At 42.3% G+C, this 72,089-nt stretch overlaps 2 protein-coding genes across 2 annotated transcripts in view; both read left to right on the forward strand.

Annotated features, from left to right (window-relative positions):
* The first annotated feature begins 234 nt into the window (after positions 1-234).
* Positions 235-32,561, forward strand: HSDL2 (hydroxysteroid dehydrogenase like 2). The gene is made up of 11 exons (XM_081317876.1): positions 235-468; positions 10,532-10,695; positions 13,947-14,045; positions 14,189-14,303; positions 19,063-19,166; positions 23,456-23,554; positions 24,334-24,528; positions 26,729-26,800; positions 27,336-27,557; positions 28,804-28,932; positions 31,517-32,561. Exons 1-11 carry the CDS (start codon positions 452-454, stop codon positions 31,627-31,629), a joined length of 1,329 nt encoding a protein of 442 aa, XP_081174002.1. The 5' UTR covers positions 235-451; the 3' UTR covers positions 31,630-32,561.
* Positions 32,562-52,766: 20,205 nt separating this feature from the next.
* KIAA1958 overlaps positions 52,767-72,089 on the forward strand; it is a 67,919-nt gene continuing 48,596 nt past the window's right edge. The window contains exon 1 of the mRNA XM_081317870.1: positions 52,767-53,002. The gene's annotated coding sequence lies outside the window, so the exon portion shown is untranslated. The remainder of the gene's footprint in view (positions 53,003-72,089) is intronic.

The raw sequence follows: 72,089 nt of genomic DNA on the forward strand, positions 1-72,089 counted from the left end.
TCGGCCGACCGCCTCCCAACCTAGCCGTGAGAACGAAAAGGCCCGGTTACCCTCCCCTCCTCCCTGAATGGCTTCCCCGAATCACGTGGCTCGGACGGGCTGAGCCTTGAGCGAGCGGTTGCTAAGGACGCGCGGGAGGAGGAGGAGGAGGGGGGGACTGAGCCAATGACGTCAGAGCGGGTTCCGGTGGGCGTGGTCAGAGAAAGTGAAGCCTGGCGAAGGGCGGGGCTCAGAGGAGGCTTCTCTTTCCCGCCTGGCAAAGCCAAAGGGGCGGGGCCCGAGGGAATCGATTTCGATTGTTGCGCCCTTTGCTCTCTAAGCAGTCTAGTTGAAGATTCCAAGCAAGCGCAGGAATCTGAGCGGCCTTGCGAGGCACCAAGGCGCTGTCCCGTCCCACCCGGGCCTGAAATCTGCCCGCCGGTCCCCGCTTTAACCTTCGTCGGACCTGGCCATGCTGCCCAACACGGGGTAAGGAGAGATCACGATCAGGGGTCTTTCCTTTTCCTTCGGGGCTTCCGATCTCTGGGTGAAAGTGGCTTTCGAGGGGTTTGGGGATAAGGGTGACAATTGGCCAAAGTGACCTACTTCCGACAATCGCTGGGGTAGGCAACTTCGGCTCTTTTATGACTCATGGACTTCAATTCCCAGAATTCCCGAGCCAGCATGGCTGGCTCGGGAATTCTGGGAGTTGAAGTCCATGAGTCATAAAAGAGCCGAGGTTGCCTACCCCTGGTCTAGACTAGAGAAACTTCTCACGCTGTCCTTAGAGCCCACGAGATACGTGACACTTCCCATTCCCATTATCGCGTAGGTAGGTAGATCCGTGAAAGCGGATGTGATTTGTTTTAGAGGAGAGCCAAGATTTTTGGTTGTGATGCAACAGCCTACTATAACTCTTATCTGGAAACCGTTTACGAGGGTAGGGAACAAACTTTTCCACCCACCCCCACCCTAGAATGCAAAAAAAAAAAAATCCAAATGGTGAAACTTGTATATTGTCCTGAGCTATTCAGAATCAAGCAAAAAGGTCGGAGAGCTTGAATTCTGCAGCTAGGAAAGCTGCATGGATGTTAAGTCACAGCTGAGTTGGGTCAAGGCTGCATAAGACCTTTAGAATGATAAAATCTGTTCATTCCAAAACAGTACATCTTGGACTATTGGCTGGCTAGTTATGTTGGAAACCCGTTATGGTAGGATTGTAAGAGGAACTTTTAGTCTGAGCTAAATCTACTGTTATATTCTAATGTGCACAAAGGTTTTTTGATTAAAAGAAAACAAATCACTTAAAATAAAAGGTTAAAATTGTTTGCATATAAAGCAAACGGTTTAGTTAGTAAGCAAGCAGCCCCCCCCCACGTGGCTGATTTTCATGGATTGCTAGGCTGAATGTAGAATGTAGATCTGTAATTGCGTTCACCCAAATAATTTTCTTGGGCTCCACAAGGCATTTTAAAGGGTGGTTTTGTAAAACAAGTGTACGGGAAGCAAAGCAGTTCTTGATATGTTAAAAGCCTTTCTCATTTCTGGAAAGCTCAGAGGGGGGATAGTTCAGAGTCTTTCCTCAGTTGTTTCCACAGGTGTGTACGTACCCAGCTACTTTGTTTCATTAGTGATCTCAATAAACAAGGGGCTTTCAAAGCAGCCATGTCAAGACCTTTCGGGATGCCTTCCTCAAACTTTTTCCATACCTTAATGATCTTTCTTCAGGACTTTTTACTCAAGAGTGTGAAAGATGGCATGGATTGAGGAGGGTATACAGTTCTTGTGTCTTTCAGGGCTGAATGCCTGCATACATGTTCTATTAGTATGAAAATACAGCTTTGCTCTTGGGCTCTTTGCTCCTTGAAGAATGTCTTTAGTAAATTTGGGGAGGACTCTAAGATAAAATAGGCCAACCTTCATGAGCTAAGTGCTTATAAATTGTGAGGACATGTTGTGGGCATTCCACATTATATGGAGGTTGCAGGGTTTCACAAATGGCCACTTACCAGAAAGCAGACAGATGAAGTTGTTCTCCCTCATGAGTTCTAGTCTTTCAGATATGTTCTTTATTACCTCAGCTTACTTTCCTTTGGGGGAGCTGATAGACACGGTTCTAACAAAGTACTAAACTTGAGCCAACCACCTATGAGTCCCTCAAAGGCATTCTTGGGAGTAAAGATATGTAGGAGGGCATTTTGCTTAGCAGCATGCTAGCCTCTGTTCAGTTAAAAATAATAGTTTTCAAAGAATTAAAATCTGGTGTGGAATGAAGTTTCTTGAGCAGCAAGGAAGATGTTTATAAATACTTTGACATAGGACACCTCTAAAACAGAAGTACTGTAGGAGAACAGATTTTTTTTAAAAAAATACTAATATGGCAGACATCATGCTGGCACTTGCAAATTTTCTGGAGCACTTGTGAAATATTCAGTTAAAGGAAGATTAAGAAATCATCCTTCTGCTGTGAATGAAATATGTGAAAGGTAAAAGCAATCTCTGATTTCAGGGACTGTTTCTGTCTTTTTTTCTGTCTTGTAACCTATCTAAGCTATGATCTCTTAGATGTACATTGGAAAAGTACCAAGTAGAGTTAGTTCTTTATAATCAGGAGCAAAGCATTTTTCCCTTGGGAAATACGTTGCATGAGCAGCTGCCCTTGATGTATTTTCTCCTCCTACTTGCTGTAATTAAACTCAATTCTAGGTATGAGTTTTCAGTATTTCTAAGCATTGTACAAAGTTCATTGTAGACTGGTTGAACACAAATTGGATCCAACTATTTCACCTCTCACAGTAATTATCTTAACAGTTTTACTACAGTGCAGAGACTTGTCTGTCAAAGGGCTGCCATTAGTCTGGCCCCATGAGCTGTAGCCATCTTGTCACTTTCATCTGCCACTTTAGACCTGGGTAGATCAGCATTGACGTATTCCTGCCCTTGCTATTTGCAGAGCTGGCAATGATGCTGAATTGGAGATTTGGGTGGTCTCTGTTTTCTAACTGTTGTTGCTTAATATCGGTCAGCCTGTAACATGATTCCCTCATCCCCATCTAATCAAGGAAGAGAAGGCTGCCTTTGCTTGCATTTCTCAAACCTGGCTGGGCACGGAGGGAGAGGTTACTTTCTTGGAGATATCCCACTGGGTTTCATGTATGTGAACCCTGGGCTGGCAATATATCCATTGTTATCCACAAGATCCTGGTAGCTTCTAGGGCTGCTGCTCGACAGGTAGCTTGGTAGTGAGACCCTATTGTGAAGTGTTCAGCCACAGAGCTTAGAAGGCACGGTTGCTCATGTACCAGCCTTCCTGCTATATGGCAATCTCTCTACCTGAGCTGGTAAGGTTTGTGATCAGGTAGAGGAGTTTCCCCAACTTACGGTTCTGGAGGACTTTAATCTGCTTGCTGTTCCTGGGAAGCCACTCAGGAGTTGATGGCAGCCGTGGACATGAGTCAGGCTATCTTTAGCCAGCTTCTGGCTAGGGAAGGGTTTTTTTTGCTACACACGTAATGGGTCAACTCGCCACATCTAACTTGCCATGGAACAACTTGCCACAGCCAACTTGCAGAACAATTCAACAATTCCAATTAATTAAAATAATTTAAAATGATTTTAATTTTTGTCATTCACATTTCATTTTGTCCCTTCTTTGGCACCCTTTCTTTTACTGATTCCATTCCAACACTTCTTCGATATTAGTGTAACCAGGGCTTTTTTTGTCATAGAATGCTCAGAACGGATGGAACCTTCTAGGGTAGGCAAGGCGAGTTGTATGACATGTGTGAGTTCCGACACCTTTTTCTTTTACAAAAAAAAGCACTGAGTGTAACTCTTGTTCCACGGGAAATTGTCCCATGGCCAGTTGGCCATAGTGAGCTATCCCACTGAGAGTTGGCCGCGGTGAGTTGTCCTAGACCTGCCACACATTGGACTTGGTTTCTTTTTTTCTTGTAGTAGTGGCATTGTGATCTGGATTTGGAAGATAGTATTTATCCCTTGTGAAAATATTGTTTCCTTTTGGGCTTGGAGTTTTCTGAGATTGTACACCTCTGCCGAGACGCATACCTGTTTGATTTGTCCATGCCAGAGATCCTACAGGGTTCCGGGGGAAGCTTGGGTTTATTCCTGGGAGGATTGAGGCCTTACTCACCACTTGGGTTTTATTGCCCTTGAAGGATTCTGTGCACATTCATGCTCACTGCAGGAAAACAAAACAGCAAAGGTAAGAGTCTTTCTTAGGCCACAAGGACACCTGTGGATAACTAGTCTGTGTGATCCTGATCAAAGTGATCCAATCATTCCTGGGCAGCGAAGGTTTTGGGGAAAACTTAGGGACCATCATAAGGATTATTCCAGGCATCTCTCAAATAAAATCACTTGAATTTGTTCAGAGTTGGACTGAATTGCCTGAAATGAGGCCTTGCCAGTCACCTGGCATGAGTCTGAACTGGTTGGTTCTGATGAAATGGACAGGGTACTGGTGAGCTTGACAACCTGTGTTTTAGATCCCTATCCTTTCTGCTTGTCTAAAGCCTCATGTAATGGACTGTAAAAATAGCCTTAAGGAACAAAAGGAAGAGTTGAAATAGGAAAGTAATGATCAGATAAAAGAAATGTAACCCCAAAGCAGAAGTGTAATTTGGGGAAAAAAAACAACACCCTCACATTTGACCTTCCCTAGTTCAAGAGGCAGGGAAAGAGGAGATGGATTCAGAATTGGCTGTTTGGATAAAACATTGTAAAGAAAGAGAGAGGGGGCTCTCTTTAAATTTTAAAGAAGAACGTATTGCTTCTGAATTCATATTGTGCTTTCATCAGGTCACACCGGTACCGGCATTACTTTCAGGTAGCGAGAGTATTGGTAAGAAAATGAGTTGGAGATAGTGCTTTTTTTTTGTTGGTTTGTTTCTGCTTGGAATTTGTCATTTTTTTATTGTTCTTTTCAAGGTTTGGCTTGATATTTCTTACGAACTTTGCAGTAGCAAGAACAAAATAGCTGTTTCCCTTTATTTTGCTCTGGAGCACTGAAATCGAACTTCCAGAAGCCACTATGACTATGGTTTTATGTGTTTTGGCTGTTTTTGCTTATATTTTGCTTTATCTGTTGATGTTTTTTAATTGTTGGGACCTGCCCAGAGTCATATACGTGAGACATACGATTGCGTAAGTTGACCCAATCAATAAGCATACGTTCTGGCAGTGACAGGTCCATCTACTCCATCAAATAAACACTTTTAGTATATTACTGGTTTTTAAAATGTCTGTTTGTGTGTACCTTCAAGACAGTCTTGACTCCTGGCAACTGGATGGATTACCTCCCTCTAGTTCTACAGTTCTCTATGGAGTCACATAGACTACTCGGCATTTAGAGTTAATTTCCCACTTTAAAAAAAAGTTTTAAAACTGTTTCTAACTTTTTTAAATAATGCATCGCTTGTATCAGCTGTTTCAATAAGGGAAATCAAATCCTTCCTTCTATTGGATCATTAGGGATATTGTTCCACTCATCAAAATTCGGGCAAACAACTTCTTTGGACATTTGATAATAATAATAATAATAATAATAATTTAAACAAATTATTTTCTTATGTGTTTTATCATCGGCCCCAAGATAGATGCTTTTGTTGATGGATTGTGTTCTGCTAGGGACGCGGTGGCTCAGTGGGTTAGGTCGCTGAGCTTGTCGATCTGAAGGTTGGCAGTTTGGCGGGTCGAATCCCGAATGCCACGTAGCAGAGTGAGCGCCTGTTACTCGTCCCAGCTTCTCCCAACCTAGCAGTTCGAAAGCACATAAAAATGCAAGTAGAAAAACAGGGACCACTACGGTGGGAAGGTAACAGCGTTCCGTGCGCCTTTGGCGTCTAGTCATGCCGGCCACACGACCACGGAGACGTCCTCGGACAAGCGCTGGCTCTTCGGCTTTGAAACAGAAATGAGCACCGGCCCCTAGAGTCAGAAACGACTAGCACGCATGTGCGGGGGAACCTTTGCCTTTACCTGTGTTCTGTTGAAATAAGTAATCCACTTACTTATTGCAGAAGCAAATTCTGTATGTTATTTTCATTGATAATCTGTTGCTCTAGTCCAGGGGTCAGCAACCCGAAACAGCAAAAGAGCCACTCGGAACTGGTTCCGTCATACACACAAAAAAGTGGGAGCCGCAAAATGTGTGTGCGCATGTGGGCACGCATGCGCATGCGCAAAACAAGCAAAAAATACACCACCCCCTACGCCCGCACCGCATCCTGAGCTGCACGCGCCTGTCGCTGCCCAGTGCCTCCAGCTTATGCGGGGGGGGGGGGAGAGACGGACTTGCAGGTGACGGGCACTGGGTTGCGGTGGCGCCTTCAGCCCGGGCACCGCCGGAGCTACCCGAGCGCCCTCCCCCCTCCCGGGACCTCCAAACCTCTGCGTTTGATGAATGCAGCAACTCTTCAAATGTGGAGGCGGAGGTTTGGGGAGCTGGGCAGCTCTCTAAACCGCCGCCGCCCCGTTTGCAGAGCTGCTGCATTCCTCCGCGTTTGAAAGAAACACGAACGAACGCAGCAGCTGTGCAGAGGACGGTAGCAGTTTGGAGAGTGCGTGCGCACCTCTCCAAACTGCTGCCGTCCCATTTGGAGACCTGCCGCGTTCGTTCATGTTTGACGAGCGCGGCAGACCTCCGAACGGGACGGCGGCGGTTTGGAGAGGTGCACGCGCACTCTCCAAACCGCTGCCGCTCGTTTGGAGACCTGCCGCACTCGCCAAACATGGACGAACGCGGCAGCTGTGCAAACGGGCCGCGGCAGCTTTCCCAACGAGCGGCGACACTGCCCGTTCGAAGAGGTGCGCGCACACCGGGCGACTGGGAGCCGCAGGAGACGGCTCAAAGAGCCGCATGCGGCTCCGGAGCCGCAGGTTGCCGACCCGTGCTCTAGTCTACTATTTTTTTAATGAAAGCCTATTTATGCCTATTCATTGGTGACAGAGGGTAAAGGTTTGATGTGGTGAGGGAGGGTATTTTATAGTTGCAGGTCTCTCCTTTTTTTGGCAGCTTCGGGGTTTTTCTCAAACAGTGAAGATGACATTGTACGTAGACAGTCATCTAAATCCCACATGCTTTCTCCTGACCTAAAAGAAGTCAGTGTAACTGATCTCTACTGCTCTTTATTATCACTCATGGTGGGATGCCTTGAGCAAAATGAAATTATAAAATAAATATTTTTACTCTTATCTATCTTGTTTTATTTTATTGCAGTTTTATTGCAAATGCACTGAAATAAAATTACTTATTAAGTCTTGTTAACGCGTCTCTAATGAGTCTTATTAAATAAAGAAACTGTTCAAATAGCTAAGAGAAACTCTTCTGAAATCTGTGGACATCAAAAATAAGCCTATATTTCTTTTAAAAAGTTATGTGGTAAAAATAGTTATTGTTCTGGAAAATTCCTGTGTAATGCACACATGGTCGCTACAGTATTTTCAAAGGTGCGTAGTTTGTACATGCTGTTTCAGGGAGTCAGTCAAGTTTTGCATTTCTTTGCATTCATAACTGCAGGTACAGGAGCTTTGACAAATTGTTCCCAGGCTAGAACTTATTTATAGTCCTCCAATAATTTTATCTTTTGTTTATGAGAGTTAATGGAGCACACTGAGATTACATTCCTTTTGAGCACTATGAATGCCTTCTGCGTACATTCTGTTTTAGTTTATGCTCATCTCTTCCTTCCATTAGGGACACGGTGGCTCAGTGGGTTAGGACGCTGAGCTTGTCGATCAGAAGGTTGGCAGTTTGGCGGGTTGAATCCTGAGTGCCGCGTAACAGAGTGAGCGCCTGTTACTCGTCCCAGCTTCTGCCAACCTAGCAGTTCTAAAGCACATAAAAATGCAAGTAGAAAAATAGGGACCACTACAGTGGGAAGGTAACAGCGTTCCATGCGCCTTTGGCGTCTAGTCATGCCGGCCACATGACCATGGAGATGTCCTCGGACAAGCGCTGGCTCTTTGGCTTTGAAACGGAGATGAGCACCGGCCCCTAGAGTCGGAAACGACTAGCACGCATATGCCGGGAAACCTTTACCTTTACCTTCCTTCCATTGAAAGGGACTACTTAGTTTTAGTTAAAGTTATAGAGTTAGGTTACTCTTAAGAACTTGTTCTCAGAGTTAGGGTTGTTCTTAATGATAGTTTCTTTGAGCTTTCCTCTTCAACACATAGCAATAGGAATAGCACTTGTATACCGCTTCATGGTGCTTTACAGCCCTCTCTAAACACTTTGCAGAGTCAACATATTGCCCCCAGCAATCTGGGCCCTCATTTCATCAACCTTGGAAGGATGGAAGGCTAAGTCAACCTTGTGCCTGTCAGGATCGAACTCCTGGCTGCGGGCAGAATTAGCTTGCAACACTGCATTCTAACCACTGCACCACCAAGTCTCATGGTATCAAGTTGGTGTCAGCATTTAGTGACCACACAGTTATTCTTTATGATTTTATAGTAAACTATATTTTAACTTGCAGTATGTTAAATTTATCCTGTAAGCGCTGGGATAGTCTTTATTTTTTTAAGGAGTAAAATGATATTACCATCCATACTATAAAGCTGGCTCTAGGAGAAAGTTAACAGGAGCACAGGACTTAAAGGAAGAATGTTTTTGAATAAATGAAGTGTAAAGTTTGAAGAGAGCACAGCCCTAATATCTGCCTGATATCTGCTTGTCCAGAAGGTTTCAAGCATCCTAGTTGTTTTTTTTAATCCCATTTATATCCCGCCCTTCTCCAAAGACTCAGGGCGGCTTACAATTTAAAGCTAGTTACCTTAATCAGAAGAAAGTTTGAGGGTTCCCCCCCGAAAACAGTTATCTGTGAGCTACCTGTGCATTTGGGGTGGGAGGAGCAGAAATGAAGAATAGTTTGACATTTGGTGAAAATAGAAGATACTTTGTGTAAGTGCAAATGAGAAACAGATTCATAGGAAGATTAATTTTCAGTCCTGGATCTTTTTGGCATTTAGCTTCTAGCAGTGCATATGTATGCTCATGCTCATTATTCTTGATAGTGTTTCTAAGGCCACAAACAGTTCCTATGATTTCTTGGGTTTAGGATTGAAGCAAAGATCTCCTTAAGTCTCAGAAGTCGACCATATATTTTGCATGCAAAAGGTCCCAGATTCCATTTTTAATATTGCTAAGTAGGATTGGGAAAAGCCCTATGTAAAAAAACTAGGAGAGCACAGGTCAGTCAAAGTAGACAGAGCTGAATTAGATGGTCCAGTGACAAGATTATAAGGTGAGCTCTAGTTGTGTTGGGGTAACTTTTTTAAAGGTATTGGGATCAGTTAAAATTAATACACTGTCCTGAAAATACTCCAGAAGATAGGCTTAAGATACAGGAGGATCTGGACAGACTCGAACACTGGGCGCTATCTAACAAAATGAAATTCAATGGTGAAAAAAGTAAGGTTCTACATTTAGGCAGGAAAAATCAAATGCACAGGTATAGTATAGGTGGTACCTTGCTCAATAGTAGTGACCGTGAGAAGGATCTTGGAGTCCTAGTGGGCGATCACTTCAATATGAGCCAGCAGTGTGCTGCAGCTGCCAAAAAAGCCAACACAGTGCTAGGCTGCATTAACAGAGGGATAGAATCAAGATCATGTGAAGTATTAATACCACTTTACAAAGCCTTGGTAAGGCCATACTTGGAATACTGCATCCAGTTTTGGTCACCATGATGTAAAAAAGATGTCGAGACTCTAGAAAGAGTACAGAGAAGAGCAACAAAGATGATTGGGGGACTGGAGGCTAAAACATATAGGGAACGGTTGCTGGAATTGGGTATGTGTAGTTTAACAAAGAGAAGGGTGAGGGGTGACATGATAGCAGTGTTCCAATATCTCAGGGGCTGCCACAAAGAAGAGGGAGTCAAGCTATTCTCCAAAGCACCTGAAGGCAGGACAAGAAGCAACGGATGGAAACTAGTCAAGGAGAGTAGCAACCTAGAACTAAGGAGAAACTTCCTGACAGTTAGAACAATTAACCAGTGGAACAACCTGCCTCCAGAAGTAGTGAATGCTCCAACACTGGAAGTTTTTAAAAAGAGACTGGCCAGCCACTTGTCTGAAATGGTATAGGGTTTCCTGCCTGAGCAGGGGGTTGGACTAGATGACCTCCAAGGTCCCTTCCAAATTATTATTATTATTGTTATTGTTATTGTTATTGTTATTGTTATAATATTACTGGAAATTACACTATCAGTGTTCTTTGCCATGTAGTTAATGCTAAAAATCTAGGTAAATATGCATATTTGCCCAATTCATGCAATACATGTGTTTACTGGCTGGATGCCCTTCCTGACGGCTACGTGAAGTTCTCAGACATGCAGTACAATATTCCCAGTTACTGGATTTGAATCTAGTTGCGAAATTAAAATTTTCAGACGCGTACCAACTTGAAGCAACTGAGATTTAAGATTCTCTATTTTTCTAATGTTTAAATTTTTTTTCTGCATGCGTGGATACATCCTTCTTTCATTCCTGATTTTTCTATTTTTCTTTCTTTTCTTTTTTTTAGGAAGTTGGCTGGATGCACTCTCTTTATAACAGGTGCAAGCCGTGGCATTGGAAAAGCAATTGCCTTGAAAGCAGCAAAGGATGGGGCAAATGTTGTTATAGCTGCTAAGACGGGAGTACCACACCGCACACTCCCAGGAACAATCTATACTGCTGCAGAAGAAAGTAAGCCTTGAGAAAGAGACATATGGGTGATCTGAGTTCCGCTGAGTTCTCCAAATCATTTGGGAACTTGATCTGTCAACTGAATTGACAGATGGACAGACATGGCCAGTTTGTTTCAATTCTGTTGGTTCCTCAAGGGGCGTTTTCTGCTTAAATCAACCCAGAGTTGAATGCTGTGGTATAACTGTGGTATAAGCCATTCTTCCCTTCGCTCTATTCTCCTCTATCCTCCCTGCCTAAACTATTCATAAAGTGTAATTGTGCGATAGGTTTTATTGATCTGCAACAAAGAACAAAGTGTGGGCTTATGCTTAAGGTGTTGCACTGGGGAGTTCACAGGTGTAAGCCAAAGGATGACCTTGAAATTATCTCTATTGGAATTTAATTTTTTTCCCCTGTCATAACTCCCAGTTTAGGAAATAGGTGCAAAGGCTAAATACATTTGATGAATATACATTTAACAAGATAGGCATACAAACAATGCAGGTCATTTCATTAAAACTGTATTAGCAACATGGCAAAGTCTACAGTAAGAATTTATGCTAGGTATAGGATACTGAAGTTTCTTTGTCCCAGGTAGTTATAGACAAAAGGCACGCATACAATGCACATTGCAACAACTCAATCAGGCAGGACTAAGAAGGATAAACCCCAAATAAGTCACAAAGGGATGCTTACACAATATCTAGAAAACATCCCCTATACATAACTGCAGGGACGTGGTGGCTCAGTGGGTTAGGACGCTGAGCTTGTTGATCAGAAGTGCCGTGCAACAGAGTGAGCGCCTGTTACTCGTCCCAGCTTCTGCCAACCTAGCAGTTCGAAAGCACGTAAAAATGCAAGTAGAAAAATAGGGACCACTATGGTGGAAAGGTAACAGCGTTCCGTGCGCCTTTGGCGTCTAGTCATGCCGACCACATGACCACGGAGACGTCCTCGGACAAGCGCTGGCTCTTCGGCTTTGAAACGGAGATGAGCACCGGCCCCTAGAGTCGGAAACGACTAGCATGCGTGTGTGGGGGAACCTTTACCTTTTATACATAACTGCAGATTACAGCTTCTCACGGTTTGGCCATATGACGATGAGTTATAACTAAGCTTGTGATTAACTTTAAAAGTAATCATGTTTATTAACTTTGAAAAGCGATTCCTTTTCTGATGAACATATTTTTTGGACATACATTCCCCCCCCTCTTCTCGTCCTTGTTATTCATTCATATATCTGTCACTTGACAATGCTGTCTATATATGCACACACAACACACACACACAACATACACACTGTGGGAGAAAGAATAACAATAACCAGACGGCTGTGGTGGTGACAGATGTTGTATTGCCAAGTGACAGTAGCATTAGAAAGGAGCATGAAAAGCTAAAGAACTACCAGGACCTGAAGGGAAAATTTGAGAGGACGTGGAAAGTCAAAGCCAAAGTGGTACCAGTGATGGTAGGAACACTTAGGCCTGTGACTTCTAAGCTGTGGAAGTGGCTCCAGCAGATCCGAAGAAGAACATTAGAGATCTCTGTCCAGAAGAGCGCAGTGTTAGGAACAGTTAAGATACTCCACAAAACTCTCAAATTCCCTGGACCCTGGCAGAGGATTTGAGATTGAGGAAGACACATACCATCCATAGTGGTGAGAAGGGCCCTTTTTTTTACACAATAAAGAATGAATAGAGATTCTGAATAAAAATGCTAATTAAAGGTCCCTTTAGCCAGAGGCAAGATAGCCTAGTGTGCACACACTTGATAAAATCTAAACAGAATTAGAAGCCTAAGTTTAGCATAGAAGTGGAATCTGGAAAGAATGATATTGCTGTCAAGCAAAATAAGGAGTTGCTCAAAGTAGGAGCCTTTAGCAGGTCACAGAGCTTATGTGCCTCCTCCGTCAGCCAGTGAGGGCTGCCAACTACAAGAAATACAGGGAAACCAACACTTCCACATTCCAAATCTGAAACAAAATGGGCTAAAGGGATCAGAGAAAGCAAACATAAGCCAAACCACAAGAAACCAGAGATCACAAATATTTATGAGCAAAAAAGATAAGGAGTTCATGCTTTACAAACAAAGGAAGCAGTTATCAAAGTTATAAGGTTCTAAGATAAGCTAAGAAACTAAACACAAAACAAGGTCTGAGCAGCAACAGAACCATCTTGAGATTATGTGTTGTCTGGAAGAAAGCAAACAGTGATGTTCAGCAATAAATGGATCATCGGTCAGATTTCCAAGACCAGGAATTTACACACACACACACACACACACACACACAGACACACACACACACACACACACACAAAAATCCTTTAATCAATCTAATAAAGACAAAGCATTAGTCCTATAGGCCAAACACAAAATTGGAAATGCATTTCTCAAGCAATATTGTGTTGAGCTACATCTGGGGTGAGTGAAATGTCTGAATTGTTTGCGGTACAGATAGAGTAAGGATTTTTGATGTTTAAACTGTTGCCTAAGTTTTTAACTATTTAGTCTCAGGAAAGTATAACTATTTTCTTTTTTTAAGCTACTTTATTGTAAAGCAGAGACCCTATTTTCTATTCAGATTGGTGCCAATTCTGAGAAACCTATAACTGCTTTCATTAGTGACAAAAAATAGGTATTAATTTGAAAATTTGATAATTGTACACCATCACTGGACTTTAACACATTGAGGCCCACAAGCAGAGCTTTGGGCTTGAAAATTCCTATTTCATCCAATGAATCTGTAAATAGATTGGAGGTTACTCCCTTTTTCTACCACTTGCCACCTTCCGTCTTGGATTTATTTTATTATTTTATTATATTTTTAATTTTCTAAAGAACCAGAGTTCTCTGAGTAGATTAACAAATAATTTCAAACAGGGAAACATCAATGCATCAATCAATTTCACAAGAGAAAAGCATAATGATACATATAAATATACATAAGCTGTAGTTCATGGACTTTACTTGTTTCACGTAGTTGTATATAAAGCTAACTCCTGTTTAACATTTGGGACTTGCATTAAACTGGGGATAACCTAGAGGAGGAAGTAAAGGGAAAAGCACTGAAATCATGATTTATGGCAATTGAATCTCCAAGAATTCTGTAATCTCAGAGTTGTATTTTCTTTGTTTCCAAATTTGAGGTGTAACATTAAAGTTCTGGAGAGTTTGAAGACTTTCTTTCAAAATCCAGTTAAATTTGCATTTTTTTACAGCTGGTTGATTCTTTTTTTTAAGTTGACTGACTATATTGATTTTCTTATCAGTTGAAGCAGCTGGAGGAAAGGCTTTACCATGTATTGTTAATGTAAGGGAAGAAGATCAAATTGCGGATGCAGTAGTGCTGGCTGTTCAGAAATTTGGAGGTAATGGCTTGTGTTCAGTCCTGAAATATATACTAAACGTATGCATTTATTAAAAGCTATTTAAACGATGAATGCCTAATAGACAAATTGCTAGATCGAAAGATGAGTTCTCAGATATTAACTTGATTTGTTTTTAAAACTAGGAATTGATGTTCTTGTGAACAATGCAAGTGCTATTTCTTTAACTGGAACGCTGGAGACACCTACGAAAAAAGTGGACCTTATGATGAGCGCTAACACAAGAGGAACTTACCTTACGTAAGTTATTTTATTATTATTATTATTATTATTATTATTATTATTATTATTATTATTATTATTATTATTTATTGAATTTTTATACCGCCCTTCTCCCGAAGGACTCAGGGCGGTGAACAGGGCATATAAATAGAAATACAAAAGTTAAAAAAGATTAAATAATTGCCCAATTAAAACAATCAAAATATAAAACCTATTAAAACCCTAAGGTTCCCCCATCAGGCCAGGCCAGCTTGTTCGAATAAATGGGTCTTTAACCCGCGCCGGAAGGAGCGACGATCCGGTGCCGTCCGGAGCTCAACCGGCAGTTGGTTCCATAAAGCCAGGGCGCCCACAGAGAAGGCCCTCCCCCTGGGGGCCGCCAGTCGACATTCTCTGACCGGTGGCACCCTGAGGAGGCCCTCTCTGTGGGAACGCACGGGGCGGAGGGGAGTTGACGCCGGCAGCAGGTGGTCCCCGAGGTATTCCGGACCCATGCCATGTAAGGACTTAAAAAGTGATTGTGGATAATGCCTCTTTTGAAATATTGAGATTTATGCACCCAGTTTATTTATTTTTTTAATCCCCCGCATCTAAACGAGAGACATTATGAATGAAACACGTTTCTGGTTGACTCAGTTGCTCCTTAGAGACTGTTTCAATGTTTGGTTAGAAAGAACCTGAATTAAATGAATGGCTTGAGAAAATGTTCAGATGATACAAACTAGGAAGGGCAAGGAAGACTGTTCTGTCCTTACTGCACGTTACTGTGTGTGCATCTCGACATGCAGCCAAACCTACCTATCCTCCAATAAAGCAGACTGTGTTCGTAGATCTGAATGCTTTATTAAAGGAATAAGTTGGGTGACACGAAAAAAAAATAGAAATGCATATAATAAAAATCCAAATACAAAATAAGCAGTATTGAGTTACTACTGGTGGACATAACAATCAACAAATACAGATAAATCTAAATCTCACCAGCAATGCTGTGTGTTTGGAATGTGGTTTTTGTCCTCAGATGAGCATATGCCACAGATTAGGCTGGATTCTTTCTGGTATTTCTGTTTCCCTCCAAATGCTAAAGGAAATGGAATCTGGCTTCCCAGCGTGCACTTGTTCTGGGACACACACACGTACACCCACACAAACACACACAAATCGTATGCTGGGGCACGACAAAGACAATATAGAAAACTAGTAAATAAGAGCCTCATTGAGCAAGTGGTCCAACTTACCATGGCCCTGAAAAAGTAGATTTAGTCTTCCAATTTATCACATTTGCAGCATACCTGCCCTTGTGTGATTGCAATTTGGGCTCTTAATAACTGAGATTGCGATTAAGACTCTTGATAACTGGAGCATACTTAAAACAGTCACGGTACAGGTAGTTCAGAGTTACAGCGCATTAAAAAAGTGACTTACCAGATGACCAGTTTTCACACTTATGACCGTTGCAGCATCCCTATGATCACATGATCAAAACTCAGGCACTTAGCAACTGTCTCAATATTTATGACGGTTGCACTGTTCTGGAGTCATGCTATCAGCTTTTGTGACTTCCTGACCAGCAAAGTCAATAGGGAAGCTGGATTCACGTATAACAGCCACATTACTAACTGAACAACCGGAGTGATTCACTTAACAACCATAGGAAGAAAAGTCGTAAAGTGGGGCAAAATTCACTTAACAACATAAATTTTGGGCTCAATTGTGGTCGTAAGTCGAGGACTATCTGTATGTATCCCACAGTTCTGAAATAGCTATTGGTGACCTTCAGACCATCTTCCAACAAGGAAAGTCAAAGGGGAAGCTAGCTGGAAGTCATAAGTCATGTGACATTGGGCATAATGACCTGTGGTGATTCACTTATTGACCACAATGGAACTCACACGTCAGGCATGTCAGGTGATGCTTCACTTAATGACCACATTGCTTTGAGACAGAATTGCCAGCCCCAATTGCAATTGTTAAGTGCGGCTTTGAAATTGGAGGAAGGAATGTCTCTTCTCCCATATATTTCTATTTGAGCTTTAGAATCTTTAAAGTCCTTGTTCCAAATCTCCCTATGTGCTGAGGGGCACCAAGTGACTATATGGAGATAGGAATTTTCAATTTACAGTATTTTTCCCAGAGATGTTGATCTAAGGTTGCCTTTGTTTTTCCTTTTAGAGGTCAGACGAAGACTTTTTTTTTTGCCTTGAGTCTTTTTTTTTAAAAAAAAAATCTGCAATATGGCCTCTTAATCAACCTCTTATTTCTGGTTAACAGCTGTCAAATTATTGCTTTAATTTATTGCTGATGTTTCTGTGTGTATTTTTAGCTAATTTTTCTTCATCACTCTTTGCCTTGCGGCTTTGAGATGACTAATATGTTTTGGCAGTAAATAAATGAAAACACATTTTGGAGAAACTCTTTCCACATTTCCTTGCTCCACCCTCAGACACGAAGTTTAGGCAATTTACAAATGAAATGGCGATTTAAGAGAATTGTAGAAATAAATATTTTCAGGTATAAAGGTTCTATTTCAGGACTGGATAACAGTGACTACCCAGATTGCTAAATCAATGCCTTTAACAATGTGAAGTTGTTTTTTTTTTTTGGTGTCGCTTCATCTGCCAGTCTCTTATGCCTTCCATACTGGAACCATCCATTTAATTTTCTTGGCAACAGTCCAAAACTTGTGATTTTTTTTAAAGGATGTTTTTCAGTTCCCAGTGTGCTTTTAATTCCTGGTAATTTCCCATTCAAATATTAAATACTGTAGGTCCTGTTCTTAGCTTTCTTCTCTTCCTACCTTTCCTTTTCTGTTGCAGCCCATTGCCACCACTACTGCTGTTTTAGTCGTGTATCTCTTTGTATTTTCGGAGAGGAATAAAAAGCCAGTAAGGAAAGAACATATTATAAATATTGCCAATGTAACCGGTGTTGGAAGCATTTTACAAGGAAAATAGGAATCTTTTATTCATACAAGGAATACCTTGGCTTTCAGAATGGTGTCTTAAGATATCATTGTTACCTAAGTTTCTAAAAACACTTTCTCCTTAATATATTGCTGTTTATGCTTTCTTCTAGCTTACTACATTCAAAATGTACAAGGCATATTTTCACATTTCTTAAAGGAAGTGGTTTCTTTAAAAAAAAAAGCGTTGCAGGTCTGAAAAGGATTTTGTACGAAAGAAATATAAATCATCGATAATTAGTGAGAAAAAACGGTGGCTTTACAGTGTTGACTACATGTTTCTCAGAATAAATTATCTTGGAAATAAAATAACTTTCCTGTGTGAAAATATTTCAGTCGATACTTTTGTTCACACTTCTTGGTTTTTCTGTGTGGGAAGCATTTATTGTTATATATATTTTTGTGCTAGTGATACATTTTCTCTGTGATTGTGTTCAGTCACAAGGAGAATGTTATCACTAGCAAAAAAAAGTAGCATGGATAGTTTTATTATTGTGGAGCATCAATATTAATTTTATTTTAATTCTGTAATATATTAAGTCGGGAAGGGATCTTTTTTCCTGTTATTGCAGAACAAAAACTGCGGAGAGAAGAAGGGAGACTGTAAATGTAATTTTATACAATCCACTAAAATGTTCTCAAGCATCTTTAATTTAGCACAATTTTACTCAGGTTTCTTTCAGCAATGCAGTTTAGGCAGCATGAATTCTGTCCATCTCTTTCTTAGAAACTTTTTGGGAAAAATTCTGAAATTGCATTAGGCCGTTATTTCTCTTCCCTTGAAATAAAGTTTGCAATATGCTTGATTTGCACTGGACCTTTTCCAACAGTTAGGCCATGCTTTTATTTAATGCTAATATTTCTGCCTCGATGATTTTTATTATTTTTTTTAAAAAAATTTTGTTTGTTTGTTATGACCTCCAAAAATATAACGTTGCAACCACTATGGATGAGGAAAATTGTTACAGATTAAGAGGTTTGATTCCCCAAACGAAGTGTTTGTCATGACCTCCAAAAATATAATGTTGCAACCGCTATGGATGAGGAAAATTGTTACAGATTAAGAGAAGAAGTTTGATTCCCCAAACGAAGCAGGAGATCAAGTCTGCACGTGATTATTTTATTTTATTTTTTATTTTTGTTTGTTTGTCATGACCTCCAAAAATATAATGTTGCAACCGCTATGGATGAGGAAAATTGTTACAGATTAAGAGAAGAGGTTTGATTCCCCAAACGAAGCAGGAGATCAAGTCTGCACTCATGCAATTATGGACAGAGAATATTAGGGCAAGTCAAATATTAGACCCATGCTAAATAGGTTGGCAACATTTTTATTGTGAAAGGATAGAAAGTTAATTACTTAAAATAACTTCCCACATGCGTGCAATATTGAACCCTCCTTACGTGGGAGAGAGATCTCTTACTTAAGTTGTTATTGGTGTTCTTTGATTCTGCTTACACATGGATTCCAACAGACCTTTTGGAAAGAAAGAACTCAGAAGCTCTACTGCTTTTACAAATGTATAATGATGCTCCCTTGTTTTCATTCTGCTCTCAAATGTTTGTATTTATTTACTTTCGTGCCTAGAAAGAACTCCTAAAGCAATTCTTTTTACGATTCTTTCTTAATTACTAAACTACAACAGTTATTATGAATCTGCTTATTTTTATTTTATTTTTTTTTTTAAAAAAGAACAACAGGATGCATAATTTACACTCATCCTTCTCCAACCTGGAACAAGAATAGTAGCAGTGGTAGAAAGGTAAAAATCTGACCAGAGTTCCAAATCTTTGTTGTGTCTTTTTTTATATCCTCAGATCTAAACTCTGCCTTCCTTATTTGAAAAAGAGTAAGATCGGTCACATCCTTAATATCAGCCCACCCATCAATTTAAATCCTATCTGGTTCAAAAACCATTGTGGTAAGTACACTTTTACTGCTCACTGCTAGTAATTTTTTTTTCTATATGAAGGAAGCAGTTGTATACCTGGGCGTGAGGTGACAAAAACTTTCAAGGAGGCCACTGTGGTTGCATAATTGAAGCTATTTGTTCATGTGTTCCCAGACTTCCCTAGCTAACAAAATCCTTGCTGAGAAACTAGAAGTTGCTGAAAGAAAATAAATGGCAGAGCTAGGGGGAGAAGTAAAAAAAGGGAGCAATTTAGAGTCATTACGTAATCCCAAATGTACTCAGTCCAATCCCACTTGAGTGGCGTAGACTCTTGTCTAACTCTAACCAGGTACTGGCTGTTAGTTGAGAAGATTCCTTTCCATAGGCTTTTAGCAGAACCCTGGTGGTGCAGTGGTTAGAATGCAGTAGTGCAGGCTGACTGCTGACTGATAGGAGTTCGATCCTGACCGACTCAGCCTTCCATCTTTCCGAGGTCAGTAAAATGAGGACCCAGATTGTTGGGGGCAACATGCTGACTCATATAAACTACTTAGAGAGGGCTGTAAATGACAAGGCTGCCTACGGTCATACTACCCTTGTATTATGACAGTTTCCTGTTACCTGTTCAGGTGTGAAGTACCCTCTCTACAAGAATGCAGCTTGTTTGATCTTTTATTATGATTATATTTTTATAGTCAAGATTTCTGCTAAGTATACTTTCCAAGGGATGCGGTGGCTCAGTGGGTTAGGACGCTGAGCTTGTCGATCAGATGGTCGGCAGTTTAGTGGGTCGAATCCCGAGTGCCGCATAACAGAGTGAGCGCCTGTTACTCATCCCAGCTTCCGCCAACCTAGCAGTTCGAAAGCACGTAAAAATGCAAGTAGAAAAATAGGGACCACTACGGTGGGAAGGTAACAGCGTTCCGTACGCCTTTGGCGTCTAGTCATGCCGGCCACATGACCACAGAGACATCCTCGGACAAGCGCTGGCTCTTCGGCTTTGAAACGGAGATGAGCAGCAGCCCCTAGAGTCGGAAATGACTAGCACGCATGTGCGGGGGAACCTTTACCTTTACCTTTATACTTTCCAAAGTACATTTTAACATTTAAAATATATGTCATAATGTTGCAATATAAAATATATAACCTCTCTCTCTCTCTCTCTCTCTCTCTCTCTCTCTCTCTCTCTCTCTCTCTCTCTCTCTCTCTCTCTCTCTCTCTCTCTCTCTCCCCCATGTACTGTGGCACACCCCAAAGCACTCCAATTAATAATCTAGGAGGGAGCTCCACCTGCCTTCTTTTCACTGATAGCCTTGGTTAAGCTGTCACGCTAATTGTTATTTTTCAGAGATAAATGGCAAAGCTGGATTACTTGCTGATGTAATTGCATCATCAGCAGGCAGCATTATGATTAGGAGACGCGTTTACCCAATTTTCAGAAAGATTATACTGACTAGAATGATATCTAGGCAAGATCTGTATCTAGGACACGTGGGTGTGTTTGAATTAGCACTGACTCCTGGCTACCGGCTGGACAAGTCCCTGAAATTTTCTTGGCCAGGATTTTTGGAAATCATTTTGCCACCGTGTCCTTCCTGGAGTTGAGTGGGAGCGACTGGCTCAAGGTCACCCAGAAGGGGTTTGTGCCTCCTGGTCTCATGATGTCAAGCCTGTAACCTTAATCATTACATCGACTGACGCTCTAGCTAGAACATAGAAATGTTCAAATCATGCTGCTTTTGCAAGGATATGTTGCTGAGTGAAGCTGTCCTCTTCATTTTGTACTTTCCTTGTTTCCTTCCTCCCCCCAGCAACTTGCCTTGTCTCGGGAAAGGCTTCTGCCATAGCAGAAGGATGTCCTTAGTCTTACAGGGATGATGTATCCTATGCGGTGATAGAAAGAAGGAAGTTGGTGAAGGTTGAGAGCCAGGCAGATCAGCCAGCGGTTATTGCAAAATGTTGCTGCTTTTGTTGGCTTAACACTCATGTTCTTGAAGCATGTACAGGGAGCACTGAGGTTAACAGTGGCACTGAGAAAAGTGACTTGTGATAGGTTTTTGTTTGACACTCATGACCATTGCAGCCTCCCCTTGGTCACGATCATAATTCAGAGGCTTGGCAACTGACTCCTATTTATGATGACCGCAGTGTCTTGGGATCGTGGGATCAAGTTTTGCGACCTTGCGACGAGCAAAGTCAATGGGGAAGCCAGTTCCATTTGACAACCGCCTTGCTAATTTAACAGCTGCAGTGATTCACTTGACAACTATGGCAAAGCAGCTAACCTGGCATTGGGGCCAGTTGGTCTAGGTATAATTAATCCTCGACTTATGACCACAATTGAGCCCCACATTTTTGTGGCTAAGTGAGACAGTTGTTAAGTGAAATAGAACGGTTAGCGTGATTGCCATTTGCGACCTTCAACCCCAGATTCCAATAAGCAAACAAGCAAAGTCATTGGGGAAGCCAGCAGGAGCTTGCAAATAGGGACGGCATGATGTTGCACTTCAGGATGGCGCAGGATTTGCTTAATGACCTCAATTGAAAGTGCCAGAATTTCCATCACTAAGTGGGGGCCAAGTGACATTGCACTTTACAGCTGTGTCACTTAATGCAGCGACCCCCAACCTTTTGGGCACCAGGGACCGGTTCTGTGGAGGGAGGTTTTTCCATGGACCAGAGGGGGCGTGGTTTCACGTGTGGCCTGCGTCCCGTGGATGGGGCTTCGCTTCTTTGCGTGGCCCAGTTTCTGGCATGCCGTGGCCCGGTGGCGGTCCACGGACCCAGGGGTTGAGGGACCCCTGACTTAGCACTGCAATTCCAGTCCCAATTTCCATTGTTAACAAAAGGCTACCTGGAAGAGTACATGGGTCAAGAGAAAGGGGAAGACTGTGAAAGAGGAAGTCAGTGAAATCCACCGAACGAGAGAAGAGAAGAACACAAAAGGAAATGCGTGACATGCAGTGTATAGACATGATGAAAGCAGGAATATTTTGCAATTAGAGAAAAGGGTAGAAAATTGTAGCAAATGGTGTTGTGTAAATTAGGTTTAGCTATGTTTCTTTTTTCCTTTTCTTATCAGATATGTTCCTTTTGGTGGCTTATTGTTTCTTACTTGTTTATTGTACTTTTCACAATGCTGCTTATCCCAAAATGGAATTGTGAGTATGTGTGTTTGTGCTCAGCGATACAGTCATCATCTGCTCCCTCATCCCCTTGGGTTTAGTCTCTTTTTTTCCTATGTGCCATGTAGTCAACTAGCCAGAATATTTAGCGCCTATCTAGTGCAGGTAGTCCTCGACTTGTGACTATAATTGAGCCCAAAATTATTAATATAAGCCATAACGTTTGTTAAGCGAGTCATTGCATGACCGTGTCTAATTTTACCATCTTTTTGTGGTGGTTAAGCAAAAGTGGTAGTTGTTATGTGAAACCATTGTTCATGGTGGAGTTTTTTTTATTGAAAACCAGAAGTAAAGACCAGTTTCGAAAAAAGTTGTAAATCACAGTCATGTGACACTGGGATGCAGCAAATCACCATAAATGGGGTCCAAACTGCAGTTGTTGTATGTGTGCGTGGGGGGCAGCCGTCAGAACTTTGAATTCTGATTATTTTCAGTACCCATTGTAACTGTGAATGTCATAAGTTGAGGACTACCTGAAATTGCAATTACAAAACTGGGCTCCCATGTCAAGAGTTAAATTCCTTTCATTAGGATAGTTGGTAATTTTTTTTAGACTTGCATACAGTATCAAGGAGCATCCATTTATGGCAGGGTTCTCCAACCTCTGGGCTGCGGCCCCCTAGTGGGCCGTGAGCTGTTTGCAACTGGGCCATGGAAACAGCGAGCTCGTGCACATGTACATCCCCACTTGCCCGAGCAGCGGGCAAGGGCCTGCAAGTGCTCTCCATTTGTGTGAGCAGCGGGCACACATGTGCGTGCCACTTGCGCAAATGGATCTGCGCATGCGCCACTCGCACGGAACCATCTGCTCCTTCCCCCCGCCGGTCCACAGAGCTGGAAAGGTTGGGGAACTCTGATTTATGAGATTACATTCTGTTTACTGTATTCCCATAAAGTGAAAAAAAAAGCAGATAAGGTATCCTTGGTGGATCACATCAGAAGTGGGTCTGAGCCAGCTTTTTATTTCCCACAGTGACAAAGCAGATGCCTCTGCTTCATTTTCTATCTTTCTCTCCCCTCACAGTGGGATTTTGTTGTTGTTGTTTTATGAAATATAGCAGGCTGTGTCTGGGTATAAAGGAAATTAAACTTTCAGCCGTTGTAAAGGACTGAATCTTTGTGTTCTGTTTTTAGCCTATACTATTTCTAAGTACGGAATGTCCATGTGTGTGCTGGGAATGGCGGAAGAATTTAGAGGAGAAGTTGCTGTTAATGCTTTATGGCCTCAAACAGGTACGAGTCTTTATTATTATTAATATTATTATTATTGAAAGGTTTACCGATCTGCTTCTGATTTTTAAAGTGCTAAGTAAGTTTGGATTACAATCTCATTCCTTCATTCAACTCCATTTGACTGTTCATGACCTGATGGAAAAAGAACCATGGTGGCGCAGTGGTTAGAATGCAGTATTGCAGGCTAATTCACTGCTCACTGCCAGCAGTTCGATCCTGACCGGCTCAGGGTTGACTCAGCCTTCCATCCTTCCGAAGTCAGTAGGATGAGGACCCAGATTGTTGGGGATAATACAGTATGCTGACTCTGTAAACTGCTCAGAAAGTGCTGCAAAGCACTATGGAACGGTATGTAAGTCTTAAGTGCTATTGCTATTGGACATCATTTCTCCATTCGTTGAGTTCTTGTATGCTCCTATTTGTGTCATCTATTCTTGTACCAGGCCAGTTTTATCTTCCATCTATCTCTTTTTTTGATTGCCCTCCATTTTTGCAAGTATTGGGAGTCACACTCCAAGTTTGGTCCAGTTGTTTTTTGTTTTCAGAGTGTTATCCTGCCAGTGGATGGATAGGATCCTGAACGTCTTTACATAATTTCTTTCCAATGTACTGATGGGAGTGGAAAGAATAATTATGAAATGGAGGTGCCCAAAACAAGCTGTTCTTGGAATTGGGCCTGGTAAGATCCCTCTCACAGTTGCTACTATTGAGCCAGGTACCACCTATACTGTCAAAAAAACCATTATTAAACCAACCTCTTCATTCCTCTGTGTTTTTAGCTATATACACCTCTGCAATGGATATGCTGGGAGGAGCTGGTGTGGAAAAACAGTGCAGGAAAACGGACATTCTAGCAGACGCTGCCTATTGTATTTTATCAAAGCCCAAAGATTTCACAGGCAACTTCGTTATTGATGAGGTTTTATTGAGAGAAGAAGGGATCAAGAATTTTGATGTATATGCAGTTGCTCCAGGTAACGTGGCTGTAATTTTTAATACATTGACTTGTGTACTACACCAAAATGACTACAAATTATGTCATGCCCCTAAGTGACACATAATGGCTAGCATAAATCACATTGATTTCACTTGTTCTGCTTTTGTGTATTGCTAAGTCTGTACCTAACCCAATACATTTCTAGCTGCATCACCTCGATTATATCAATATTTTCAATTTACCCAAAAAAAAGACTTTTAATTACACCAGTTTGCTTAGTAACCGCTCAAAGTTATAACGGCACTGGAAAAAAAAAGTTACAATGTTCACATTACAACCGTTGTAATATCTCCATAGTCATGTGATCAAGATTCAGACACTGGGCAACTGGCTCGTATTTACGACCGTTGCGGTGTCCTGGGGCCATGTGACACATTTTGCAGCCTTCTGACATGCAAAAGTCAAATGGGGAAGGCAGATTCACTTAACAACCACGTTACTAACTCAACAACAACTCGTGATTCGTTTTGGGATATGTAGGGGATCATTAATATCTTGAATTGTGTCTGGAAGCCTACTAGCCACCAATGAAGTTCCTGCAAGATAAGCGTCATTCTATTACGCTAGTTAGTAGCAATCGCTGAACCTCCATGTTCTATATCAATTCTGGCTTTTGGAACATAAGGGCAACCCAATGGTAGACCAAACTGCCCGGCTTTAATTGAGATGCAGCAAGGGCATCATGGGTCAATGACTCCGGTGCCTTAGGAAACCCAGGAAAGTTTGCGACACGTGACGGAGCTGGAGCTTGTCAAAAGTTCTCCTGGGCTTCATCTGCTGCTTTAGCAGGAGCCAAGTCCCAAGAAAACCTCCCCCACTGTCAACCTGTTTGGGGCGAGCTGTTTGTGAGTTCTCACGATTTGATGGAAGTCGAATTTGAAAATGCTTTTTAAATTGCTTTACTAACACAAGCAATATGTATGGCCTGGTATCAATTACATTCTTCGGCGAGGGGTTAAGCGAGGTTACTTACACTAGGTATGACCTGTTTGGAGTCTCCTCTTTTCTCTCCATTTTCATTGATAACCGGCAGGAAAGGAATGAAGTACAGCACGAGATTTAAAATCCCTTGGGGGGAAAAAGTGTATCTTCCTTCTATTGAATGCCATGCAGCTTGCGTGCTCCTTGGTGGCGTAGGTATCCCTCTGTATGATATTGGTTGAACGTATTGGTACACTGCTATATTTCTGAAATCCAAACGGATAATCCACTTGATCCACGATCCATTTGCTCCAAAATTCTCTGCCTGAGCGCTTTCTCAACAGTGTTCTCCCCAGAGGGAAAGTAGGGATTGGATGATAACTTTCCAGGACTGAAGTGTCCATCGACAGCTTCTTGAGAAGCTTTCAAGGCTGAAGAACCATCCCCTCGTTCGAGGAGATATTGTATGGACCCACCATTCTCCTGAGCACCTTAACAACTCAGGAGGGAACTGAAAAACCTCGTTTGTGATATACGACCATAACGGTGCCTGCCGGTAGGGATCATATGTCACGATGGTTGTACGTCATGTGACGGACTTGATTTTATAATCTTTTTTGCGGTGGTCATTAAGAGAACACCACAGTCATTAAACAAACACGAGGCCAGCACAAATATGCAAGCAGCTCATGCGAGTGGTAGGCAGGTGCCCATGTGCATGTGGCTCCACTGTGTATGTGCCTGGGACACCGCTCTTGCGAGTGAGCTGCATGTGCGCCAGCTTGCCGCTTGCATGGCCCGGTTCTGGATAGGTCATGGCCCAGTAGTGGGCTGGGTGTTGGGGACCTTTGCGTTATGGCACAGTTTTGCTGAAAAACAAAACTGCCAATTTTCAGCAAATTATGGTCATGTGACCACAGGATGCTGCAAACAGCTGTAAATGCAGTTGTATTGCTGATACCCAGCAAGTTTTCCCCAAACTTGCATCTCTCCCATGAAATTCTGTGTCCTAGACAATTGGTTCAAAAAATAATTCTGATGCACTAGCGGCTTCCATACATTTGGAAATCATAGCCCATTCTGGTTTCTGAAATGGATCTTTGCAAATATTTAAAGATATGTATGCACGTATGATTGCACTTTGTGTGTTTGCTTTAAATAACAGCAATAAGTGCCACAGCAGATTTAAATTATTAGTTTGATATGAACAATAATTTTTTTTAAAAAAAAACCTTTTATTTCTATCTGCATTTTAGGTTATCCTTTGATACCAGATTTTTTTTTAGACGTGGATCCTGATACAATAGCAATGAAAATGGAACCACAAGGTGAGAAACTACTTCGTCTCTTATCACTTGTTAGCCCAGGATTGAAGAGGGGGAAGTGGGAGGGGCCTCGCCCTGTTCCTCATCGTTTCCATTCTTCTCCAGATCAATTCTGGAAAGATTTCTGGAATTATGCAGAACGTGTAAAAATCTGCAAGACTTGGGAAAAAATGGATTGGTTGTATCAAGACTTTGGCCATTGAACAAACTCATTTGGATTCAACCCAGTGGCTGGATTCGCAAAGCACAATAAACCATAATGTGGTTTGTTTGTTTTTTGTTTTAGCGTATTGTGCTAATTCAGACAATATTGTAGAATATCATTTAGAACAGGAGGCACAGTGGCTCAGTGGCTTAATGACATTGGAGATGGTCAATAGACATTCTGAGAATGCTCTTGAAAATGAGGAGAAAATCTTGGTCCTGAATACAGAAGGGTAGAATCAGACCAAATTAAGAATAGGTCTCTCTAGAGACTTTAAATCATCATCTACTAAAACACAGGCACTAATTTTACTTGTTGCTGATGGTCCTATAGGAGCTTCTCCAACCTTCAAAGAAGAAAAAAAACTAGATGCTGTAAAAAATGAAGTTCCCGATAAAACGAAGGCCGAAGGTCCTGATAGAGACAAACTACATGTACACTTTGCTACAGAAAAACCAGCAGGGGCCGTAGCAGAAACCTTTAAACTTATAAAAGGGATGATAAACGAAGATATTGTAAAGGCAACTCAAGGAGTTTATCAATTTGAATTATCCGGTAAGGATTCTGTACCCATCTTAAGACATTGCATTGCACTGGATGGCCTGAGGTTCCTCATGTAACAGAGTTTAGGAATTCACTAGACAAATCTATGTCCCGGTGGGTCACTTCCAAGATATTTCCTTAACTAAATAGGGTAACAGAAAGACCACATGTAGGCAAAAGAGCCATGGGAGCAGGCATGACCTCTGTCTTCCTGCCAGCTTCCCCATTTACTTTGCTTGTGGTACGCTAATGAGGAGCTAGTCTGGGGAAGCCAGCAGGAAACTGCAGGTTCAAGGCCAACAGGCAGGTTGATAGCCACCGCCAGGAGGGGAAGGGAGCAAGGGGATGTGGTGAGGTGTGGGTCAGGAATTGAGGTGTAATGGTAAACATGAGATGCTGCTCAGATTTGGAAGGGCGTGTGGGGGTGTGCCAGAGATGCTGTGTAGGTCAGTAGGCCGTGTGGGGAAGTGGAACTGTTCAAGAAAGTTGCGTGAAGATCATGGGGCTGTGTGAGGGATGCCCCATGGTTTTAGGGGGTGCAGGTAGAGAAGGGTGCCTGGGGTGCTTAATGTATGAGAGGTACTGAGCAAGTCGTGGACATTGTGTGGGGGGGCAGCGTGGGTTGGGAAGGGTACATTGGGGTAACTAATAGGTGTAACATGGGTTTGGGAAGGCATATGCAGGGCAGCACAGATGGGAAAGAGCGGGGGGGGGGGGTTTGTGCAAGAGAACCGTATGGTTTCAGTAGAGCATGCGGGAGAGGTGCAGGTCAAGAAGGGTGCATGGGTGGGTGGGTGCAGCAGTTGCTAAACGAAGCTGTTGCTAAATGAGGACTTCCCGTATGGTGAAATCAGTAGTAATTTACGGCTGACTTAGATGCCGCTGATGTTTGTGTAACTATCCCGTGTGACTGAATTTGAACCAAAGTCTATTTGATTCCTGCTCTTTTTTTAAATAACACTGTTGCTTAAGTAGCTGTAAAGCTTACATAACCTGGCCTGAAGCGGAGAGGAAGAGCAGTATACAAACTTAGATTACAAAGGGAAATCAAAAGATGCGAGTGGAAAGTGATGTAAAAGCTATTTAAATCATTACCGGCAGAAGAAGGATCGCATATAATTGGCTTTTAGTTATGTTCTCTTTTTTAAAAAACAACAACAGGTATTGCGTTGAAATATATTGAAGTTATCCAGTTTGTAAATGAAAGAAACGTACAACTAATTTATCTCGTATACGTGGATTGTTATTCTTGCTTTAGGTGAAGAAGGAGGGACGTGGTACATTGATCTAAAGAACAAAGGCGGCTGTGCAGGGATTGGTGAGCCACCTGGGAAAGTGGATGTGATTATGAGCATGTCTGGTAGTGACTTTGTGAAAATGTTTTCAGGTAAGTATCTTGACAATGTTTATCCTTGTTAAATCAGGTTTTTTTCCCCCCCAATTCTTCCTTTGGGTTATTGCTTTTTGAAATGGCTACTATTTTTAGAGGCAGCTAGCTATACAGTGGGAATAGTATTGAATTTGATGTTCAGTTGATGGAGGTAGTCAGAGGTAGGACTGGCTAGTACTAAACTCATCTTTTGGTTTCTATTCAAGACCCTTCGCTAAACATTTGGCACCATTTGTTTTGCCAAGCCTGACTTTTGTACTTCCCCACTTGATGATGTACAGGCATTCAAATGGAGAATTAATAGGGTAGTGGTGAGGGAAATACCTACTCTAAAACAACAGTGGTGTGTGGGATTTCAGAGACCAGTCATTTTGTCCCTGTTGATTTGTTTTTGTCCCTGTTCGGGCACCAAAATGTGGGATTCAGAGACCAGTCATTGCAGGGTGTCCAAAATGTCTGCCTATGCAGAGTTTATTGTCTTTTATACAGTTTTAACAAGCAGGAAATAACGAACAGCAAAAGCATTGTTTATTCGTGTACTCCCTAGTCAATCTTAGAGAACATCCCAGCATCCCAGCCAGGGCAGAGTCTCTCATATCTAGCTGGTTCCTGGCAGTCCTTGGCAGTGCTAATTGGAATGAGCTCATAGACATGTGGATAACAGGATACTAAGGCAGGCAGGCAGCTTTCTGCACACGGTCCCTTCATATCCTTGACCTCCATCTCTACAGTGGTGCTCTAGTTACTCAAAACTAACATCAACTTCGCTTTTTACCAAAGTTCTACTTTTGTACCCATCATCCTCTGGGTGACAGACAGGACCTAAGGCAGGGATAGGCAACCTCGGCTCTTTTATGACTTGTGGACTTCAAAACCCAGAATTCCTGAGTCAGCTATGCTGACTCATAAAAGAGCCGAGGTTGCCTATCCCTGACCTAAGGTTTTAAAAAAAGTTACCCTCCTTCAGTTGAAGGTAAATTGTTGGAAACCAACAGATCAAAGTTAACCCTTAACAAGAAAGCAGAAGCACAAAGAACTTTGCTACATATGGGAAGACGCCTACTTCAGTCTCCAAATACGTTTCTTAGAGGAGAGAAGGGGGCCTTCGGCCTTGACGTTCTCAGATTTCCTATCCCAAGCGCCTTAACTTGATGACTGAAACCATCTTTTTCTCAAGGCACTCTGCCACCACAAAAATCTACTTGTGAACACTCCCGGCCCCCCACGTTTCAAAGATGGTGCAGGAGAAGAATATAGAGGAAAACCGAGCAAGGTTCTAGAATTCTTAGCCTGGAAGAGGGAAATAATTGGCAGCAAATTACAAATTACAGCAATTGTACTGAGTTCTATCCTTCTGAATTGTGGAGGTGCCCATTACCAAATCAGTTGCAACTTCAGAGATCCTCTTTCTCTTATTAGCAAGGAAATTCTTCCCTGCCTAGGATCTAATTCTAGTTCATTGTTTCGGATGGCACCATTTGAGTCCACTGTAACAGTCTAATCTGGAATATTGTGTTTCGGATGTCATTAATCTCAGCCTGGAGGGTAAAGGAACTTTCCGTGAAAAAGTTTTGTGTATCTTCCATCAAGGCAGGGTAACCTAAGAATGGATTCCTGCCTGGCTCTGAAGATGGGTTCAAGCTGTCAAAGATCATAAGCGATTGGATTACTGGATTGCAATTGGATACCTGGATTTTTGTATTTGTGCTTGATTTTGGCACAGGTTTTGGATAGTTAACACAATTGTGCCAAGTTGCAAGGTGGTGTATTTAATTTTGGCTTAGCTTTGGCAAACCCAACCAGGTGTAATGTATGCAGTAAACCACAGATAAACTCTGATTTAACAAAATATGCAAATCCGATTACTCTATTTTGCTTGGCGAAATACGGTTGATGTTTTGTTTAATTGAAAACACAAAGTGCTTGTTTCAGAGCCCTTTCATTGGAAAATAAGACAAAATAGTTACAGTGTACATTTTCTGTCTCCTTTTCATGTATTATTTGCCTGAGAGGTTAAGGAAACTGTGATGTTAATAAAAATTACAGCCATGTTGATCCTTACAAGGAGATACAGAACATCAATCCATACTTTAGTGATATCTTTATTAAAAGCAACTAAAATGACATAGTGGGTTTGACTTTTCAAGCTTTCAGATTCTTTGGTGGTCATCTTTTGGCAACATGTTCTCATAAAGAGAAGAAAGAAGAAATTTTAAAAATTAAACCAGAATTTAAACTTTGACCGGCAGGCTTAATGGTCTGATATTTAGAGTTTCATGCTTTTTATCTAGTTTGGGTTTTTTTTGGTAGCATCTTGAATTCTTCTGGAGAACTTGAAAGACCATATATCCTTCTAAGTCATTTTGGTAGTATCACAGAGATATGGATTTTGGCCATTTTTAAAATGAAATTAGTAAACAAAAAATTATAGAATCTCATATTACATCACTGCCATTTAAAACAAGGAGATGTATTTGCTGAAAATCCACCCAGATATTCAATTTAATAGAAGGATTCTGGGAGGGAGAGATTCCAAATGTTTTATAGCGCCTTGAAGTATTTTATCCTTTTTTTTCCTCAGGCAAACTAAAGCCAACTATGGCTTTCATGTCCGGAAAGCTGACAATCAGGGGCGATGTGGGCTTAGCAATCAGACTGGAAAAACTGATGTCTCAATTCAATGCCAAACTTTGAAAATAAATGGGGGAAATTGGTATCACGCTGAACTTTCAATAAATACGTAATGCTTTGCTGTTGAAGATAACGTCTCTTATTTAGCATACTTTGATTCAATGTGTAATTTTCCAGATGGATAATGTTTGCATAATAACTGGACCATTCCTAACCGGGTTTGCTTGGAATTAAAGACTCTTGATTAAAGCACATATTTTGCTGTAATCGCAGCACACCTGACAAGAATTAATGGGCCATCGACTGACAATAAAAACACTGATTTGCTTTAATTAGACCATTAGAGTATTTCTACTTTATTCTATTTTATATTTTAGAAAACATCACCATTTGGGGGTTTTTTTCTGGGATTTCTGTGTTTTTCTAAATTGAAGACGCTATAAGCAAGAACTTTAATACCGTGCGGGAAGCTTCAGTTCTGTTAATACTTTTGAAAAGTTGACATATAAGTGCAAATTTTTATAAGTAACTATTACTTCTGGTGATATATTATTAATGGTTATATTATTAATGCTTATTCTGGTTATATTATTAATGCTTGGAAGGACAAGTGCCTTTTAGATTTTTTTCATATGTTTCAATAATTAAATGTAACATTTGGTGTGTGTGTGTGGAAAATACTAATAACCCAAAGGTGACAGAGGAAAGTTAATGTTTTCTGTCTCTATCTCTCTCCATCCACTTATCAGCCATCTAGATTTTTTGCAGTCCAGCTTGGTATCTCTGCAATAATAGAATCAGGTATTTTATTAAGGAGTTTTACCTCTCTGGAAATACTCAGATATTAACGATCAAAAGATTTCTGTGACCTGGTAAGATTGCTTCAGATGGTATTTTGAAATAATAACTTTTTAAAAATACTTACTGCTGTCAAGGCTTGATTTCTGTCAAACTGTAACTACAGAAATAGTGGAAATAAAATAAGTTTATGTGTGTATGTGTGTTTAAATACATGGATCGTATACGATGCTTATGTTTCTAAGCGTGAGAGACAGTTTGGTGTAGTGGTTAAGGCATCATACCAGAAACCGGGAGACTGGGAGTTCTAGTCCCTCCTTGAGCAAATCACTTTTGAAACACATTGCCAAAAAAACTGCAGGGTCTTGTCCACGCAGTCCTCAAGAATTAACCATGATTGAATGGGACCAAAAAAAAAATGTTTGTAAGCATTTCACTAAACACTGAGGCTGCAGAATGAGGAAATGATTCTAGCATATTTTTCTCTTTCAATATCACTGAAATATCATACGTTGTATTACTAGCCTAAAGTTAGAACATATTAAGAAGCCTGATTTCTGCAGGGGTAGAAAAGGAGACGTATAGCAATAGCATTTAGACTTATATACTGCTTCATAGTGCTTCACAGCGCTCTCTAAGTGATTTTCAGAGTCAGCATATTGCCCACCCAACAATCTGGGTCCTCATTTTACTGACTGTTCTGTACCAGCCTGCTACCGGCCCTGCAGAAAAGGCAGGGACAACCCCTTTTACAAGAAGGCAAAAGGCTGGAATTACGCCTGCCAAATTTATTGCTACAAAAACAAACGGAACAAGACAAACCAAGAAACAGGAGCTTTAAGAAACAGTAACTATCCAAGCGGTTGCCTTCAGCAAACCAGCCCTCCCACACATTCCCCTTATATAGAGTTCAGGGCGTGGCTTCTCTCTGCCTCCTTCCGAGAAGCCCCATTGCCTTCCTCTGTTTACTCCTAATTGACTGCCTCCTGCGTCGGGCGTCCTTGAACAGGGCCAGCTGTGGGTCATCTTCATCCACGCTGTCAGGCTCACACAGCTGGGTCTCCATGGTGACCAAGTGGGAGGGGCCTGGCTGAGGGCTCTCAGCAAGATCTTCAACCCCCTCAGCAAGGTCTTCAACACCCCCCTCCTGCTCCTCTGAGTCGTCCGACCCAACTGCCGAACCCACAGGCTGACCCTGAATCACAACACTGACCTCGGAAGGATGGAAGGCTGAGTCAACCCTGAGGCGGTCAAGATTGAACTCCTGGCAAGTGAGCAGCGAGTTAGCCTGCAGTACTGCATCCTAACCACTGCGCCACCATGGCTATGCAGTAGATAAATGTTTTCTTCTGGCATAATACTTGTATTATTCCCTGTTAATGAATAAAATGTGCCTTTTCATATATAACTGAGTAGAGGAAGTCAGTTGTACCTCAGCATTTTGGACAATGTTGTCTTAATACAATACATTTGGACCAAAAATTAGCAGAATGTTGGTTAGGAAACGTTTCCCTTCTTCTACATTGAAACATTTTCGCCAGCCAATCCCCCCACTGCAAAGGCCTGTGGGCCAGAAATTCTCTACTGCTTGAAAGGGCAAAGCGGTTGTGCTTGGCCTTTGAAATGCCACGACATTACACTGCTTGTAATGGAGTCCGAGAGAACTAAAGAAGAGATAATGGGGTTGTTTTTTTTCCTTCCGAAGTTTCGTTTATTTGAGAAGCTAATAACAGAAAGCATCGATGGAACAATAATTAAGTGTGGAAATACAGATTGAGATTGTGTTTGTAAATACGTTTTCTAAGTGATATGCTTAGAATAGAATAAGGTCCCAAAGGGACCTTCTAGAATAGGGGTAGGCAACCTTGGCTCTTTTATGACTGGTGGACTTCAACTCCCAGAATTCCTGAGTCAGCATGGCTGGTTCAGGAATTCTGGGTATTGAAGTCCACCAGTCATAAAAGAGCCAAGGTTGCCTACCCCTATTCTAGTCCAACCCCCTACTGAGGCAGGAAACCCTATACCATTTATAACTTCCGGAGGCTGGTTGTTCCATAGATTAATTGTTCTAACCACTGATTGAATGTAGATTCCTGAGCAAGCATTTATAGGTTTACATGCTTAGGGCTTAGACCCTAAGGTCAGGTTGTGCAATTTCCCCATGTTTGTAAGTGTGTGTTTGTATTCCTCTGGACTATGGTTTCCAATCAAATCCAGCAGTTTGGAGGCACATTTACAGCTAGTCTTCAGCCTATAACCATTTGTTTAGTGACTGTTTGAAGTGATTTGAAAAAGTGATTTAGGACATTTTTTTATATTTATGACCGTTGCACCATCCCCATGATCATGTGATCGAGGTTTGGATACTTGGCTCATATTTATGACGGTTGTTGTGTCCCGGGGTCATGTGATCACCTTTTGCGACCTTCTGACAAGCAAAGTCAACAGCCAGATTTCACTTTCGCAGCCGTGCTACTTAACTTGACAAACTGAAGTGATTCCCTTAAAACAACTGTGGCCAAAAAGGTCGTAAAATGGGGCAGAACTCACTTAACAGTTAGCAACAGAAATGTTGGGCTCAATTGTGGTTGTAAGTCGAGGACTACCTGTAAATCTCTCCATCTGTCCTGATTTTCAGTTCTCAACTGGAGGAGCATCTTAAAAGATAAAAAAAAAACTTAGAAAATTTCATTTCCTTTTTTTCCCTCACTTACTCTCTCTCCCCCGCCCCCAGTCTTCAGCTTCTACATTACTGAAGAGAGCAAACGTTAAGCGTTGGGTCAGCAATCTTAAGGGTCCGATGTTTTGTTTCATTTAAGCAATGAGTTCCCTGATGGACTAAATCAGTGGCAAAGCCCTTCTCTTTCAGATTGTTAGGTGTAAATTCTTCTCTGTATGAGAAACAAAATCCCTATAAGAGAAACCAAGGTAAATTCCAGAAAACCAACGAAGAAAAGGCCACCTTTTTTGGATTCCCTTGGTTTTGTAAAAAAAAGAAAATTCCAGTTGCTAAGGTGAGCAGGTTGCTTCAATAAATACATTCAGACTATTCAGAATTTGATAATTTGTCCGGTGATTTTTTTCATACACAGGACATCCGATTCCGGCTGAGCCAAAAACTGCCTGCATTTCTTCCCGCCCCCCCCCCCCTTTCCTAGTGCAAAGTCGGCCTGGTCTAGTCCAAGAGCTATTTGCCAAAAGGTGTTTTTGTATGATGCAGTTCGGGCTGCTTTTACAGGTTTTTTTTTGTTTTTTTGTTTTTTGTTTTGCACCACAAAGCCAGTCCCAATCCAGCCTAAGGGTGTGGTGCAAAGGGGGGCATTGGTGCAAAAAGCAGCCCCTGAGGCTCAGCTTAACACAAAGCCCGACCCTCAGCCTGGATGGCAGCCAGGCTGGGCATGCCTTGTCAGCAGCAGGAGCCAGAAGGTAGTAAAGGCCAGTTGGAGTGGCGGGGGGGGGGTCTCAGAGTTCGGGGTGGGACTGGGCTAGGGCAGCTGTAGCTTCCTGGGTTGTGATAATCAGTCCCAGTGCCTTGAAGTTCTGGGACTGCTTGGTGCCCAGAAGGCTGGATGTAAAGGCAGCCAAAAAAGCAGTGATGGAGGGCGGGTTAGAAACAGGCGGGTGGGAAAAGTTGGAGGTCCTCCCTTACCTTATTGGGACTCAGGGCCGAGAGGGACCAAGCCTGGAATGGCTTGGATTGTGCTGGGCTTCTGCTAACAAGTGGTAAAATTCACTTAACGACATAAAAGGATTGCTGGGAATTGAGGTTGTTAAGTGATCTGCTGATGTGACCTCTTGCTTTCCGGATTGTATCAGCTGGCAACTGAAATTCCAGCCTCAACTGTGGGATTGCCACAATTCAAGGGAGTGCCTGTATTTCTCGTGTCTCAAGTTTCTTCATCTCCAGTACCAAACAATAATAATACTGGTCTATATTTCAGGTTTATTGTTCTCTGTTAACATGTGAAGTATTCTGAAAACTTGAGAAACTCCTTACTAAAAATCAGGAGTTTTTAAGAGGCTGGAATAAGAAAGATAGGATAGGTCAGGGGTAGGCAACCTTTTTTTTTTGGAATAAGAAAGATAGGATAGGTCAGGGGTAGGCAACCTCGGTTCTTTTATGACTCGTGGACTTCAACTTCCAGAATTCCTGAGTCAGCTATGTCCACGAGTCATAGAAGAGCCAAGGTTGCCTACCCCTGGGATAGGTACTTCTCTGAAAGCGACTTTGTTTCCATGTGATTCATCCTTCCATAGAAGTGCTTTCTCCAAACTCTGAGCTGGAAGTTATAAAAGATGAAGGATAAGAAATGTGTGATACACGGTTTAATTTAATTTCTATAAGGCTTCAGCGAACTGAATGGACTCCATCTGGAATATGCCGCGTTTTTTTTTCCAACACGGAAGAAATTATTTAATCACATTTATATAGTTCCCCGTCTGACATATTACAGTAACTCTGGGTACTGGACATAGCAAAATCCAAACAAACAAAACACCATTCAAAAGCAATCAATTTAAATTAAAAAGGCTTTTTGAAAAAGTTAATAAAACAAGAACAAAGGCTAAATGGCAGAAAAGCACACTTGTAGAGAGAAATTAAATGACGATAAGATATTTCAGTCTACGAAAGAATGCTTCTTCTTTTTATATATTGTCCCTGTCACTCATCACACCCCGCAAAAGGCGATAAAATAAACTGAACTAATTCTCCACAGAGGGATTATCTCAAAATAGTAGTAGTGTGCCTTTTAAAATTGGTGCATGTGTTGTTTTCTGTAGTCAAAATGCTTGTGTTGGGCCAGACTGCCAGTCATTTATTTAAAGAGACACATTTGGAATGTGTGTGTTTACAGTAAGTTCCCTCCCTTCAGGTTTTATTTTATGATTCATTTGGAATCTATTAGCTTCTGCGATATTGCAACATAAAGTACATCCTGAATGTGTGATTGTATATACCGTATATACTTGAGTATAAGCCGAATTTTTCAGCCCACTTTTTGGGCTGAAAAAATCCACTTCGGCTTATACTCCAGTGAACAAAACAAAAAGAACTGTCCCTTCGTTCGGGCCAGGCTGCTGAGAGAAGGGAGCGGCAGAGCCTTGCAGAGCTGGTAGAGGTGGCGGCAGTCCAGCGTTGTTTCTCCCCCTCGTGCGTGCGTGTGTGTGTCAGACCCACGGGAATGGCTAGTAAAGGTGGCGGCAGTCCGGCATTTGCGTTTCTCTGTGTGTCAAGCCCCGTGGGCCCGACACACAGGAAGGGGGGGAATGCCGGAATGCCACTTCCCTACCAGCCATTCCCGTGGGTCTGACACACACACGCACGCACGAGGGGGAGAAACAACGCTGGACTGCCGCCACCTCTGCCAGCTCTGCAAGCCTTTGCTGCCCCTTCTCTCCGCTGCCTGGCCTGAACAAAGAGGAGCCGAAGGGAGCAGCTCTGCAAGGCTCTGCCGCTCCCTTCTCTCAGCAGCCTGGCCCGAACGAAGGGACGCCCCTTCGTTCGGAACAGGCAGCGGAGAGAAGGGGCAGCAGAGGCTTGCAGGGCTGGCAGAGGTGGCGGCAGTCCAGCGTTGTTTCTCCCCCTCGTGTGTGTGTGTGTGTGTGTGTGTGTGTCAGACCCGCAGGAATGGCTAGTAAAGGTGGCGGCAGTCCGGCATTTGCATTTCTCTGTGTGTCAAGCCCCGTGGGCCCGACACACAGGAGGGGGGGATGCCGCTTTCTTACCAGCCATTCCCGCGGGTCTGACACACGCACACATGCATGAGGGGGGGAAACGCCGGACTGCCGCCACCTCTACCAGCCGTTCCCGCAGGTCTCACACACACACACACGCACGAGGAGGGAAACAACGCTTGACTGCCGCCTCCCTAGCAGACCTTCCCTGCGGGATGTGCTGCCAGGAAGCCTGGCAGCCTGATGAGCGGACCCTGCGAACTGCGGCCGAGCCAGCTCCGGGATGCTGCCAGAGTCAACGAGCGGCTCGTCGTGGCACAGAATATAGATATGTTGCTAAGAAGGGGCCAAGCTTATACTTATACTCGGCTTATACTCGAGTCAATAACTTTTTCCAGTTTTTTGGGGTAAAATTAGGGGTCTCGGCTTATACTCGAGTCGGCTTATACTCAAGTATATACGGTATTTTCTTCTCAGCTGGGTTTTATCTGGACCAACCCCTACCATTTCCCTGTTGGAAACTAAAGCAAACAGTTCATACCAGTGTCAATTTAGAGGCAGCGGTAAACAGCAGTGAGAGAAAGAATAAAGGAAGAGAAATAATTAGCACCTGCAAAAAATATAATGAGATTGCCCTTTATTGTCTCCAATTAAATGTATAGATGTACTCAGAGCTTCTGTTAGGAGGAACTTTTAGATCTTAACCTCCATCTCTCTATTTTCTTCACAACTGAATGTTAGACCGTCTTATTTATGGGGATAATATTCTAGCTGTCAACAATGGGTATGAAAACAATAAGCCTATGGGAATTCAGGTGCTGGAGTGCTAGAAAATGATTGAAAAATAATCAAAAATACAAGAAAAAGCAAGAGCTGTGAGACCTAATATAACATCAGATAGGTGAACGTGAGCCAGTCACTTTATCACAGCCCTAAATGGCAACCCACTTCCAAAAGTCTTGCAAAGAAAATTAAACTGAACCAGAGTCAATGCTCAAAAGCTCTCTTTCTCTTTCTCTTTGTCTCTCTCTCTCTCACACACACTATCTATCTATCTATCTATCTATCTATCTATCTATCTATCTATCTATCTATCTATCATATGAAGAAAAAGCTGCAGTAAGTCCTGTATTGAATCTTAGTCAACCACTGTGCCTCTGCTTGTATTTTATTTTTAATAAATAAATACTGTTTTATTCAGAGTAAAGAAAATAAGTTTCTCCATTCTCAGACTTTTTTAAAAAAAATCCCATTTATATCGCGCCCTTCTCTGAAGACTCAGGGCGGCTTACAATCTAAAGCACAAACCAATGTGCTTAGCAATAGCCTTCATTCTATGTATATGCCTGCTTATTAGGGCTTTCGCCGCCCCCCCCAGCGGCATTATTACAAAGTCAGCTTAATTGCCCCCAACAATCTGGGTCCTCATTTTACCTACCTCAGAAGGATGGAAGGCTGAGTCAACCTTGAGCCTGGTGGGACTCGAACCTGCACTAATTGCAGGCAGCTGGAGTTACTTAAGGAGGCATTAGCCCACTGCTCCACCAAGACTTGCAACAAAATCAAAATAAATAATAAAAAAGCTTTGTTGGGCATTGTATCACTCCAAATTTCCTCACTGTTTGACAAAATCAAAATAAGACAGAACAAGCTCCACTGGATAAAACTCTGCAAAGTAGCTGATGGAAGGTGAACTTAAGGATTGTAAAGTAGCCTTCAGCTGTCTTTTGAACTTGAAGCCACACTAAAGTTCACTATGTTTCCTTAGGCAATTCCCAAACTTGTCTTTGTGGAAAGAGCCGGGAAAATAGCCTTTAAAAAAAAAATCTAGGAACACTCAATAGATGAAAGTGGAGTCTCAGAAGGCCCCAGTATTGCAAAGAAACCTTTTATTTTTAATGGTGAGATTCTGTACCAACCTTTCTCAACTCACAAGAAGTTGTGCAAGAAATCTTGACGGAAAAAAGGCAACACTGTGTTTTGATGTTTGATATACCATGAATTGTAGATAAGGTAATTGTTAAGCAGAGGTTCTCTGAAATTTATTTTGAGGGTAAAAAGTTTGAGAAAGGCTGGTCTGTCTAGCCAACTAAGTCTATTACATGGACTTTGTGTCTATCAATATTGTTTTCGTGGGAATTTTTTTTTAAATTCTGTGGATGTTTTTGTGACAGATAATCCCAATCAGAGCTTCTGTGGGTGGCTTGGACTACAGTCCCACCAATCCTTTGAAATCCCCTGAACCTGATTTTCATTGCCATGCTTTGTGGCCATTGGCTGGGGAGGTGGGGGGTCAATATTTGGCAGGAAAGGAATGCCTTTTCTTTCTCGCAGTTTTATTTGTTAACTACTCATTGAAACACTAGAGAAAGTGCATGAATTAGTTTACTATGATGAAACAGAAATAGATTTTAGAGTTCTGATCCTGCACGAATAAACTTGTATCTGTTCAAATGTAAGAGTAGGTGAAAAGCTACAGTAGGCATAGCTGTCAACAAGGGAAATCATCGTTCATTCTTTGCAAGAGGAAAACAATTGACGACATAATCCTCAAAGCGTCCTTTGTTTTTTTTTGTTTTTAAGAAAAATGTATTTTGAGATGTGGCTAATATATACCTTTTATTTTTCTAATTACCAGCTACCTACAATAGAGGATAACTTTTCTGCATTTTATTCTAGTAGTCGCTTCCCATCAGCCATAAGAAGGAATAATGCATTTGTTTTGGAGAGATCGCTGCATAAACCCAATGCTAACACCAGGTGTCACTGCTGACTCATTCCAGTTATTTCTTATTTTGGACCATTGGGGGAAAAAAAATCCCTCTTGAATAGTGAATTATGTGTGTGAAGAATTTTGAAATGTTAGTCATGCTTGCCCATGTGACTAAGGAGGCAGTTACTGGGTATGGCTAATGTACTTACAACGGCAAACTGTTTTGCTAGAAAACATGTTGCTTCCAGGAAATATCCAAGGAAGAAATTAAATTACCGGTATAACTAAAGAAGTCTGTAATCCCTGTCTCTAGTCTACTGAGTTCCTGTAGGCACAACCATGTATCTATCCAACCAACTCATTTTTTATGCAGATTGAGCGATTGTAAAAATAACTTCAGTAGGGCTTGCAAGCTGAACATGAATTCCAGAGGAATATTCACTCTTCAATGGTGGCCATGCTAGGCGGTGGTGGTGAAATATGTAAAAAATGCAGCCATAGGCATTCACCAGGGAAGCAGTGGAGGCAAGCGGAGAAATATGCAGCACAATGCCGCTGTGTGAATGTCGTTATCATGTCATTAATTATTGTTATTTTAGCGACTATTGTTATTTCTCACAGCAGAAATCCAGGAGCGCAGTGCAGTATTTCTCAAATAGAAAAAAAGTTTACTTATTCTTTTGCTGCCAAGCGTTATTGCCCCAAACGTCTTCCTGTTTACACTTTATCATTGATAAAGTTTTCTTTTGCTGGTTAATTTGTTTGTTTTTCACCCCTTCTTGTGGATTGATTTAAAAGCGAAAAGAATATGTTGTTCTTTTGACTAAAAATATATTAGAACAACTTTTCCCAGCCTATTTTATATGTACAATTTACATTTTATAGAAACAATTTACCTATGGTGGAAAGTAAACTTTTGATTCCGTTCCTCTGTTCTGTGAGTTTACGGTGCCCTCTGAATTCAAACATACCTAGGGAAAAAAAAACAGAAATTAAACAGTTCGTTTTCTATTCTTTCATTTCGATAACATTTTTTTTTAAAAAATTATCTATCTGTATTGATAAAACCTTTGAGAAAAGTATACCGACTAAATTGATACTTGCCCCAAAGTTAATTTTAGATATTTAAAAAGATGCACTTTAAGCCAAGGAATAGAAAAAGGGGGCAAAATTCACGCTACAATTCCAGAATACCACTTTCAATAGTATTCATTAAAAAATAGGATTCTTTTAAACAACATTATTGGGTTGTTTTCCCTGTGTGTATTTTATCAGTGTTCTTGTGTGCAAATTGGTAGATTTTTTATTATATATGTGCATGTGTGTGTCTGTGTGTCTGTGTGTATACACACAGACACACACACATATACACACACACATACACATTTATCACAAATTATATAATTATATACTTTTCTCCCATCCCCTTCAGAGGAGTGGTTGATCCTCTAAGGCAGGGGTGTCAAACTCAATTTCATTGAGGGCCGCATCAGCATTGCGGTTGCCCTCAGGGGGCCAGGTGGGTGTGGCCAGGGTGGGTGTGGCCTACTGGGTGGGTGTGGCTAGAGTGTGTATGGCCTACTGGGTGGGCGTGGCCAGCTCTACATCATTTGCATCAAGGGTTCCTATGGGGGCCTGGGCAGGAGTGGGACAGATCTGAGGGTCTTTGGTGGAAGGAGGGTCTCTGGGCCAGGGCCAAGGCAGTGGGGGCCGTTCCCTCACTGCTTCCAGGATGGCTTCGCGGGCCACATGAAACCACTTCGTGGGCCGGATCCGGCCCCCGGGCCTTGTGTTTGACATGTCTGCTCTAAGGTAAAATACTGGAGGCTTTCAAGCCTTCTACCCAGAAGTCCTCTGGATCTTCACATCTGGTCCTCTTCTCTGCTTTGAAGCCTAATAATTCCTTCAGCCTCCACCTGTCTTCCAAGTGGCACCTCACTTGGCATTTTTCTCTTTATGCTGGTCACTTCTGGTGCTTCACAAGTAGAAAACGCAAGAGAAACGAAGTAATTGATATAATGGAATATCTTGGCAATATAACTGAAAAGGTGCACAGTTGGAAGTTTCAGCCTTTCCTTGGAAGATCAGACCAGCCTCAGAAAGAGTAAACCAAATCAATGAATCCTGAAAGATATGCTGCAGAGAGTTCAAACTTACTACAGCTGGTAAGATTATAAATTCAGATAATGTGGTGATGCTCAACTCGAAGAATAGATGGCAAGGATGAGGACACCTGCAATTTTTCTAATTTTGTACAGCACAATAAGAATTGCAGACTTGATAAATCTCTACACAGAAAAAGTATAATGAATTTTCTAGCTGGACCTTTTGCTCTCTCTATAGAAAATAGAGTGTATAGAAAATCTAAAGCAAAAGTTCATGCACTTCATTTTCCTGGACTTTCTTCAGATTTATGGGGCAGCTCCTGATTAATCAGAGGCCGCTATGAAGATGGGAAACCTAAAGCCCAGTTCTGAGCACCACGCAATGGGAAGAGTGCCTATTCCTGTCTCAGCTCCTGCCCATCTAAGCATGCAAATGCGAGTAGATTAATAGGTGCCACTCAGGTGGGAAGGTAACAGCATTCCGTGCACCTTGGCATAGCCACATGACCATGGAAAATGTCTTCAGACAACGCTGGCTCCCTTGGCCAAGAAACAGAGATGAGCATTGCACCCTAGAGTCAGGCACCAATGGACAGGGAAAGTTTTTACCTAATAGGAAGATGACCTCCTAGTTTGGCCTAGGCTTTTCCCAAGTTCACTTATGCTTTGTTCTTAAAAAACTCAACGCTTTCTACAGTATCTCTGACAGAGGGAAGCGCTAGGTTACGTGTGAATTTGTCAACAGGCATGTTGGATACGGTCACAACACCTCTGCTTAATCTTTAGAATAACTTGCAGAATAGGTTAGGTTGAGACTGGGATTAGTCCAAGATTTTCTTTTGAGCTTCAGCTGAATGGGGAGTGCACTTGAGTGTCGCCATTCACAGTTCTGTATTATACCTTTGTATAAGCTGCTAAAAATTAGCGATGGCTTCTTGCCACTGACTCAAAAATTGTAGCCCAAGTCTTAAAATAATTTTAACATGTTTCAGAAATAGCTCCCCAACCCTCAGAAAATCCTGATACAACAGTTTTGCACTCTTCTTCCTGGCGTGATGCCTGAGCACCTAAAACAGGGGTCTTCAAACTTGGCCCTTTTATGACTTGTGGACTTCAACTCCCAGAATTCCTCAGCCAGTGTGAAGTCCACAAGTCATAAAAGGACCAAGTTTGAAGACCCCTGACCTAAAAGATGCTGAGTGAGATGAGATGGCCACAGCTTGCCAGTTGTGCCCCTGTCTGGACCAAGATGCTCTACGTACGGTCACTCATACGCTCGTTACCTCCCGTATAGATTATTGCAATGCTCTCTACATGGGGCTGCCCTTGAAGACCACCCGGAGGCTCTAGCTGGTGCAGAATGCGGCCACGCAGGTTGTGATGGGAGTATCCTGATACTCCCATACAGGGAGTGCAGAATTATTAGGCAAATGAGTATTTTGACCACATCATCCTCTTTATGCATGTTGTCTTACTCCAAGCTGTATAGGCTCGAAAGCCTACAACCAATTAAGCATATTAGGTGATGTGCATCTCTGTAATGAGAAGGGGTGTGGTCTAATGACATCAACACCCTGTATCAGGTGTGCATAATTATTAGGCAACTTCCTTTCCTTTGGCAAAATGGGTCAAAAGAAGGACTTGACAGGCTCAGAAAAGTCAAAAATAGTGAGATATCTTGCAGAGGGATGCAGCACTCTTAAAATTGCAAAGCTTCTGAAGCGTGATCATCGAACAATCAAGCGTTTCATTCAAAATAGTCAACAGGGTCGCAAGAAGCGTGTGGAGAAACCAAGGCGCAAAATAACTGCCCATGAACTGAGAAAAGTCAAGCGTGCAGCTGCCAAGATGCCACTTGCCACCAGTTTGGCCATATTTCAGAGCTGCAACATCACTGGAGTGCCCAAAAGCACAAGGTGTGCAATACTCAGAGACATGGCCAAGGTAAGAAAGGCTGAAAGACGACCACCACTGAACAAGACACACAAGCTGAAACGTCAAGACTGGGCCAAGAAATATCTCAAGACTGATTTTTCTAAGGTTTTATGGACTGATGAAATGAGAGTGAGTCTTGATGGGCCAGATGGATGGGCCCGTGGCTGGATTGGTAAAGGGCAGAGAGCTCCAGTCCGACTCAGACGCCAGCAAGGTGGAGGTGGAGTACTGGTTTGGGCTGGTATCATCAAAGATGAGCTTGTGGGGCCTTTTCGGGTTGAGGATGGAGTCAAGCTCAACTCCCAGTCCTACTGCCAGTTTCTGGAAGACACCTTCTTCAAGCAGTGGTACAGGAAGAAGTCTGCATCCTTCAAGAAAAACATGATTTTCATGCAGGACAATGCTCCATCACACGCGTCCAAGTACTCCACAGCGTGGCTGGCAAGAAAGGGTATAAAAGAAGGAAATCTAATGACATGGCCTCCTTGTTCACCTGATCTGAACCCCATTGAGAACCTGTGGTCCATCATCAAATGTGAGATTTACAAGGAGGGAAAACAGTACACCTCTCTGAACAGTGTCTGGGAGGCTGTGGTTGCTGCTGCACGCAATGTTGATGGTGAACAGATCAAAACACTGACAGAATCCATGGATGGCAGGCTTTTGAGTGTCCTTGCAAAGAAAAGTGGCTATATTGGTCACTGATTTGTTTTTGTTATGTTTTTGAATGTCAGAAATGTATATTTGTGAATGTTGAGATGTTATATTGGTTTCACTGGTAAAAATAAATAATTGAAATGGGAATATATTTGTTTTTTGTTAAGTTGCCTAATAATTATGCACAGTAATAGTCACCTGCACACACAGATATCCCCCTAAAATAGCTATAACTAAAAACAAACTACAAACTACTTCCAAAAATATTCAGCTTTGATATTAATGAGTTTTTTGGGTTCATTGAGAACATGGTTGTTGTTCAATAATAAAATTAATCCTCAAAAATACAACTTGCCTAATAATTCTGCACTCCCTGTATTACACCCCTCCTGCGTGAGCTGCATTGGTTACCGGTTGCCCTCTGGGTGAGATTTAAGGTGCTGGTTCTTACCTATAAAGCCCTACATGGCTTAGGCCTGGGATATTTGCAGGACCGTCTGCTGCCAGGAACGACTTCCCATCGCCCGGTGCACTCACACAGGGAGGGCCTCCTCAGGGTGCTGTCAGCTAGACAATGTCGGCTGGCGACCCCCAAGGGGAGGGCCTTCTCTGTGGGAGCACCTGCCCTGTGGAATCAGCGTCCCCTTGAGCTCCGGATGGCCCCAGATCTCCGGTCCTTTCGTCGCAACCTCAAAACATTTCTTTTCCATCAGGCTGACCTGGACTGATGATAGGGTTTTTTAAAAAGAAAATGTTTTTAATATTTTATCACTGGGGCTTGTTAGTTTAATCTTTTTTTTAAACATTTGTATTATTGTGTTTTATTGTTGTTAGCCGCCCTGAGTCCTTCGGGAGATAGGGCGGCATATAAGTCCCAATAATAAATAAGTAAATCTAAAATTTTCTCCTACAGTCAACCACTGGCCACTATGACACTTTTTGTGGCAAAGTTTTGTTGCTCTCATAACCTCTTCCCTCCCTCCCTCCCAAAAATCTGATGTTTGATTCTGGCAATTTGATCTAAGAGAAAATATTTGTGTGAAAGATGGGGAAGTTACTTTGTTTTTTAGTCATCAATATGTTTCATATACTTTATCTCAGTATGATAAAGAATAGAATATTATATTACAGTTAAGTGAACTTGTCCCCTCAGTGGAATAAAAATAAAAATCCAAAGGCATGGATGGGTAATAGATTTGGGTTAAAATCGAATGAAAAAGATTTATGGAGAGGCTATTTTCTCACTATAGAGAGGATATATATTGCTGAGTTACAGCTGTATATTGAAAAATGCAATAAGACTTAATCAGTATAAACTAATGTTGCATAGTTTGAAACATCTCTACATATTTAGTACATATTGCTGAGTTACAGCTGTATGTTGAAAAATGCAATAAGACTTACCGGTAATCAGTATAAACTAATGTTCCATAGTTTGAAACATCTCTACATATTTATTCTCAATCCACTAACAATGCACTCCTGTACATACAGTATTTAATAACTTCATTCAACCATCTACTTTTCATTAGGTCACCAGCTTAGCAAAATTGTAATTTTGTTCTTCATGATAATTATTACTAAGCACTCTTATCTACCCTTGACATATTCTTAGGTAACTACTTTCAAGGTTTTATCAGACACAGGAGTCAAGTGCAAAGCAAGAAAGGCTCACAAAATAAACACATAAACGCCAAGTTTTTTTTTTTGCACAATGTTGCAATCCATAACTGAAAGGCTCCAGTAATTGCAAAAAGCTTTAGCTTTAAAATTAAGCCTGTTCACCTTCAAAGAAAACTTTCTAAAAGCCATAGACAGACTCAAGATAAGGGGGTAAAACTAATTACATTTGTTTAAAGGGATTAAATTTATGAAAGTCAACACTTTGGACTCATTGCTAGCCTAAAATACAGAGTAAAATATTCCAATAACCAAAGCACACAAAGGAGCCTCTGAATTACAAAACGCTGTAAAAACTGTACAAAAATCTTTATGGTAACCCAATCAAGCTGCCAGATGATCCAGAACTAAATAAACCCACCTCCTTTCCGACATACCGGCTTTTCATTTCATCAGCACTGATTGCATTCTTCTGGCTGGAGAAAATGAACAAGGGGACCTTTTCTTCCAGCAACAGCTGCTTCTGCTTCTCTGTCCCTATTTCCTCCCTGCCTGCTAACCTCTCCTTCTTTTTCCCTGTTTTTTCCCCCCTTTCCCACCCAAACCACCTCCTTTTATAGCCTCTCCTCTCCTCCCCCCACTTTTTCTTCAGTTCACCTCCAGCTCTGTGCTGCTTCCGGAAGTGCCAATCAGCTGGAGCCAATTAGCTGGAGCTCTACCGACTCCTGGGCTTCTGCTGAGAGGAGACAGTTCTGCAGCTGCAGCTGCCTCTCCCTCAGGCTTGGCTTGCTTTGGCTCATTCCCCTCCCCTGCTACACTTGGCTAGCAGTCGTGTACCACCTGCCACGTGGCAAGTACCACAGGTGGTATGCATACCACCAGTTGAAAAACCCTGATCTAGAACACTATTAAAATAGAGCTTATTGTCCAATCTGGAAATCACTTTAAAATGAAGGGGTTTCTCTCTCTCTCTCTCTCTCTCTCTCTCTCTCTCTCTCTCTCTCTCTCTCTCTCTCTCTCTGTGTGTGTGTGTGTGTGTGTGTGTGTAAAAGACCTTTGTCCTTTGCTTAAGAATAGAAACTAGCCTCTAGACATATACTCCTATAGCCAGAATAGTGATTACATGTCCTACTCTTTGCTTCCAAGGATAGACATAACCTGGGCATATAAGGCTTCTATTGTGCAATTGCAGTGCCTTATGTCCAACATTTTAGGGGAAATCCATATGATATCAACTTCCATTTCTATTTTTTTTGCCCTTTTCTACTATCTATTACATTTCTGCTCTTTACAGAGAGAACAAAGAAAAAGAGGAATATCTCTGCAATGTCTTTTGGTTAATAATACTGTATTTCAAGACCTCTATCTGGAAGTATCAAAGCAAGATGGACTGCTGGGCTTTGGGATTTTAGTGGCGATTATATGTTAAGGACTCACAATACAGCCTTTTTCAGACAGCAAGGGAGAATTGTTTAAATCCAATTTCACAAGAACTGCTTTCCAACATTGCAACATCTAAACAATTTCTGTTTGGAATCAAAAGCAATCTCAATGGATCCACAAAGATAAAGATGGAGAGAATATTTAGTGTCTATCTGAATAAGGGCAAAGGCTCTGCTTTCCATCTTCTCAAAATTTAAGTAACGGGAAAGATTTCCAGATGTTTCTAATTTTAAAATTTTGGTACTAGCTTGACTAAACACTCTATATTTGAGACAGTCCATGAATTTGGACTACCTTTGTTATCCTTACTGAACAAATCAGCCAGCGGGTTTCTTGAACTTTGATTGTGAATCAAGTTATTCACAAAGAAATGTAATAGCAGGTGTAAGGGGGTGAAGGTTTGGAGTCTAAGACAAGGATATTCCCCTGCCTACAAAGGAACAATAAATGATACTCCCATTTAATCTAGGCCAAGTAGCCAAAGTTCTGGTATTTTGATAGAAGAAAAAAAATTCACAAGCACCTTTCTTTATCTAAGAAAAATAAAGGTAAAGGTAAAGGTTCCCCCGCACATGCGTGCTAGTTGTTTCCAACTCTAGGGGGCAGTGCTCATCTCAGTTTCAAAGCTGAAGAGCCAGCGCTTGTCCGAGGACATCTCCGTGGTCATGTTGCCGGCATGACTAGACGCCAAAGGTGCACGGAATGCTGTTACCTTCCCACCGTAGTGGTCCCTATTTTTCTACTTGCATTTTTTACATGCTTTCGAACTGCTAGGTTGGCAGAAGCTGGGACGAGTAACAGGTGCTCACTCTGCTACGCAGCACTTGGGATTCGACCCGCCAAATTGCCGACCATCTGATCGACAACCTCAGCGTCCTAACCCACTGAGCATAATGTAAATAATCACTTCACCATTTTGCCACTTAATGATAGGATTTGGATTTATTAAAAAAGGGGGAACATCACTTTCAAAGAAGTGACATACTGTTAGCATTTTTTATTTCCTTATTTATTTTAAATAGGATTTTTTTTTTAAAAATATGGGTTTCAAAATCAAACAGCCTCAAATGTCTCTGACATCCTGAAATTTGGCTTGATGGCATACATTTTATATTTTCGTTCCTTACCAAAAATAACCTCTGAGTGGATGATATCTGAAGTGGCCTTAATATAGTCTTAAGTATGCCATAGTTAAAATAGGGATTAAAAAGGTAAAGGTAAAGGTTTCCCTGCACATGCGTGCTAGTCGTTTCCAACTCTAGGGGCCGGTGCTCATCTCCGTTTCAAAGCCGAAGAACCAGCGCATGTCCGAGGACGTCTCCGTGGTCATGTGGCCGGCATGACTGGACGCCAAAGGCGCACGGAACGCTGTTACCTTCCCACCGTAGTGGTCCCTATTTTTCTACTTGCATTTTTACGTGCTTTTGAACTGCTAGGTTGGCAGAAGCTGGGATGAGTAACAGGCGCTCACTCTGCTATGCGGCACTCGGGATTCGACCCGCCAAACTGCCGACCTTCTGATCGACAAGCTCAGCGTCCTAACCCACTGAGCCACCGTGTCCCAATTCCCCCCGCCCAATTCCAACACTTTCAAAGACATCCTCAAAGTGTGTAATATCCATTCAACTTTTTCATCTTTGCCTTGGAGGGAATTCAGGTGACAAAGGCAAGAGAAGCAGAGGAGGGATCAACAAAGGGGACAACAAACCTTTGGGAAGAAGGGCTGATAAACAGAACCAGGAACAAGGATAGAAGCCACTGATAATCTAGCTGAATAGCAAAACTGAGAAGGTAACAGAATAATAGTGTTGGACGAGACTTTGGAGGTCTTCTAGTTCAAGCCCCTGCTCAAGCAGGAGACCCTATACCAGGGGTCTTCAAACTTGGCCCTTTGATGACTTGTGGACTTCGACTCCCAGAATTCATCAGCCAGGCACACTGGCTGAGGAATTCTGGGAGTCGAAGTCCACAAGTCATAAAAGGGTCAAGTTTGAAGGCCCCTGTCCTATACCATTTCAGGCAAATAGCTATCCAATCTCTTCTTAAAACTCTCTAATGATGAAGCACTCACAACCTCTGAAGATGTATTGTTTAGTGGCAATCATTATTACATACGTGTCCTGTATTGCTCTCAAAATTACCTCTCTGTAGAAAAGCAGCAGATGCAAATTTTGAATCCATGTCCTTTTTGGGTTTTTTTAAGGTATCAACCCAGCAGTTGCAAATTTTGGTAGAGATGTCTGTCACCTTTTGTCCTTCCTCTTTTGGGTGACCTAGATCCTATTTTTATTTTTCAGTGCAGGAGTCAAACTGCACTTTTCTTTTCAAGTGGCACCTTAACATGCGGTAGGAGGGAAAGAGGGATATCCATTCTGCAATTTGCCATTCAACAAGCAGCAGCAACTACCCCTCCTGACGGATCTACTACACCCTACAAATAACTAAGAGGAAACTGCCCCTGATCCCCCCCCCCGTCTCCCACCTACTCCGTCCCACTTTTCTACAATCACGAACATTTTTTTTTAAAAAAAATCTCTTGTGACCATAGAAGGATATCCATACTGCATTCAAAAAGATCCCCCTTTTGATAAGGGTCTGGAAAGCTCTCCAGCTGCTCTTCCACAGGCGGACATTTGCTCGGCATTGTATTTAATACGCTGCTGTTATTGCCTCGCCGTTGAATAAGAGACTCTTATATTCCCTCCCACTCCTCCATCTTTCTCGCCCCCCCCCGCCCGCTTTCTGCGTTTCCTTGCTGGGCTGGAAAAGCAGGAGAAAAAGCGGCAGAGTCCGTTCTTCACAAAACAACAGGAAAGGTTGCGCCGTGACCCTCTTACTAATTTTATTTTTTTTTGAGCTCCAACCCGACGCCACTTGAGACCCGCGATCTCCGCGCAAAAGCTGAGATGATATTTTGCTCGGTTACGAATTTATCTTTGGGAAACCGGGAAAGCAGCAAAAAAAAAGAAGAGGAGAAATAATAAATAATAAAGGCACACCGTAGGAAACAAATGTCGAAGAATGCAAACGGAGAGAGACGCGGGTTGGGGGGGGGGAAGGAAGCAGGGGCGGGGGGGGGAAAGTATCTGAAGGAGAGACAGTCGGATCCTGTCTTTGATTGAGGTCGCTAACAAAACGCCCAGAAACGCGCAGAACATACCCGTGTGCGTGAAAGTGATGCTTATTAAAACGACACCGAGGGGCACCTCGTTATATTGTGCGCTGCTTGCAGAGGGATGGGACTATTTTGAGAGCGTCTCTTTTTTCCCCCCCGGTGTAGCGTGAACAATTTAAATGCCTTCATTCGGCGTCTGCATCTTTACCTGGGAACCCTAGTAGCCATCGGGATGAAGACATTCTAACGCTGAAAAAATCATCCTTCTCTAAAGAACACGCCGGTTGTGAGCGCTTGTAAATGGGCTTTTAAGCTCACATTTTCCAGCACTTTTTCCTCCTGTGAATTTCTTTAAAAGCTTTGAAATACCCTCTCTGCTTTCCTATCCGAGGCTTTCTTTCTTTCTTTCTTTTTCCTTCCTTTTTTCATTCTTTCTCCTTCCTTCCTTCCTTCCTCTCACCTCTCCCTTTCTTTCTTTCTTTCTTTCTTTCTTTCTTTCTTTCTTTCTTTCTTTCTTTTTCTTTCTTTCTTTCCCTTCCTTCCTTCCTTCCTTCCTTTCGAGTCACATTCATATCACAGACGTGGCATTATGCTGTATTGTACTGATCGGGCATGATCTGACGCGGTCGCACCTTTGCTCTTCATTGGACCAGGGAAAGCTTTTCTTCACGAGAGTTTGGGACTGGCTCGCCAGGACTGTCTTAATAGCGGCGAGGGAGCCTTTTATTCGTGCCTTAATCGCGGGTCGCGCGAGTATCCCTGCGGATCGAGGAGGCAGAGGGCACCGGTTGATCACACAACCGCGCCTTCCCCTGTGTACGCGTAGAAGTGTGTGTGCGCGCGCGCGCGCGCGTGTATTGTGTGTGTGTGTGTGTGTGTGTGTGTGTTGGGGCCGTGGGAGGTGCCGGCAAAGATTGGCTAAGCAAGTAACAATGGGGGGGGGAGGCAGGGAGAGACGAGGGGGAGTGCATGTGGTACTTCCTGTGGTATATTTATGGCCAGGGCTTCGATTTCCGGTAGCTGATACGGGCTCTCTCCCCGGTGTCTTACCCAGCCTTTAATAATATCGCCGAGAAAGGAGGCGGGGATCTGTCGGCGAACACGCACACAAACACACGCGGGAGGGAGGGGGGGGGAGGAAGGCGGAGGAGCTGCCGGTGAGCGGGGCTGAAATCCGCGCTCGTCCGGCTACAAGGCTCTTTTCCTCCCAGCCTAAACAACCTCCGATTTAGAAGAAGCTGGCCATTCAATATCGCCAATAGAGCACGGTCTCCTCTTTCCTCCTCCTCCTCCTCCTCCTCCCTCTCCCCCGTCCCTCCCTCAAATATCACGCGGGGACCCGTGCACCACATTCCCATGGACGGGCACGTGCAGGTAGGTGGATCTCAGCCCTGCGGGGAGCGGGAGGGCGGGAGCGGCGAGGTGGCCAAGGTCTCGGGGAGCCCTGGCGGAAGAGGGGGGAGCAGCTTCTGGGGAACTTAGGGCACCTGATTGGGGATAAGAAAGAAAGTCTGGCTCTCTGGGTGGGAAGGCAGCTCTTGCAAGACGGGGTGAATCGCTCGCGAGTGGAGGTAACGGCTTGTCCTCTCCTTTGGGGGCGGTGAAAGGAAGAGAAATGGGGCTGTTGTAGAATAGGTGGAGGGAATATAGGTAAGAGGCTTCCCCCCCTTTTTTTCGGTAAAAGAAACCCCAACTCTTTCACCTAGAGAAGGGCCAATGGAAGAAGCTGGCAGAGCTGCACCCCGCACTTACTGAATACTTTTTTAAAAATAATAATAATAATAATCAGAGTTTGTTTTGCTTGCGTGTGTCTCTGTGTGCGCTGGCATATGTAAGTTTATTAGAGCATGAAAGGAATGAGCTGCAGCCCTTTTTTTTCCCTCTCCTTTTCTTCCTTCTCTGGCCGGATTGAAGACAGCTGATTGAAGAAAGGGAGGCATCTTTTGTGGTGGTGATTCACAGTCGGTGCCTGTCTGGAGAAGGGTAGGGCTGGATTTGGACCTGCCTGTCCGCTTGTGGGGGGTGTGGGGGTGGGCGAGGAAATGGAAGGAAGGATGCTTTGGGTGATGAAAAAAGTAGGTCTTTGGTACAAAAATGACGATTTGGTGGAATGGAGAGGTTGGTGTATGTCCAAGAAGGAAGCGTAGGGTAGTTGCTTCATGCGGGAAGTGAGAAAAAGACTGAGGCTATCTAGGGACAGGTGTACCTGTAACAAGGTAAGTATACAACTAATATAGCCAACTGTGTGTGTTTGTAGCCAAGGCACAGGCATACTGCATATGCACATAATGGAGCTGGTAAATGTGGCAGGGCAGGCATTTTAACACTAGTTCCAAAGAGCCTGATCCCACCTACAGTTGCCCAACAGAAAATCCAATTGGGTTTATTGAAATTCTCAGCCAGGTAAACGATCTTAGGGTTAAATTTTCTGGATGCATTTGTTTGGTTAAGGCCAGGTGATATGATAGGGGAAAGTTTTATATTGTATACTGGGACAGCAAGCTGGAAGATACTTGGATAGAGATTCCCTTCTTTCTTTCTATGACAATTTTTGCAACGAAACACAAGACCCCGGTGTCTGATTCCTGGAATTTTACTCCGCAGAAAGTTTTTCTTTAGTTTGACTTTAAAAGGAAAGACGGTGAGAGGAAGAAAAAGAAATGGGAGAGGGTGGATAAAAGAGTTACAAGGAAAAGCTTTCTGCTTTGTTAAGTGAAGGATCTAGGTCATCAGAGTTTAAAAGGAGGGCGAATTTCTCTAGTCTAGCTGCTGGAAATTCTGACACACAAATTCAACAATTATTGTTTTTAATAGTAGAAAAAAAGGAGAAGGTGGAAGTATTTGTTGTTTGGTAATCTTGTGCACAGGAACTGATGTCTGGTGGCATATTCATTCATTACAGCCCTCCAAATTATTTAAACTGATATTCTATTCATGCTTATTTCAACCCAGTTGATCACACTGAATTCAGTACCCTTATTTCTGGATATTCATATATAGACAGAGATCCAGAAACTTGAAAAGAAGTTTATTTTTTTTGTCCTTGCCTGCTTTTCTGGCAACAAAAATGAAAAGTGCACAGTATGTGTATTCATCCCTCAAGAATGCAGAAATGCCAATTGTTTTTTCAGAATGAATTAAAGGTGAGATTCAAGTCATGGTAAGCATGGAAACCTTTGTTACACAGAGGTGACTCCAAAATAGGATTCTTTATCCCAACATTTTTGTTCTTTTTTCCCCCCTACTGTTAATAATTTTTTTTTTAAAATCAGAACAGTAGTTTGTATAATGGCAATTGCTAACGATGCATGGTTTTCAGTATGATAGTTTAGATTCTCTTACAGTTTATTAAGAGAGCCTATGAACAGAATTTTCATATTTCATATTCAGGATCTGCGTATTCCAGTCACATTCATTAACTCTGAAGTCATCTTTTTTCTCCCACACTGCATTCAGCACCTATCATCCATCCTATTAAGTGAACCTATTATTGTGTTGATGAATTAATTATAATGTGTGTGAATTAATGTTTCATGTTTTTATTGATATTTGTATAAATTATACTATCTGAGTTAAATATTGCTGTCAATATAGTACCTTATCAGAAAGAGAGAAAAAAAGATTCTTATTTACTTCTTGGTAGTTCTATTGAGTCTATTGGATTAAAATCCTAGGTGCTATTTAATGCTTGTTCATAAGTTTCCCATAAACCTATATTAATATAAGATTCATGCTGAATCAAACCAATACTTATGTACAACAATGGTCTGTTCTTAGCAATCATCCAGGTACCTATAGAAAGCCCAAAAGCTGGACAAGAGTTCAGTTACAACTTCCAGCCCATACAGGTAGTCCTTGACTTGCAACCACAATTGAGCCCAAAATTTATCTTGCTAAGTGAGGCAGTTGTTAAGTGAATCACTTTCAGTTCTTAAGGTAGTAACAAGAGCCTTGGTGGAGCAGTGGGCTAATGCCTCCTTAAGTAACACCAGCTGCCTGCAATTAGTGCAGGTTCGAGTCCCACCAGGCTCAAAGTTGACTCAGCCTTCCATCCTTCCGAGGTAGGTAAAATGAGGACCCAGATTGTTGGGGGCAATAAGCTGACTTATTAATAAGTCAGGCATATACATAGAATGAAGGCTATTGCTAAGCACATTGATTTGTGCTTTAGATTGTAAGCTGCCCCGAGTCTTCAGAGAAGGGCGGGATATAAATGGGATTAAAAAAACCCACAGTTGTTAAGTGAATCTGGCTTCCCCATTGGCTTTACTTGTCAGAAGGTTGCAAAGGGGATCACATGATCCCAAGACACTTGAAATGTCATAAATATGAACCAGTTGCCAAGGATCCATATCTTAATCACATGAACATGGAGATGTTGCAACGGTCATAAGTGTGGAAAAATAGTGATAAGTCATTTTTTTCAGTGACATTGTAACTTGGAAAGGTCACTCAATGAACTGTTGTAAATTGAAGTCTACTTGTATTGCTCAACAACTGATATGGAGAGGCACCAAGAGGCATACTAAATGTAGCTATTGTGAATAGCGGTCTTTAATAGCCCATAAATCAGTCTATTTTCCAGTCTATTTATGGACATTAGCAAATATTTTGATCTGAATTTCACATTCAGCTTTACCATGTGACGCCAGATGTTCCTATTATAGAAATAGTCTATTTACTTTCTTCCATACCATGTTTAATTTTAAACATCTTTCCCCTTCCTATTTATTATATTTTGTGTTAAACCACTCAACAAATATTTCATTTTTTCTTACAGAACATTGAACTATCATTGTATTTTAGGGTTATCAGGTTTCTATGCGCTTTTTCTCAGGTCTTCACTTGTATACAGTATTTTGTGTGTGCCCATACCTAGTTTACATTCTATCTGTTCATAGGGTGCTTGCATTACATTCTCATGCCATTTTAATGGTTCTTTCCCAATATAGGAAAGTTAAATTAAAGCTCTTGTTATAGTTTTTATTTCATCCACTCTAAAGAATTTGATATCATCAGCATGCTTGGTTCTGATGCCAACTTTGATGAATGGCAGAAGGGTATTAATAAATTTATCTGGGCGGGGAAGAAACCAAGAGTTAAATTTAAGATTCTGCAAGATGCTAGGGAAAGAGGGGGACTCAAGGTGCCTAACTTGAAATTGTATTATGATGCGGTGGTCATGACATGGGTTAGCGATTGGCTTAATTTAACTAATAAAAGAATACTCCACCTTGAGGGTTGGGATTTGGTATATGGATGGCATGCATATTTGCTTTATGATAAAAAGGTAGACAGGGCTTTTAAATCTCATATTCTTAGAAGTGCTTTGCTGCGTGTCTGGAAAAAGTATTATTATAAGTTAAATTATAAAATACCGATTTGGGGAATTCCTGGACACGCGATAAGAAGGTGTATCTATGGGAGTGAGTTTGGATATGTTTTCCTATAAGGAATTACTTAGATTGGAAGGGAATAATTGGCAACTTAAATCATTAGATGAGTTAAAACAAGAAAACATAAATTACTCTTGGTTCCAATATGTTTTGTAAAATTTTTTTTGTAAAACTCTTTAATAAAAAAAAAGGCATGCTTGGTTCTGTCAGTGTTTACCTCTTACTTCAGATCATTTGAGAAGACTTTTCCTGATACAGGTCCTTGGGAGACCCCATTGTTTATGCCCTTTCATTGTAACAGTTTATCATTTATTTTTAAAATGAATCCCTGCTTCCTGTTCTAAAACTCACCAGTAACGAGATTACTTCTCTTACCCAAAGATTGCTAACTTTGCTGAAAAAAGGGTGTTTCTCAAAATCTTCTAAAAGTTGGCATTTCAACCAGCTTTGTCTTATTCACTTGTTTGTTGACACTGAAATACTTACTTACTTGGATTATTTACAGCTTGCTTTTCATTGACTGACAAAATAAAATACCCAAAACATTACAAAAAGTTAGAAACATATATTAACATAATATATTATTAATTAATTATTAATTATTGTTGTTGTTGTTAGTTGCAAAGTCATGTCCGACCCATCGCGACCCTATGGACAACGTTCCTCCAGGCCTTCCTGTCCTCTGCCATCTTCTGGAGTCCATTTAAGCTCACGCCTACATGCCTACATGCCTACATGCCATCTTCTGGAGTCCATTTAAGCTCACGCCTGGAGTCCATTTAAGCTCCAGCCACCTCATTCTCTGTTGTCCCTTTCTTCTCTTGCCCTCAACCTTTCCCAGCATTAGGCTCTTCTCCAGTGAGTCCTTCCTTCTCATTAGGTGGCCAAAGTATTTGAGTTTCAGCTTCAGGATCTGGCCTTCTAAAGAGTAGTCAGGGTTGATCTCCTCTAGGACTGACCGGTTTGATCGCCTGGCAGTCCAAGGGACTCGCAGGAGTCTTCTCCAGCACCATAGTTCAAAGGCCTCAATTCTCAATAATTAAAATGAATTAGCTAATCAACTGACCAATTCAGTTGCCAACTAAATTTAGCCTATATGCAGATTTTACAAATATTAGGAAAGTGGAGGCTAAAGGAGGTCCAAAAGGACCATTGCATAGTCTGGAAGCAACATGCAAGATAAGACTTTTCCACAGGCCAGAAAGACAAGGTTTTGAAAGCAGTAGGCACCATGAAAAGGGTCTTGCTTACAAATATTAAGAGGTTCATTCAGGAAAGACAATATTCTTGATAGCTAAATCCTACGTTGTTTGAGATTTTAAAAGTTTTTGTACCAACAGCTTGAATTATGGCTGGTTGTCAGTTAGCAACCCAGTGAAGATCTGAAGACTGGGTTCAGAAATTTCAGTAAATGATTTGTTTTAACTTGTGATACTATTTTGATCTAGAAACTTTTAGAAATTTTTCACAGAAGCAATTCTTAGCATAATTCAGATCTTACTGTGGCAATAGTAAGACTGCTGGCATCAACATCATTGTTCAGACTGCCTTTACTATTTTATGAGAAGCTAATGTTTCTCAGCATGGATAACAGAAGGATAAAATTGCATGAATTATGGCCTGGGGTTGAAACAAAGCCAAGAAGATGAAGACAAGGAGTAAATTATCAGGCCTTTCTAGTGATGCTTAAAAACCCCAAAACCTGAATAAGCCTCAAGGTAAAAGAAGAGTTGGCCTTAATGAATCTGTTGGCTCTTTTTCAGTAAGATCTGCTCTTCTATATGTTTAATGATGTTAACTTTTATATTGCTTTATAGTGATTTACCCGGAAAAGATGCTATAGTAACTAGTCTGTTAAGTTCCTGAATCTCTCTGCATCTTTATTGGCCAGTTTCCAAGTCTTTAATATAGGGGTTTGTCTTAATAAAATCTGCAAAACTATTCTTCATTTGAATGTTAGATTACAACAAAAAGGTCTATGTTCCAATTTTCATAAAATTAATTGGATGACCTTTGACAGTTACTATTTCTCAGACTTACCAACCTTAGACAATTTTTTGTATTAAACATGGCCTTCTATTGACCCATGGTGATTACAATGCAATATTGCAGGCTAACTCTGCCCACAGCCAGGAGTTTGATCCTGACTGGCTCAAGATTGACTCAGCCTTCCACCATTCGGAGGTCGGTAAAAGGAGCACCCAGATTTTGGGGGGCAATATGCTGACTCTGTAAACCCCTCAGAGAATGCTGTAAAACACTGCTCACATGAGTCAAAATGCACGTGTTGCAAATAGTTGGCTGCAGCCCACAGGTTGGGGACCCCTGGTTTATAGGACTTTCACTTTATAAATTATAGTTAAGATTTAAAAATAAGTAGAACATGCATTAATTCTCACTTAATTGGGGTGGCTGTCTTACATTTTTTAAATTACAATTTGGGTTTTTGTTGTAAGTGCATATTTGCTAGTAAAAGCAGTTTGGGTCATTTTAACATCATTATGTATACAATATTGCTTTTAAATATATTGTCATGTGTTATTGAAAGGATTATTTGGCTTTGCTCCCATTTGTGGTGACTATCAAACGTACTTTGTTAAGGTTTGCTATAAAATTCCTCTTGATGTTACTTTAATTGGATTCTTCAAAGGAGTAATGCAATGAATCTTAATTAAGTGATAGAAATCTGATGCCTTAGCATATCTTTTCTAACCATAGTAGTTTAAGACAGGATACAGTTTTTGACAGTTGTTTTATTCATCATACAGCAATAAAACTGAATTTATTACATGAAGGCTCTCCTATTATTGGGCTAAATCTGTCCTACTTTCCTCCCTAAAGTATTCCTGTAGTATCTATGTTTGCAAATTTGCATCAATATACTCGCATTTGGTTTTATTTGTTCAGTTTACTGCAAAAATGGTGAGCATAATGGTACCAGTAATACGATTATGAAGGTAGTACAGTGATTAGAATGCAGTATTGCAGGCTAACTCTGCCCACTGCCAGGAGTTCGATCCTAACCAGCTCAAGGTTGACTTAGCTTTCCGTCCTTCCAAGGTCGGTAAAAGGAGGACCTAGATTGTTGGGGGCAATATGCTGATTCTGTAAACCCTTTTAAAGATGGCTGTTAAGCACTATGAAGCAGTATATACATCTAAGTGCTATTGCTATTGCTAAATAGAATAGCATTTCTGCTACAAATATTTTTACTTTAACGCTTGCAATAGTTTAATTGCTGCCGATAATTGGGCCCCATCTACAATGTTGCCTGTGTTCCTTGTGTACATGTTGAAAGGTTGCCTAGCTAATCTCCACTGATATTAGCCTTATTACTGTTAGCACTACCACTGTTTGTCTAAATCCCTTTCCTTTAAAAACATTACCTATTATTCCAACAAATGAGTCGCAGGGACAGCTTAAAGGAACAAGTAATATCACCAACTTTACTAGATTTCAGATTCTATGCTTACTTACTTGCAACTATATTTTACTCTTTTATTCTTTTAAAATCTTTTTTTTTCATTTTCAAAGTAGTTAATAACTTTAAATTCACAGCCGAATAATTATTAAGCAAAATGTTTCACTTTGAGGGCTGCAGTTCAGTTATTCCCAAGATCTGTGCTAACCTTTGGACCATTTTGCTCATTCTCTTTTGTTTTTTGAAATATATTTTTTGAAACATATTCTCTAATGTCTATAGTTCATTATATTCATTTTGGTCTTCTGGGGAAGGCACCAGGCGAGAAGGTGGGAGACCATGAGTTCAATTCCCACCTTACCCATGAAAGCCCTATGAATGACTTTGGGCCAGCCACTCTCTCTCAGCCCAACTCACCTCACGGAGTTGTTGTTATGGGGAAAATTGTAGGAGGAAGGTGTGTTGGGTACATTTGCCTCCTTGCGTTATTTGTAAAAACAATAAAGGCGAGATACAAATAAATAAAATAAAAATAAATAAAAATTGCCTTTGAAGTGTATTGCCTATTTTCAGAGAAAATCTGAACATTTTTATACTTTTAGTTAGGCCTAATAAAGATATTGCCTAGTGTATATCTGGTTACTGAAATTAGTGGGACTTAAAAGGAGCTTAATTTTATTGAACTGGGTCTATTGATTTTACATTAAATGGAAAGCTCTACAAAATTGACGATGGTAGCTATCCAATTTGTTGTATGATTTCCTTGTCTGGGAATTGTAGTCCTAACACATCTGTAAGATATCACGTTGGTAAAGCTGCTAATTAGGTAGACTACCCTCAGTTGTTTCTTTAAAATACTTTTTTAGTGTCAAATGTTTTAAATTACTTTGGAGCAACAACTGCTTATAACTGCCTTGACCTTTAAATATATATATATATGCATCTGTGTATGTAGGAGGCTAGTATAAGAAAATCAGCATTACTTAATAAACTCATTTGTATGTCAACAATCATACTGTATTTGTTACCTTGGTAACAAATATACTACGCAGATTCCTTAACAAGATTCTTAATCTGCTAGCAACTTCGTATATTGTCTTGCTTAATAATTATATCTTGAACGGCATATTAGGCCTGCTTGTATGATCGTTCATCCATATGCTATTAAAGATAAATCAAAGATAAATTGTCTTTGAAAGATGGGAACGTTTGACTGATGAGAATACTTTGATACTGAGGGGCACATTGAATGAGAGTATCATATGGAATACTTTCCACTGAAAGGCCGCTGCCCCATATCCTTCTACATTTCCAGAAGGACACTAAAGAGCTGACTGTTCCCCCAAACATTGGCTAAAGTGAGACTGGAACCTGGTCAATGTACAGTTGCAAGAAAAAGTATGTGAACCCTTTGGGATTACGTGGAGTTTTGCATGAATTGGCCATAAAATGCGCTCTAAACGTCATGTAAGTCACAACAATAGAAAAACACAGTCTGCTTAAAATAATACTACACAAACATTAGCTGTTGTCATGTTTTAATTGAACATAAGATGGAAACATTCACAGTGCAGGGTGGAAAAAGTATGTGAACCCCTAGCCTAATGACTTCTCCAAGAGCTAATTGGAGCCAGGAGTGAGCCAACCTTGACTCCAACCAGTGTGATGATGTTGGATGTGTTGCTGACAGCTGTCCTGCCCTTTAAAAACACACACCTGTTTTGGGTTTACTGGTCTCAAGAAGCACTGTCTGATGTGAACCATGCCTCGCAGAAAAGAGCTTTCAGAAGACCTAAGATCAAGAATTGTTGACTTGCATGAAGCTGGAAAGGGCTACAAAAGTATCTCCAAAAGCCTTGATGTTCATGTGTCCACGGTAAGACAGACTGTCTACAAATGGAGAAAGTTTAGCACTGTTGCTACTCTCCCTAGGCATGGTCGTCCTGTAAAAATGACTGCAAAAGCACAGCGCATAATGCTTAATGAGGTAAAGAAGAATCCTAGAGTGTCAGCTAAAGACCTACAGAAATCTCTGGCACATGTTAACATTTTTGTTGACACATCTACAATAAGGAAAACATTAAACAAGAATGGAGTACATGGGAGGACACCACGGAGGAAGCCATTGCTGTCCAAAAAAAATATTGCAGCACGTTTGAAGTTTGCAAAAGAGCACCTGGATGTTCCACAGCACTACTGGCAAAATATACTGTGGACAGATGAAACCAAAATTGAGTTGTTTGGGAAAAACACACAACACTATGTGTGGAGAAAAAAAGGCACAGCACACCAACCTCAAAACCTCATCTGCACCTTAAAACATGGCAGAGGGAGCATCATGGTTTGGGGCTGCTTTGCTGCCTCAGGGCCTGGACAGATTATTGTCATGGATGGGAAAATGAATTCCAGGGTTTATCAGGACATTTTGCAGGAAAACGTACGACCATCTGTCCGCCAACTGAAGCTCCGCAGAGGATGGGTGATGCAACAGGACAATGACCCAAAGCATACAAGTAATTCAACAAAACAATGGCTTCAACAGAATAGAATACGCCTTCTGGAGTGGCCCAGTCACAGTCCTGACCTCAACCCGATTGAAATGCTGTGGCATGACCTTAAGAGAGCGATTCACACCAGACATCCCAAGAATATTGCTAAACTGAAACAGTTTTGTGCAGAGGAGTGGTCCAAAATTACTCCAGATCGTTGTGCAGGTCTGATCTGCAACTACAGGAAACGTTTGGTTGAGGTTATTGCTGCCAAAGGAGGGTCAACCAGTTATTAAGTCCAAAGGTTCACATACTTTTTCCACCCTGCACTGTTAATGTTTCCATCTTATGTTCAATTAAAACATGACAACAGCTAATGTTTGTGTAGTATTATTTTAAGCAGACTGTGTTTTTCTATTGTTGTGACTTACATGACGTTTAGAGCGCATTTTATGGCCAATTCATGCAAAACTCCACGTAATCCCAAAGGGTTCACATACTTTTTCTTGCAACTGTAAATGTTCAGGTGCAGGGAAGTCTTTTGAATCGCTAAGAACTCTTTTTAATGTTATGTTTTATTGTCCCTTGCAAGCTCCCCGGGCTTATTGTATATTATTAGATAGGTGACCGTACAACTCTTTTGAAATGAAAAAAATAAACACTGAAGTAAAGTTATAATAAAATGTGTCATCTCCTTTAGTATCAGTAGGTGAGTGGGCTGAGCTGCACAAGGTGAAGTGTGTCATCAGTTTGGAATCATTGTGCAGCCAGAAGACACCCAACTCTGGTGAATTTCATTGACCCAAGCTTTGACCAATATTTGACCAAATTCTTGGGAAGAGATTACTGTCGCAAGTATCTTGCGTTAGTAAACTCTTCTCTGCTTTGAACTCAACAAATGCTTCTGGTGATTTGCACCTGACAATATTTCATATAAAGGTATGAACGTATCTACTACATTTTGTCCATTCGTGTACGTTAATCCTATGCTACTAGAACTAAACACCATCGCGCCTTATACTGCTGCTGCATGTGACACCACAGTTTGTCATAGAGATTAGGAACCTGATTATAACCTGAACAATTCTTCTGGAAAGTAAGACATACAATGGGAATAATGAAATAATATTTATAATGCAATCACCTAGCCCAGGGGTAGGCAACCTTGGCTCTTTTATGACTCATGGACTTCAACTCCCAGAATTCCTGAGCCAGCCATGCTGAGGAGAAAGGGAGAGTTTCCAAGCTGAGCTATGCTGGCTCAGGAATTCTGGGAGTTGAAGTCCATGAGTCATAAAAGAGCCAAGGTTGCCTACCCCTGACCTAGCCTTACAGGATAAAGGCATTTGAATGATGGTTCCCCTTCTCTTCCTTTTGGAAGAGAAATCAATCTCTTAAGCAGTAAATAAAATCAAATTGTAATAAACAGAAATACATGGAATAGTTTTTTTAGACCATATGATGGCGGAGATCTGCTGTAAATGAACGTATTAATTTCTTGATATTAAAACAAATGAATTATTGTGGACAAGCCCATATCATCTACCTAAGTAACCGGTCCTTTTACAAATGATTGACAGCCAAATTAATAAAATCTCGGAGCTGTCCAATAAACATGAAAATATATTTTGTAAAATCAATCTTATTTTAAAATAATAAGAATATTGATGAACCTTAACCATTGATTTATTAGTGTAAGATGTGATAGCTGTAATTTGAAGAAAACCTAAATGATTGTCCTTACTATAAATATTTCTTTACTTATCAGTAAATAATGGGCAATTTCAGAGTCAGGAGTAAAACTCTTCTAATTGAAAACCAGTAAAGTGGGAAAACTCTGGATTGACTAAAAAAACCCAAAAGCAAATGGGGAAAGCTGCCAACTTCAGAAAGAATCCAAAAGATACATTCTTGCTGGGCTTCAGTCCGGCAACCCTTTTCTCTGCTAAGCAAATACATTTTTTGTTAACTTATTGCTGTTTATTCATTTATAAAAATAATTTAATAAATAAGTAAATTATTGTTCTCTGGGGAGATAAAGTCATTCTTTTAAAAAGCTGCATACTGTATAAACCCCTGGTCCATAAAGCGGCACTGGGCTGCAGCATGCCGGAAACCAAGCTGCTCAAACAATCGAAGCCCCATCCATGGGATACAGGCAGCATGCAAAACCACGTCTTCTCTGCTCTGCGGAAAAACCTCTCTCTGCGGAACTAGTCCCTGGTGCCCAAAAGGTTGGGGAATCTGAACTACTAACAGTGAAGAGAAATTAACAGGAGATAAGAGTAGAAGGAATTCAAGGTGGGCTGGACTTAGATCTTTTGTGGGCCTGCAGGCACTCATGACTGATGATGCGTTTGACTCTCGGGCTTAGCCTGGTCATCTCCTACATCTATATGTGTATATAATATGTATGTGTGCATGTGCATACATATCTGTGTATATAGGTCCAGAAAGACTCGTCCATAGGGAGAAAAGTGATTGGTGGTAGAGAAAGATAGAGGGCACAATAGCAGAGAAATCGTCCAACAGGAAGTCATGGTAGCTTGTACTTTGGACTGAATAAACAGTTTAAAATACTTACTTAAATAGAATCCACCTAGGCGTTTCTCTCAATCTATTGTCTCTCTTGCAATATTCATTTTTACCACATTGATGTCTCCCCACAAATTAGATTGTCTTGGTAAAGTAATATAAAGGAAGTGTTCTCATTGAATAGTCAGGATATTTTCCTCAGGATAATAATTACTAGGAATTAATAAGTTTTGAACAATAAAAAATTCTTATTTATTTCATTTGGATCCTTCTTACTAAAAGGTATAATATTAGAGTTATTCCAACATATTGTTTACCAAGAATGTTTCCTATATAACACTATATTTTCTACAAATTTGACTAGAGATCTTGGATAGTAACTGAAGAATCCAAAAGTGTTGCGTTTGTACAGCAGCAACTTATATTCAAATTTGTCTGCATACAACGAAATGGTAACACTAACCATTCATTCCCTAAAGACTCTCCTTAACCCAGGGGTAGGCAACCTTGGCTCTTTCATGACTCATGGACTTCAACTCCCAGAATTCCTGAGCCAGCATGGCTCAGCTTGGAAACCTCTCCCTTTTCCCTCAGCATGGCTGGCTCAGGAATTCTGGGAATTGAAGTCCAAGAGTCATAAAAGAGCCAAGGTTGCCTTCCCCTGCCTTAACCCCTCTGTATTTAACAATTTGTGGAAAGCCAAAAATGAGGGTGCTGATTTTCCACAAATAGGGGGTGCAACAGAGAAACATTGCTTGTGATGCTCCACAGACCCGTAGTTTTCTGTATCTTCCTTATTCCCCTTTTTGAAGATAGGGATGATGACATATGCTCTCCTCTAGTCTATTAGGACGTCTCCGTGGTCATGTGGCCAGCATGACTAGACGCCAAAGGCGCACGGAACGCTGTTACCACGGAGACGTCCTCGGACAAGCGCTGGCTCTTCGGCTTTGAAACGGAGATGAGCACCGGCCCCTAGAGTCGGAAACGACTAGCACACACGTGCGGGGGAACCTTTACCTTTACCTTTAGTCTATTAGGACTTTAGTCCTCTAGGAGTTGTGGGGGGTCCTTAGTGCCCTCTGAGCTTGGTTGTTGTTTTACAGGTGTTTCATTACTAAACTACGGTAGGCAACATCAGCAGTGCAGCATAATAATCACCAGTTAGGGCTTATTTTCCTTCAGAGAGACAACCTAGCAAAATAGAAGTTTGGAAATTCTGTGTTTGTACCATCACTCATGACTGCTTCATTACTTTCTCCTTATACTGCACCCTACTCTGGCTTGCCTTTTATTTCTAATGTACCTAAAGAACAGTTTTTCATTGCTTTTGGTATCTCACATACTTTAATTCAGCCTCTTTATCACAGTTCTTTCAATTTCCGAAGACTATCCCCAATTTTTCTTTCATTATGTTCTCTTTCTTTTATTTTCTGTGCATATCTCTTCTCTTCAATACTCTAGACTTCTCACATTTTCCCTTCTGCTAGAATGTATTGAGATATTGGAGGCAAAATATCTCATTTCGTTGGATTTCTCCTCCTTCTCAAATATTTTTCTCCCTTGGATCTGATCTGTCTTTCCCTCAATCAAAATTAGCTCCTCTGATATCCAGTATGCAGGACTAATTCTCTGGTGTTGCTCCTCCTTTGTATATTATGGATGTCAGAATAATTGAAATCTCCTATTGGTGGCTCAGTGGGTTAGGACGCTGAGCTTGTCGATCAGAAGGTCGGCAGTTTGTTGGGTTGAATCCCGAGTGCTGTGTAACAGAGTAAGCGCCTGTTACTCGTCCCAGCTTCTGCCAACCTAGCAGTTCGAAAGCACGTAAAAATGCAAGTAGAAAAATAGGGATCACTCCGGTGGGAAGGTAACAGCGTTCCGTGCGCCTTTGGCGTCTAGTCATGCCGGCCACACGACCACGGAGACGTCCTCGGACAAGAACTGGCTCTTCGGCTTTGAAACGGAGATGAGCACCGGCCCCTAGAGTCGGAAACGACTAGCATGCATGTGCGGGGGAACCTTTACCTTTTACCTATTATCACTAGGATAATGCAGAAAGGCCCATCTGTATTGTTGGCTCTCCAAGTGATGTACAATAAACTCCAACAACTGTATCCCTTCTGTCCCCTTTTGTTCTTAAACACATATTTTCAACAGGATTTCCATGTTTCTTCAGTCTCCTGAGCTTACATTGTTCCTTTGAAATCTGTAATTACTCAATATTCAGTTGATTTTGATGTTTCATTTTTGTTTGTGTGTGTTTTTGCCTTAGGAACTCTTCTTTAGCCAATAGCAGCTTCTCAACCTGGTTTCTTTCTTTCTGTATCAAGTTTTTTTTCTCTTCAAAACTCAGATTGGGTGAACCAGTCGCCAGCAGTACTTTAAGGCAGGACTTCTTTTCTTTTTTGTTTTTTATAGCAACAGTTGTTGACTTCCAGATTCCCCTTGTTCTGTTTGGAGGGCAGAAGTTACTTCAGCATTAGGGTAAATTTATTATTTATTTATTTATTAATTTAATTTATATACCGCCCTTCTCTCAAGAGACTCAGGGCGGTTAACAGGGCAATACGTAAAAAACAGATACAAAAGTTAAAATTATTAAAACATGATTAAACAATGCCCATAGTACAAATTTAAAATTAAAGTCATAATAACAAATAACAAACCCACCCCGTCCCATCAGGCCAGGCCCGCTTCCTTAAAGAGATGGGTTTTAAGGTCGCGCCGGAAGGAGCGGAGGTCGGGCGCCATCCGGAGCTCTACCGGAAGATGGTTCCATAAGTCCGGTGCACCCACAGAGAATGCTCTCCCCCTGGGGGCCACCAGTCGGCATTCTTTGACCGGCGGCACCCTGAGGAGGCCCTCTCTGTGGGAGCGTACTGGGCGGAGGGAAGTTGACGCCGGCTGCAGGTGCTCCCCAAGGTATTCTGGACCCATGCCATGGAGGGCTTTGTAGGTCATTACCAACACCTTGAACCTCACCCGGAAGACAACTGGTAACCAATGCAGCTCGCGGAGCAAAGGTGTAACACGGGAGTATCGGGAGACCCCCGACACAACTCTTGCGGCTGCATTCTGTACCAGTTGGAGCCTCCGAGTGGTCTTCAAGGGTAGCCCCATGTAGAGAGCGTTGCAGTAATCAAGACGAGAGGTCACGAGCGCATGAGTGACCGTGCGCAAGGCATCCCGGTCTAGATAGGGCCGCAACTGGCGCACCAGGCGAACCTGGGCGAACGCCCCCCTAGTTACAGCTACAATATGGTCTTCTAAAGAGAGCTGTGAATCCAGGAGGACTCCCAAGTTGCGAGCCCTATCTACAGGAGGTAATGACTCACCCCCCATAATGAGGGGTGGGATATCCTGAATATCCCGGGATGCCGGTACGCACAGCCACTCCGTCTTGTCAGGGTTGAGACGAAGCCTGTTCCTCCCCATCCAGACCCGGACCGCCTCCAGGCACCGGGACATCACGTCGAGGGCATCACTGGGGTGGTTTGGGGTCGAAATGAAAAGTTGGGTATCATCAGCATACTGATGATACCCAACTCCAAAACCACGAATGATCTCACCCAGCGGTTTCATGTAGATGTTGAACAGAAGGGGCGAGAGGACCGACCCCTGAGGGACTCCACAAGCGAGAGGCCTCGCGGTCGACCTCTGCCCCCCTGTCAACACCGACTGCGAGCGTCCCAGGAGATAGGAGGAGAACCACTGAAGAACCGTGCCTCCCACTCCCAATCCCCTGAGACGCCGCAGCAAGATACCATGGTCGATGGTATCGAAAGCCGCTGAGAGGTCTAATAGGACTAGAACAGAGGAGTATCCTCTGTCCCGAGCCCTCCAGAGATCATTCACCAGCGCGACCAATGCCGTCTCCGTGCTGTACCCAGGCCTGAAGCCCGATTGGTACGGGTCTAGATAATCCGCTTCATCCAAGACCAGAGGGAGCTGGTGCGCCACCACACTCTCAACAACTTTCGCAAGAAAGCGAAGGTTGGAGACCGGACGAAAGTTATTCAAAACAGCCGGATCCAAGGTAGGCTTCTTGAGGAGAGGTCTCACCACCGCCTCTTTCAAGGCGGCGGGAAAACTACCCTCACTCAAAGAAGCAGCTATAACCGCCTGGAACCAGCCTCGTGTCCCCTCCCGGGCTGCATAAACCAGCCAGGAAGGGCACGGGTCCAATAAACATGTGGTGGAGCTCAGCCTCCCCATGATCCTGTCCACTTCCTCCGGAGTCACAGGATCGAACTCCTCCCAGGTGACATCGACAAGATCGCTCGTGTCCTGATCGTCCGATACTGCCCAGTCGGAGTCCAAACCGGTCCGAATCCGAGCGATTTTGTCCGACAGATGTTGACTGAATTCCTCGGCACGCCCCTGCAAGGGATCCTCACTAACCTCCTGGTTGAGGAGGGAGCGGGTCACCCTAAACAGGGCGGCCGGGCGATTATCTGCGGACGCGATGAGGGCAGCGAAGTAGTTAGATCTCGCTACCCTCATCGCAGCGAGATAAGACCTAATATGGGTTCTTAGTCGCAATCGGTCGGATTCAGACTGGGTGGACCTCCAGACGCTCTCTAGGCCCCGTCTCCGACGCTTCATCTCCCGGAGCTCCGCGGAAAACCATGGAGCCCATTGGGATCTGCGCCGGGTCAGGGGCCGCAAGGGTACAACTCGGTCAAGTGCCTCCGTGGCCGTCCTTTCCCAGGCCTCCACAAAGGCATCTGCCGAGCTGTGAGCTGGGGAGGCAGGTGGGGCCCCCAGCGCTGCCTGAAACCTCTCAGGGTCCATTAAGCGCCTGGGGCGGAACCATCTAGTTGGCTCAACAACCCCACGGTGGGGAGTGGCAAAACGGAAGACCAGCCGCAGGAGATGATGATCGGTCCATGACAGGGGCATAACAATTGGGGAGCCCCCACCAAGATCATCTAACCACCGACCAGATAAAAAAACCAAGTCAAGGGTGTGGCCTCCCTCATGGGTTGGTCCATGAATTACCTGCGTCAGGTCCATGGCCGTCATGGAAGCCATGAACTCCCGAGCTAATTCAGATGCTCCTCCCAGGGATGGTAGATTGAAGTCTCCCAAAACCATTAGTTTAGGAAACTCAATCACCAGCCCTGAGAGGATATCGAGAAGCTCAGGCAGGGCTGCTGCTACGCGACTGGGCGAAAGGTACGCGAGCAGCAAGCCCAACTGCGCCCTAGGACCGAACCTCAATAAGAGAGATTCACACCCGACTATCTGAGGAACGGTGGCCTCCTGCGGACATAAGGTCTCCCTCATAACTACAGCCACTCCCCCACCCCTACCCTGAGTCCGAGGCCGGTGTAGCACCCGGAAGCCTGGTGGGCAGAGATCCACCAGGGGGATACCACCCTCTGGGCCCAACCAGGTTTCCGTAATGCAAGCCAGGTCCGCTTGCTCACCCTCGATTAAATCCCGGACGAGGGGAGCCTTATTAGCAACGGACCTGGCATTTAGGTACACCAGTCGGAACTCAGGTGGCTGCGCATCCCTGCTCCCAGAGCCTTGGGTCGAAGGCAGAGGGTCGGAGCGCCTCACCGCTTGCAAATAGCGGAGAGGCCCTCCCGGAGGTCGATACGGCCCTCTGATCTTACACCTGCAGCCATTCCCTATCGTCGTGGGAATTGGCATTCCCACGACCCGCTCCAGAGCTCCAGAGATGACCGACCCCGGCTCCCTCTCAACGCGATCTCTCCTAGGCCTGGTCTGAACAGCAGTTGGCGGAGTGCCCCCCCTCTCCAACCAACCACAACCCTCCCCCCTCCCTAACCCTACAAAAAATTTAGCTAAAAAAGTAATCAGGGGCCTCTTGTTAAATTTATATCTTAGGCCCCTGTTTCTGCCCGGCCATCTCTCAGGGTCCCAACAATCAGACCCGTCATCAAGAGGTGAATTAAAAAATAAGGCGGGTCGCTCCCAGGATGGGGGGGCACCCCTGAGAGCGAGTAAAACCGTGCTGGAGTATCTCAAGACCATAGTAAAATTGGATAGTACAGCAAAAACAGACCCGGATCGAGTAAATAAAATGGGAGGATCTTAAAAGTGGAAGGAGAGCATCCAGACTGCAAACCCAGCTCTTCTGCCACTAGAGCTGGGTAACCCCGGGACAATCCCCGTTCTCTCACAACGGTCAGAACCGGGAAGCAGCCTGAAATATGCAGCCGGGGAAAGAGATGCCGCCTAGAGCTCTCACCTCTAAGACGGCACAGATGGAAACTCTTAGCTCTTAATCACTCTCTCACAGTGATTATACACCCGGCACCTTCCACAGCCCAGGGGGAAAGGAGAAAGGGAGGACAATAGGGGAAACCAGTCAGCAAGATGGATTAGGGTAAAAACCCATAAAGTCACAGAGTGGGGTTCAAGGATATGGTCCAGTGAACAACAATAGTCCATGCCTCCAGATGTCCCGGCATAAAGGCCATACTCCACCCAGCCATAGTCACCGTCCCAGGGCGGTCGCGGCGCTCCAACTCCCTCACCGCCAGCCGTCTCAGACGGCAACTAGGGCCGTCTCCACCACTCCAGCTTATAACGCTGACACTGCTCCAAGCCATAGTTCATAATGGTAGTTGTAACTCAACCAG

The sequence above is a fragment of the Vipera berus genome (genome assembly GCF_964194415.1).
Source record: "Vipera berus genome assembly, chromosome: 2".
NCBI classification, from domain to species: Eukaryota; Metazoa; Chordata; class Lepidosauria; order Squamata; family Viperidae; genus Vipera; species Vipera berus.

What these genes read in the sequence shown, in the direction of transcription:
- HSDL2 (XM_081317876.1), top strand. An exon ending in ACAAGAGGAACTTACCTTAC is followed by an intron (nt 14,304 to 19,062) that starts GTAAGTTATTTT and finishes TTATATCCTCAG; the next exon opens with ATCTAAACTCTGCCTTCCTT. An exon ending in TGTATATGCAGTTGCTCCAG is followed by an intron (nt 24,529 to 26,728) that starts GTAACGTGGCTG and finishes TCTGCATTTTAG; the next exon opens with GTTATCCTTTGATACCAGAT.